The 72,089-nt window shown below is 41.1% G+C and overlaps 3 protein-coding genes across 7 annotated transcripts; 2 read left to right on the top strand and 1 right to left on the bottom strand.

Annotated features, from left to right (window-relative positions):
* Positions 1-41: 41 nt before the first annotated feature.
* LOC306838865 (migration and invasion enhancer 1-like) lies at positions 42-1,837 on the bottom strand. The gene is made up of 4 exons (XM_079367262.1): positions 1,721-1,837; positions 1,384-1,481; positions 1,206-1,282; positions 42-944 (listed from the first exon to the last, which is right to left on the bottom strand). The coding sequence occupies exons 1-4, from the start codon at positions 1,747-1,749 to the stop codon at positions 861-863; spliced, it is 288 nt and encodes a 95-aa protein (XP_079223388.1). The 5' UTR covers positions 1,750-1,837; the 3' UTR covers positions 42-860.
* Positions 1,838-3,723: 1,886 nt separating this feature from the next.
* On the top strand, positions 3,724-21,187 carry LOC306837611 (protein kinase C and casein kinase substrate in neurons protein 3). 4 transcript variants are annotated; one of them, XM_079365345.1, is made up of 10 exons: positions 3,724-3,985; positions 10,771-10,838; positions 15,706-15,862; positions 16,042-16,277; positions 16,973-17,128; positions 17,717-17,892; positions 18,684-18,804; positions 18,906-18,985; positions 19,114-19,193; positions 19,931-21,187. In XM_079365345.1, the coding sequence occupies exons 1-10, from the start codon at positions 3,970-3,972 to the stop codon at positions 20,038-20,040; spliced, it is 1,200 nt and encodes a 399-aa protein (XP_079221471.1). In that variant the 5' UTR covers positions 3,724-3,969; the 3' UTR covers positions 20,041-21,187. The 4 variants fall into 4 exon arrangements, with proteins under 4 accessions (XP_079221471.1, XP_079221472.1, XP_079221473.1 ...); XM_079365346.1 differs by lacking the exon at positions 3,724-3,985 and adding an exon at positions 7,290-7,707; XM_079365347.1 differs by lacking the exon at positions 3,724-3,985 and adding an exon at positions 7,889-8,142.
* Positions 21,188-32,039: 10,852 nt separating this feature from the next.
* Positions 32,040-69,848, top strand: syt3 (synaptotagmin III). Of its 2 annotated transcripts, none has more exons than XM_079365898.1 (13): positions 32,040-32,140; positions 41,716-42,064; positions 42,859-43,285; positions 47,320-47,715; positions 48,708-48,816; positions 50,063-50,236; positions 54,762-54,888; positions 58,767-58,985; positions 60,795-60,915; positions 62,366-62,537; positions 63,236-63,365; positions 66,007-66,100; positions 66,557-69,848. In XM_079365898.1, exons 3-12 carry the CDS (start codon positions 43,135-43,137, stop codon positions 66,094-66,096), a joined length of 1,689 nt encoding a protein of 562 aa, XP_079222024.1. In that variant the 5' UTR covers positions 32,040-32,140; positions 41,716-42,064; positions 42,859-43,134; the 3' UTR covers positions 66,097-66,100; positions 66,557-69,848. The 2 variants fall into 2 exon arrangements, with proteins under 2 accessions (XP_079222024.1, XP_079222023.1); XM_079365897.1 differs by lacking the exon at positions 32,040-32,140 and adding an exon at positions 36,372-36,803.
* Positions 69,849-72,089: the final 2,241 nt, after the last annotated feature.

The following is a 72,089-nucleotide window of genomic DNA, read 5'->3' as shown; positions in this document are numbered from 1 at the left end:
CAGATTTTCTCTAGTGGGTTAAGAAAAAAATACGAGAGTACTTAAACAAGCTGAACCTTTATTTGGAGTTTACAGTTTTGACATTTGAGAAAAAAAGTGCAGAGTATTTGTGGAAAATGAGCCGATCTTACAAGCCGTGAGCTGACAGACCAGTGGGTGGTGGTCTTCAGAATGCACTCATGAAGATCGATTGAGAACAAGTTTGAATTTTGCTAGTAGTGCAAAAGTTCACCATCTACTAATTATACGACAGAGCGTCACTTTGTAATGGAAGGGTTTGTACATACTCAGGGAAAAAAAAGAAATTTTGTTCAGTATGAATCTACAGATGCCACTATAAAAGAGTTTCCCTTCATGCTAAAAAAAGTATGTTGCACTACTTTACAATACCAGTGAACATGCAAATTAAACATGAGAAATAAAGAGAAAAAAAAAGCCAAAAACAGTCATACAGGCATTTAAAAAAAATCCAGGCAATGAGGTTGTATGATAATAAAGCAAGTGCCTTTAATACTCTTCTTGCAACAGCTTCTCCCAGTCTCCGTCCCTAAAAAGTAGGCAACTCCAGGCATGGATTCATCATACCCTAACCTTTAAGTTTACAGCTGGGGTAATCATTAACAGCCTGAAGCACCACGATGAGAATAGAGAGGGGAGCCAGAGGGCTGAGAAGAGTTTGATAATCTGCATCACACAAAGCAGCAAGTTGTCATATTGCATCTTTTTTGTTGTCGTACAAAGGTGTGGTGTCTATCCCTGACCGGTTCAGAGAACGGAGTTAGGCCAGAGGTGGTGTTGGCAGTGTACAGGTGCACAGTTTTGCGTAGATGCAGTCGATGGTAAAGGCAGGATAGAGATGTTTACATGATGACGCATGGCGCCTTGCTTTTGGAGATCTTTTGCATGGGTTTCCCAGCAAGGGCATTCTCCAAAGCATTTCTTATCTGTAGCAGGTAAGAAAGACACAAACATGACAATACACTTTAACTGAAGACTCTTGAAAAATGTGTTTTTAAATCAATAAACAGAGTAAAAATAAGTTTAAAGTAAAAAAAAAAAACACGTTCAAGAGGGATTTAAATGGGTCAAAGCACTGTCCAGTTTCATCTCATCAACAATGTTCTTCTCAGAGACCTTTCATTGTTTTGATATTTACATGTGATGAGCAGTTTAAATCATTTTTAAAAAGCCAGTAGGTGACTCACATCATCCTCGTAAGGGAAGCCACCCAACTCCATCTTGGAGAAGATCAGCTGCCCGTTAACTTGAATCTCAAAGCTGCCTGCAAAAATGGAATAAATATAAGAAGTTCACCTCCATGCTGACTTAATGATCTTTGCTAAATCACACAGTGGCTCCCTGCTCAGGTGTTGCATGACTTACCTGTTCTCCCCACAAAGCCTGACACCTCCGCTTCAGGAAACTCATCGGTGATACCCTTGGCGAGTTCCTTATAGCGGGGTTCGTACCCTCATCCACCACTGCATGGACACACAATTCATTTTTCAAAACTTATTATCACGTTACACTGAGCTCCTCAGAGTTAGTAGCAGTTTGCTTGCACTGCTTAGTTAGCCTAGCTATAAGCTAAACATGCTAACATTAGCTGTCAACAGTGGGTATCGCGTTGGTTTAAACTAGGTTAAATACACAAACTCGTAAAGGTAAGCTTGAAATATACAATAATAAAGATGTTACGTAAAATAAAGTATTCCCATACCAGTATTCAACTTTTACTATGACCCCCATTTTCGTTCCTGGCGTTGTTCGTCGGCAGATAAAATCGGCTCTGACTTACGCTGTGTGCGCGATGGTTTTATAACACCGAGCAGCTGAGCGGGGCGGAGACTGTGTGACAAAAAGGTGACGACAGCCTAAAAATAATCAGACCCGGAAACTAAAACAACGACGTTTATTATCAAATCTGAAGTAATAACGTAATTTGAGAGCAGACCCGTTGCCAGACCTTAGTCTGGGGGGGGGGGGGGGGGGGGGGGGGGGGGGGGGGGGTCTTAGTCTAAGATCGTATCTGATTATTTTGTTTGCCTTAAATATAATCTTTATGTTTATGTAATTCTAAATTAAGAGATTTTTTAATGAATCCAATTCAATAGAATTAGCCAGTTTTTAGTTGACGAGCACTTCATGTTATTTTGCGCCTTTTTTTGCTTTTGAATTCAGCAGCTATCGTCTGGTCACAAGACATAAAGAAAGTGCGAATAATTTAATTTGGTTGACAAAGGAGAGTATTTTTTTTTATAGCTACTGTAACGTTAATGACAACTTGTGGTTGTTTGCTGCGCGTAATATTTACAGTCTATTATGCTACATTACAAAACAAAATTAGCAAGTAAAGTAATCCAGAGAGACAGAGACACTGTTGAGGTAAATGATGCATGTTATGTTAATGTAGGCTATAGTGTGACGGTATTGCACCACGATATCAGAAAGATATCACGAGTATTTGCACTAAGAAAACAAAAAGCTTTATTTGAAAGATGCATTGAAAGCAATTGCTGTTAATCTATGGCCAATTTTCAACACTAAAATACTGTTCTGATCTAAAACAGTTAAGAACTGTAGTTTGCAATGCATTATGATGCTCACCCTGAAGCAAAGTGACAAAGGTCATAAACAGTATACTGATGTTTTAAATTACAGGAAACTACAGTATTTAAAAAAAGGGTGTTGCCTTGAGAGCTTGGAGCACCATCACTAGTGTGGTATGTTAGATTGTTTGTTTGTTGTTTCGAAAAATATGCTGCTGCTTATTATTCTCAGTTTTCTTTATTAAAATACCCAAAGCCATCAACTCCTGAATGGAGAATCTTTGGAGGATCATTTGAATTGCATCTATCATCTATCTATCTGGGCTTTAACAATATTCTTAAAAAGGTACAGTATAAACATTAAGACTTAAAGAGATAAAGACAGCCTAAGCTTGGAGCGATGAATTATTTTAATTAATATAACGTATATTTTTGTAGTCCATTTTCTGAAAACTGTAGTTCCACCACTCGCGTCACTAACCTCCGCCACGTCACATTATTATGATGACGGTAAGTTGTATGTGTGTTCTGGCTGTGGATAAGCTTATGTTAGCCCTATTATAACGTAATATATAGCTGTCAGATGTCCATTGCTTTGGAGTAATTTATTATCACACTGCAGCATTACAGACACACACACTCACATACATATATACATACATATGCACACACATATAGAGTCAGTGAACAGCAAAGCACAGTCACCATAGTGGAGAGAAAGTAAAGTGAATTTGGAGAAAAAAACAATTGGCACTGAGCATGTTTTTTTAAATATCTAAGTCATAGAGTATCCTACTGTCATGGTGTGGCGATGAGTCTGTCTTAATGGATAAATTCCCTGTAGCTTCATTGATGTTTTTTCAGAGGGTTCACCCCAACAAACTGACGGGGTACAGAGACTTAATAGTATCCCCAGGGGCGTGATGAGGGGTCAGGAGAGGTTGCGCAAAAAAAAATGGCTGTGTACACCATAGACTGTGTACACATACAAATGTTGCTTTTTTTTTTTAATTCAAACAATTACAATTTCCCTCAAATATGTCTGCATTACTAACTGTGTCGCAATAGTGACACAGGAGAATGTATACAAATACACTGAATTTAAATTTAAACTATGTATCAAACACAAAACCTTGACACTTCTATTTTAATAAAGTGTCTCAATAGTGGCAAAGGAGAATGTATACTAATATACTTTATTTAAATTTTAACTATGTTTTGCCAGATTTCTGTTGGAGTTTTACAAACGCTCAACAAGTGTCATCTTTGTCCTCTCAAAGTGTAGTTAGACCACTTTGGCTGTTGTATCTGAACTAACATGTCTTGTTGATTTGGTTTAAAGGTTTTCCAAGAAGACAGATGTTATTGTCCAGAAGAAGTCTCCCGCAGCCATGCTACTGAAGAAACCCTCTGACTCTGAATGGGACTTCATACAGGTCAGTCGGCTCTCTTTTATTGGTTTTATTATCCTAATAAGCATTGCTTTTGAGTATATATTGTTTATTTCTGATTGATTATGAATATAGTTTGACAGAGCGACACTGGAATAATGCTGCGAGAGTACTGAGAGTAACAGTGACAAGCCATACGACAGTCATCTCTCCTCTCCACACACCCAGACTCGAGCAGTTCACACAGGAGCTAAGAACTAAAACAGAGTCCTTCCTTTTTCCTGAAGTCAAACACATGACAATCTGGTCCCAGGACTTTTTTTATAAGGTCTAATGAAGCTTAGCTCGCAGTGACAACGCACCTACGACACATTTTCTTACCTAAATGTTTTGATCCATATTTCTGAAGAAAATGTGTTTATTTTGTTTGCTCAGTTATAAAATCAATCAATTTATGAAGATCTTCCTCATACTACACAGTGCACTACTAGGACATAAAATTTAATATTAGAATGAAAAATAGCTTTCTTTATTACGTCTGTGTGTTTAATAACTACATTTTCAGTATTATTGCAAAAACTGTTGATATTCGCCCATATGTTTCTTTATTGACAGCGACAAAGCTAGTCTGTCTCTATCATCTCAGATGTTTTAATGTTTGGTAAGGGTCAGTTATTTGAAATACATTTAAGAAATTGCATTTATTGCATACTGTACATAGTACATAGTTTAAAGCAGACTCTAAGCTATGTGTGTTTACTACTCAAAACCTTTTGAGCTGGAATCTTTGGGTCACCTTACAGTTTGTTTATTTATTGTTGTTGTTTCAATTTGACAGTAGCAGCATTCATGTTGAGATGGTCCTTACAAATAACACTAACTTTATTTCAATCGTTTATAAGTTTGTATTGCCTATTTTGTACATCACATTAAATCATATGTTAGGCAGTAGTGTGTAGTCTACAGAATAATGAAGTTGTAGTCTTAGTTGCACTGATATGATAAATCTTTAAAATGCAAAATTTAGTTATTTTATTATCTATAGTGCATCTATTGTAAACTGTGATAAGTTGAAGTAACATAAAAGTTCTTTACAGTCCCGCGACCTCCGACCTCCCAGCTAGCGCTCCATCGTGGGTTATTCTTTAGCAACTGATTTGAGTTATATTAACTCAACTTTTAACAAGGTTAGATGTAATTAATAATAATGTGTGCAATCTGCTGCCTCAATTTTATTGAGAAGTTAATGTGTATCTCTTTTTACAGTGTAGCCTATAGCCTACACCACATAAGCAATGTTATGATGAATATCCATAACACACTTGACTATACAACATACATACAACATTACATAAATGTAACACCAGAAGCATCTCTCAAACATTGCATTTTAAAGCAGTCAACAGAGGGATAATCATTGACATGTGAAACACACACACACATACACACACACACACACACACACACACACACAGGCTTTGAAAATACTGGTACTTTGAGTGGCAGTGCAGCGCTGTCCTCTCGCCAGTCCTCCTGTCAGTACAGCTGGATGCAGCGTTAGAGAATCTTCTCATCCTTCCATCTGGAACTTGTTTAAGGTTCTTTTTAAAAGCAAGCTGAATCAGCTGGGCCTTGCATCCGAGCAGCATACTGCGCCGATGCTCTGAGAAGACACTTTGGAGCATTGAAAATGAGTTTTCACACATGACTGTAGAAGCTCCTAAAGTTAGGGCAAAGGTGTATGCTGTGAGAAAAGTCGACATAGCCTGGATTTATACGGATATCCATGGCGAAATTAAGTGAGTAAGCCGGCGAAAACTCATCCAGCTTTCAAAAATCTGCGGTAACGTCGAGTGGCTAGACTGATCACGTAGGCTATCACGTTTAACGGGGGGGGGGGGGGGGGGGGGGGGGGCACAAGCATTTATGTGGGCGGGACCGGCCCCTATGGCCCACCGATAGCGACAGGTGTGGTCCTAGGTGAGCGGAGGTGATGGTGGTTCCTATATAGTGCAGTAACTACATAGCACTGTTTCCAGTGACAATTTAAAATTTAAAAGCAGTTTTATATATGAACACTAGAGGGAAGCAGAGACACGGCTGAAAATGGTAAAACAAGAAATAATGTAAAGTTAATGTGTATCACACATAGCAAGAAATTATGCTGTTGTCTTTAAGGGCTTTAAAATCGGCTGAAAGATTTGAACATGTAAATTATTTTTCGAAGTATTTTCAACTGAACAAAATACAAAAGATTAAACTAAAGTTGAATTTCACACATTGCGACTCACACTCTCTAAGTCTTGCATTCAATCAATCTTTACAGATATAATACTAAAAGGGAGTACTTTGATTATTCTCTTAAATTAAAGTATAACTACGACAAAGCATGAGTACTCACAAGTTTGTGTGTTTTGAAAAGGAAATACAGATCATGTATATTAAAAAACAAAATAATTCAAATGCCTAAATACTCAAATACTAAGATCATACTAAAAAAAGGACAAATGTATTTACTTAGAGAGATAAAACATTTTTTACCTCACCAAAACTACACACACACACACACACACACACACACATATACATACATATACATACATATACATACATACACTATATATAAACAAAAAACAAATCTGCAGAAGAAGAAGACAGCGACTCTTTGATGTTGCCTTTACCTTTACAACAGCACCTAACATGGATCTTCTCCCCAATCTTCAGTATTTTTTTTCCGATCATTATTCTGATATCAGTGTTATCATGATATCTGACTGCTGTCCAGCCAGGTTTGATGACAGGATCACGATGATGACTGTATGCTCGGAGCAGTTGTTTCTGGGCGTAAACATTTCAGTGTACAACAGCTGTGTGTTTACATGGCATGTTGGAGCAAGACTTCAGTTTCACAAGTTCAGCATAGCATGAAGCAAGAGTGGGAACAATTCTTCTTCAGGGGGCTTCGACTTCAAAGAATTTCTGCTCTTAAAACACACACACACGCACACACACACACACACACACACACACACACACACACACACACACACACACACACACACACCGGATGTATCCTCCAGCTGTGGAGGCAGGCCTACCAAACGGACCCGAGGGAACGTGGAGTGGAGGAAAGAGGGGGTATAAAAACCAGTTCAGGGGGATGCAGTTTTCCTTATCTGGTCATGCTGCTTTGTGCTTCTTTGTCAAAGATTTAAACACAGTTAGTGGACCAATGAACTCACAACAATATTTACATACAAACACACTCTGGATGAGTGACTCAGCTTTAGACTCACCTAGAAGTGAACACACACACACACACACACAAACCATTGCCCGATTCATTGACACTTCTTTGAGGGAGGAGAGTATGGTGATTGAGAGAAGGGGAGAAAAAAGAGAAAAAAAAGCAACAAGTGGTGCAGTACAAAGAACAAGAGAAGAAGAAGTCCCCTGCAGCTGTTTTGGAGGGAGAGAGAGGAAAAGAGAGGGAGGGAGGAAGAGGAGGGTGAGAAGGAGGGAGGAAAAAAAAAAAGAAGCCAACTCATCTGACACAAACAGTGGGCCAAAGAAAGGGGAAGAGCAGGAGCAGCACTGTCTAGAGCGAGTGGAAAATCAAAGTTGGAGAAGTACAAAGAAGACGAGACGTGGAGGAAAAGGAGCCTGAAAGTCTGTACAAAGATTACACGAAGGGAAAAAAAGAAGTTTGACCTGTGGAACAAGAAGAAAAAGGGGTTTAAGTAGAGAGGGCCCCAACTTTTAGAGAGGTAAGGATCTACAAGCAGCTTGTTAGCATTTCACTGGCTTGTCTCAGTGATCTAAAGGAGTGATCAAGCTCCTATTTCTGCTCTGTGTGTTCATTTGTTACTATATATTTCCTCTATGCAATGTGTGTGCGTGGGGAGTTATGTGTGACAGATGAAACGGGGACAGGGGGAGGAGTGAGCGTGTGTGCCAGAGTGGGAGCGGGATACTGGGGTGAAAGAGTTGCTGGGTTGGAAGCTCTTTTGACTGAAACTGAGCTTCACTTTTGTCCAGTTTCTAGAAAGTTTTCACATGTTAGGACAGAGATTTAGATTTGGAAAGGACTGGAAGTAGAACAGTTGAGGACTTTTAAAAACTGGTGGAACTAATTTCCTGTCTGAGCTGCCAGGAGGTCATAAAAAGTCTGGAGGACTCATGGTGGAATTAGATCTGTGCTGGTAGGTAAGATTCTGTACTCATTTGATTGTAACTTTACACCTCAACGGAAATTTATGAAAAAAATACACACAAAATACTAAAGGACACAGAAAACCGATTGCAACTTTGAATCAGGCTTTCATTATTACAATTTAAAAAAAGGTTACTGTCAAATCAGGAGTACGGCAAAATCGAGGCCAAACCCTGCTGTTTAGAAACAGTTCCAATTGATTATAAAGTCTATGAAATCAATTTTGAAAGCCTACAGGGATATATGCACAAACGGTTAACTGCTTGAAATACATAATGCTTAAAATAGAGCATAAAATCATATAGAAGCATGCAAGTAGATCACACAGCTAAGATATTAGATCCAAGTTTAGCGTTTGTACTAACAGGGTTAATATTTAATACAATTAAAGCTGGTTTAATTGTGTTAAAAGTTTGGAGATAACTAAGTTAAACTTGAAAATTGCACTAAATTATTTAAGTTAAGGGCATGGACAACAGATCTCCCCAACCTCACAGTAATGAGAAAACTACATGACAGAAATCTACCCAGCAAGAAAGGCAACCAGCAAGGGGACAGGAAGTCGAGGTCAAAGGTTTAAGGGGTGGCAGTTCATTATTTTTCCCAACCATTGCAGACCTCAGGGTTGTGTGACCTGTCAGACGGAAGCAGCGAGCAGAGGAGAGAGGCATGTCATTATGTTCTCTGAGGAGCATGTGATGCCCCGTGCAGCTGAACTTCGAGGGAAATCATTGAATCTAATTGTGTGAGCCAAGCAAGCGAAGGCTGCAGGGAGGAAAAAAAATAGTGAGATATGAAGGCTGAGTCTGGGTGGAGTCCAACTTTGGGCGCAACAAGGATTTAGAAATTGCAGAAGGCAAAACTGCTGGATGTAGGATGGATGAAGGACCTAGAAATGTTTCTGTTTTGACGTAATATTAAAAAAAAATGGACACATGCTGAACTGGATCACTTGGTTTCGAGTAAGAAACAACATTTCACATATTTCTTGGGGGTGCTGGTGGTGCAGTGATTAGTGCACACATCCCCATATAGGCTATAGTCCTCAACATGGGCTGCCCGAGTTAAACTCCAGCCTGTGGCTCCTTTCCTGCAGGTCAATCCCCACTCTTTCTCCCTGATTTCCATCTCTATCCACTGTCCTATCTTGCTGATGAAAGCACAAAAAGCCCAAAACATAATTTTGTCACTTCTATTCCTCTTGTTTGGAAGAGCTAATGACCTTGTTTGCCTGTGTTTCTTTTTATTATAATAGGAAGGCAGACGAGGCCAAAAACATTGGATGAAAAGTGAATGTAAATGATAGGATGTTTTGACCTTTACCCTCAGTTTATTTTAAGACAGCTCATGTTTCCAAGCTGGGAGTAGATAGGCCATAGTCACTGATGTTACAGCATGAGAGACGCTGCCCAGGTTTACTGTACACCACCTGGTTCAGATTTACTGTACACGTCAACCAACTGTGGCTCCCTAAAGGGTTTACAGGGCTGCCATTATACGATTCAGACGCTGACACATTACACGTGCAGTATATCTTCACACAAGTGCTTACAATAGTGTGCCAGCGATTTACTGTACTTGAGGGATATTGAATGCTATCATTTCAGAGACCCTCCAGTATCAGAGCAACGATTCCCAACCAGAGGGATACTTGATGGCCAATGGATATGCAAAGATTACCAGATACAAATTAGAATTTGAATGAAAATGTCCAGATTTAGTCTCAGCTGTGACCCCTCCATACTAAAAGTGCTCTAAAAGATAGCTAGGAAGCAACAGTTAGCTAAAAAGGAAGGTCAGCCTACATGGATGAAATACATACAGCTGAAAAACTTTGCTGATAAAGTTAGTGATAGCTAGATTGAGCAGTTGAAATATTTCACTGAATTTACTGTCAGAGATGAACAAAGATACCTTAAAAAAGGTAATGGTTAAAAAGTTGAAAAAGCTCAAACAAAAAATAGGCTTTAATTAAGCAGTGGATTAAGATGAGAATAGAAACAATAGATAAAATAGATAAATCCGAAATGGTTTGCTAAAACCTGAACAAACCATCAGCTCAAAGTAAACTTATTGATAATCTTTTGAAATGATTAATTATAAGAAGATTAAACATTAAAGAAAAAGTAATGCAGAAACTTTTTAAATAACCTTAAACAATGTTGGAATAGTTAGCCTACGACTGATAAAACATTTCAAAACGTTAGCTGTTCATCAGACGAGCTGCAGAGCTTGTCGACAAAAAGGAGAGGATGTTGTCCGTCCTGACTGCCAAAAGGATATTTACATCAACATGGATGAAGTGTTGGTGCCTACATTTTAAGCTCTCCAGAATGTATGTTATTCAAATCATGTTCGATTGAGTCACAAAGTCTACGTTCTCATACGATGTCTTCTGCTGACTGGAAACACGATGTCAGGGCTTGGATAGTCCCTCAAGTTCGAGTCATTTTAGAAACATCTGACCTATATAACATTACATCGTTCATTCTCCAGCGACCAACCCCAAAGCCTTATTACCACCACAAAGGGGGTAATTACAGAAAGGTCAGTGTTCAGATTAAAAGGTGGAGTGATATCGTTCCCTGAATTAATCCTATACTTCTTCCTCTCTCAGAGAACAGGATGTCGACGCTACCATCAGACAAGAGTCCTGAAGATGCCAACAATCGCAGCTTCTGGATGGTAAGACTTTGTGTGTGTGTGTGTGTGTGTGTGTGTGTGTGTGTGCGTGTGTCTAGGTGTGTGCGTGTGTCTGTCTTAGAGAAAGGCTGAAAGCGTTTCACCTTCCTCTCCTCAGGATTAATGACCTTCTTGTCAAGACAGACCAAACTGTTTTGTCGTCCAGGCTACATACCACTGTCTCCAAGGCTGTCCTTTTATTTATCAATGCAAAAGAAACCTAAGGTCATGCTGTACGACTAGACGTTTCATTTTTTGTGTGTTCGACACACAAAAGTAGACGTGTGGTATCATATCATGCTGTAACGCAATGTGTTGTGTCACATTATATTATAGTATTGTTTCGTATCATTTTCAACATGACAATGAGAGTGAAACTTAAACTGGTTACGGCTTCAGCTGTAATATTGTATTGAAACATCCTAAACTGAATTGTTATTGCACCGTATGTTAGAATTCAGCACCAGTAGCAGACATCATGCTTTTTTTCCTTGTTCTTTCTTTGAATGTCTTCGCACTCTTCCTCGTCTGTAATCTCTTTGTCTTCAAGCACTAAACACTTCCAACATTAGGAGTGTGAAATTGGAGCGTGCTGCCACTTTGAGGTTGGCTTTGTCTCCTGTTGGCCACGACGAGTTGCCCCACTTTCATCTCTCCCCTCCCTCCTCTAATTTGGGCGGCCTCCTGTTGTGCTGGATGTGTTTCCATGCCAGTGCCTGTCTGTGTCATCCCCCTGCCATGCTCAAGGGCTGTCTGTCATTATACTGCAAACTCCAGCTCTTTTGTTATTGCAAAGTCACATCCACTTTAAGAGGCTGAGAATTACAGTGGAGTAGCCTGTAGAGTATACAAAGGCTCATAATAACAGATCTAAACATGCTGCTGTGAGACTTTGGACCTGCTCCTGGGTCCCATATTACAACATTACTGCCATACTGTCCCCAATGACAAGGCACCTCCTGATCAGACTCTCATATTTTCGGCTAATAAAGGTCTACTAAACGCAACCTTATGTTGTTTTGTTGGAAGAATTTGGTTTCACCTTCTATTGACATGATTGCTTCTGTTGCTTCTTACCACCAATCTTCCCAATTCTGCCGGTAACACCCCTCTTCGTAAAAAGTATTTTTAGCTTGACATCTGCTAATATTATTATCACTGATGGCATAGTATATCTAGACATTCCCCATTACCCTCTTTGTGCACTGTAAGATGCGCTACAGTCTGCATAGGATATTTTCAATATGTGCAAAATGGATTTTTTTCAAAGTAGGATCGTGGTCATTTTCATCTGCTGAATTTTGTTGCTTGGACAGATTCACTCGTAGCGGATTTGCTTCTGCCTCAGAGATTGGCCAACTGGGTCTCAGCAGCGTTGCCATTGGCCTCAAAGTGGATTCCTCAGCTGTTTCTGTTTAATTCTCAGACGAACCACAACAGAGGCAGCGAGAAAGTAAAGAGGAAGAAGGGAGAGAGAAACAGAGGGGGCACTGATGAGAAGTGCACACACTGATCCTGATTAAAGTGTTTATACACACATTCAGTGTTTCATTAAAAGCACATAGAGAAAACTTCTATAAAGACGATGTATTCACACACATGAGACGACTGAAAATATGACTTCAATGTAAACTAAAGCTACTACTTTCATTCAAATGCATTTACTATAAGCAGAAACACAAGCAGCTAAACTTACAAACGTTCAGTCATATTGAATGACAAAAAGTCCAAAATGACATATTTATATTTGTTCATGATGCCACACAGATTAATCCGAGTGGAGCTACCTGTCGCTGAAAACAAACTTTACAATTACCCCAGAACGTCTGGTAGCACTAACAACATGGTTGCCCCTTAATTGCTTGACCTTTCAGATGCGTCAGTGCTTAATGAACTACGAGTTAAGAGTGCAGTTACAATCGAACAGCCTGTTAGCTTTAAAAAAAAAACACTACTTAGACGCCAAACTTATCACTAAACACATCTGAATACTTCTCATGCCAAAGTCATTACATTCTCATGTAGTATAACGAGATAAGTGTCCACCTTCATACAAAGGTTCCTCCAATATCTATAATGTATCATTTTAACACTCAGTTTTTGTGAGAGCAACCTCAATATACACGTGACACACAGTCCTTTTTAAAATGGACACATGTAACACTTAACAGAAGGGCCCTTCAGTAATTATATGGCTCATTTTGTATTTCTTTATTTCACCTTTATTTAACCAGGTTGGTACGAGATGAAGAGCCTCTAGTCCAAGGAGAACTGAACAAGACAGTCAGCAGCAAAATCACAAAGTTACAGACAGAGACTCAAAGAGAGACAAAGTACAATTTATAAAACGTGAATTAAAAGAAAGTGAGTACTTCAAACAGTATAGTAAAACACATTGACATCCTAGAAACTGTTTCCAAGTCTTTCATTTTAGATTTGAAAAAAATTTAAAGACATCAAAGACAGGCTTTCAAGTCATTCTGCAACAGATACCATTCTAAGGGTGCAGAGCACTCAAAAGCCCTTTCCCCAATTTATTTCCAAGCTTTTGGGACAGAGAACATAAAGAAGTGCTGAGACTGCAAAGAATACCGTCTTCGATTTTTCTGTGTGATGAAAACACATAGAAAGGGTGGGAGCAGACCAAGAATTGTCTGATATATAAAGCTGTACTGTACCAGTAAATGAGCCGATGAGCCAATGAGCAGACCATCCAATTGGAGAGTACATCTCACAATTATGATGAGTCAGAGTCTAATGTGCTGCTAAATGCATTAAGTCGTGCATGTACAGCTTTAAATGCAAAGTGGAATCATAGTGAACATCTTATGTCTAAAAACTGCCTGCTACAATGGATATAAAGGCATACAGAGCCCAACAAAATAGATCCTTTCTGTCAGTCTTTGTGTTCTCCTTGAATTCTGACTCAGATCACAAGTGACATGTGCTGCATATGTACGGAGCCGGATGTCAATCAAAGCCAGCGAGACATCATCTGCTGACACCATCACAGAGACATGCTAGGCTAAACAGTAAAATGACACATTTCAGTGAAACATTTTTTTTTTTAGGTTTTCAAAAAGTTACAGAACACTTTTGTCCATTTTAGTTAAAGTTCAGTCTTATAAAGATAAGACTGAACTTGAATCCAAGAGGGAGCTTTTTTTTTTTTTTTACTTTCAAGTTCAGATTTGTGTTTTCTGAGTTTGATGAAGTGGCATCTTATCAACCTGTCACATCAGCAGAATGTGCAGCTGAAGCCCGGGTCTTTACTGGCAGAATTTAAAAAGTATATTTTTTTGTCTGGACACGTTAAAAATATTAGGATCTAAATATATTTATGTCTCTCTCAAATGTTCAAGCAGCTGTCTGAATGTATCATCGTCTAACAGATCGGGCTTGACAGAAGAGAAAAAGAAAGTAGGAGGGAGTGCTGAGTAGGAGCTGACGGCGGCTGCCAGGAAAATTGAGGAGATTTCCAAAAACCACATCTACAAACAACACACTTGCTTCAGATATGTTATTAGACTCAGGGCCTTCCTCTGCTGCTCTCTCACCCCTCTAAGCTGTCTAGGCTTTTTTTTTAAAAAAATTTTTAATACGGCCAGGGCTTGTCGTGTTCACTGACCACACCTCGCTCTGCAGCTGGTTTTAAAGTTTACCACAGGAAACGTAATGCCAGTTAAATGTCAGTGTTGGCACGTGGGGGTTGACCTTAGATGGCTGCAGAGGTGTCACAGTTGTGAAAGAAGACGAGGATGCAAGATGGGCTTCAGTGTGACAGAGAATGTGCTCCAGACCAACAGATTACTGTTTAACAGGTAGCGGTCCTTATAATCAACGTTTCACATTAAGAATGGCTCCATTTTATTTAGTTCAACGACACCTGAATGGAACAGAGTGTTTAAGAACGAGTTAGACACTTTGTTCCTTTTTAGATTACAAGACCGCAACGTCCTAAAAAGGAATAAGCAGCAGAATTGTACCGCAGAAGTTTCTTTAAATCAATATTTGTTTGTGTTTGAATGTTTGTGTCAAATGTTTGTACCTTTGATTCTTGTCTTCAATTGTAGAGCTTTTAAAGGGCTGTGTCTGAAATCACATTACTCTCTACATAGTTCACTGTGAAGTGACAGTGCCATTTTGTAGTGTATCCAACAATGCATTGTGAAAAGTAGTAGACTGTTGATGGTCACAATGCAAGAATTATATACCATCATGCATTGGGGTTCAGAGATTTTTACCAGCAGAGAGTGGCGTTTAACTGCCCTCAGACAGGAGGAGCGGCCAGTGTGAAAAAAACTGCACAGGAAGACAACAACGAGGCATTTGTAGCTTGATCTAGAAGTGTCTTCAATAAAGCATAAATGACTAAAGTTAGTTTTTGCTTATGATGAAAACAGGAAAAAGATCAGATTAAACTGAAAAATATGTTATATGTCATTTTTACGTGTAAAAAATATATGTTATGCTATATTAAAATAAGGTACTTATTATTTCCCTAATGCACTATAGGGAATATGAAGTTGAAGGTGTTATACTGTAATACTATTGATAGTTTTGCTGGCTTGTATAGTTTAACTTTTGAATGAGTTTGTCATTATCATGATACATGCTGCTGCCTCTGACAGGAACAAACTGTGAGCAGATGCATCATTTTGTATTCTTTGGAACCGAAAAGCACTTCAAAAAAAAAAAAAAACTCTTTTCAATATTGGCAAGAATTTTGGTCATTTTACCCTTTTCAGTCCCCCGAAAAATGATTCTTTGATATTGGTACGAAGGTTTAAAGCACTCTGCTGAGCCTCCAGCCTCACTCTGTTTGTTTTGTGTTAACAGCAGATCTTTCTCTCTCTTTGTGTCCTGGCAGCCTGGGAACTATCAGCGCACTGTGAAGCGGACAGAAGATGCCTTCCAGGCCTGTAATGACATCGTGGCGTGTTTCCAAGAAAGGGCTCGCGTGGAGCGGCAGTACGCTCAGCAGCTCAGTGAATGGAGCAACAAGTGGAAGCCAGTAGTGGATTCCAGTAAGTACGGAACCTGCAAATCCAGCTAGTCTTCTACAACTTGTGAAGAGTAATTATAAAATGTTTGTGACAAGAGATTTTTAAATGTACCCTTTGAGCAATCTCTTTTAGTCATATATTTATAACAAAGTATATCAGAAAATTTCAGGATTTTGCTTTTCTGCTCTCGTGTCCTTTAGGTCCTCTTTACGGATCTCTTATGAAAGCTTGGCAGTGTTTTCTGTCTTCCACTGACCGGCTGGCGTCCTTGCACGCATCCATCTGTCGCTCCCTGGTGTCAGAGGATGGAGACAGGGTCAGAACCTGGCAGAAAGACACCTTTCACAAGAAGTTATTTGGAGGTTTTAAGGAGACCCAGGACACTGAAACAGGCTTTATAAGGGCTCAGAAGCCGTGGGCGAAACGTCTGAAAAAGGTCAGCCTTATTCAAGAGTAAAAGCTTCTTTTTTTTTTCTTCATAGGACTTCAGAAAACTTTTGATTGAAAGCTTAAGCCTGAAAAAAATGATTTCAAAAACATGAATCCAGGCTTCACTTCAGTGTATTTAATCACATATTTCTGCAGCATTTCATTTGCCTATCCCTCCTTTTTCCTCTTACAGAAAATAATCAGAAATCAAAAGAGAGAACGTCAGATTTGTCCGTTCTTTGGTTTATGAAAGGCTCCTCTTGTGTTGGATTCGATTGATGGAAAGTTCACTGTCTTGCATGCTTGCCACAGACTACAGGACTCACATGACCTGAACATAAACCATCTTCTCAAAGGTTGCTCTAATGTGTAATGAAAGAGCAGCTGAGGACAGGAGGACCTCCTCTGACAGCAACATGACATGTTTGCAGCATAAATGTACTTGGGTCCCAAAGGGAATCGATACTTTATTTTGTGAAAGGGGCACAAATGGACACTCATTAAGTAAATGGCCTAATTCAAGATCTATATTTAGACCACAGAGACATAAAGCAGCACTATTTTATTTTGAGTATCTGCTCACTTCCAAAGTCAAGTACAACTCAGTTTTAAAATTAGCTGTACATACAATATAACAGAGTCCTCAAAGGTAATCCTCCATCCACATCTCTGGATTAAAGTCTATGTTTTGTTCGTCCACAGCTGGATAAAGCCAGGAGAGCGTACCACAAAGTGAGCAGGAAGGAGCAGGCAGCCAGGGAGCGAGAGGCACATGCTCAGGGAAACCCAGATGTTGCCATTGACAAACAGAAGAGAATCCAGGAGGAGAGGGAGCTGGCTCAGCAGGAGGCTGAGAAGGTACGGTACATACTGTACTCATCTGAATCTTATTTCACTTGGATATTTATCGTTCTCAACTGGAACTGTTGGTCCTTGTCGATCTGTTCCATCTGTTTCCAGATCTTTGCTACCGAGCAGCTTTGCTATTTTCTGCCTCAGTGGGCTTCTTTGGTTTCTTGTTTCTTTCACTTTCGATTTGTGAAAGTGTGTTTTAATTGTGTCATACTTGTTTGTGTCTTAACCAAACAGACTTTTTCACACATTGAAAGAGAGAGAGATACAAAAAATAAATATGTTATTAGTTTGGGAGTGAATTTCCAAACAATAGGAGGACATTCTGCAGCTTATAAATGCATCATCATGAAAGTGTCAAACCATTAATGGAAAACTTTTTCTTTACTTTAGTTCTTTATGACAAAAATGTACATCTTTTGTCTTTTAAACTTTTTCTTGGGTGAAGGGAGTTTAGGTTCAAATTCAGTATGGATACCAAACACACCTTGGTGATTTTGTGTGTATATTTGTGTGTGTATTATTTTGTGTGAATCTTTAATGAGAGCTGACAGTTTCTGATCAGCGAGTGAAAACGTGTCTCCACACTCACAGGTGCGCGGCCGCTATGAGAAAGTCCTCGAGGAGGTGAATCGTTACGCACCACGCTACATGGAGGAGATGGAGTCCATCTTCGACCAATCACAGGATGAGGAGCGCAAGAGAATCGTCTTCCTCAAACAGGCTTTTCACTCCATCCATAAACATTTGGACATTACCAACAATGAGAGGTGAATCAAACAGCTCTGCGTGGAAAGAGGTTGAACACCCAAGTCCTCTGACACCCAAGCTTTTGTCTATTGATTTGATTAGTGTGTGATTAAACAGGTGGAGCATATTCTTCATTAGGAGTTTCCCCAGCTTGTGTATTTGAATCTTAGTATCCATCTATATATTATCTATACCACTTATCCCGACTGGGGTCGCTGTGGGACCTGTCAGTCTCATTGGGCGGGAGGCAGATAGGACCCTGGACAGTTTGCCAGTCAGTCACAGGTCTTACATACACAGACGCACATCCTGTGACAATCAAATTCCCCCTTTATTTAAAATTTAGAAGTTTTTTTTTTTTGAGTCAAACTCAAATAGCATGTCTCTGGACTGTGAGAGGAAGTCAGAGCGCTCTCAGAGAACTCACACATGCACAGGAACAACATGCCTACTCCATGCAGAAAGGCTGTCAGACCGGGGACTTGGAACAGGAATCTTCTAGGCAGTCGAGCTAATCTACTCCTTTTAACTGTAGGTTATCTTTCCTTCTGTTGCTTTTATATGTTTATTTAATCATTAATCTTTTGCTCTTCCTTTTAATCTCTGTTTAGTTTAAGTGCCCGTGATCTGATGTCGTCCCCCTCTTCTTCTATAATCTGTATTGATCTCATCATCTTGTTGAATTTTGATCTTTTATTTAATTTCGCTTACTAATTGTATTGCTTTAACTGCCTTTGAGACCTGCCATCTTTCTTGCTCCTCTCCTCATCTTATTTTGTGTCATTTTGTTTTGTCCCCTCCTCTCTTTAAGTGTGAGGGCCGTGTATGACGAGCTCCACAACACACTGATGGCCATCGACGAGCACGAGGATCTCCGCTGGTGGAAGAACACTCATGGGCCTGGGATGCCCACAGACTGGCCTCACTTCCAGGTTTTTACTTTTTTCTTTTTAAAAATGGCTTAATCTTGAGTCTTCTTGTTTTATTCTAAATATCTAATCATCCTACTCAAATGTTGTTGTTTTTTTTTTAGGAATGGACGCCTGAAAAGAAAACCAAGAAGGGGAAAGAAACCAAGAAAGTTATAGAGAAGAAAGGAACAATAGAGAGGAGGTGAGCATATTTACCCCACACGAGAGATGTTCTATTCAAGTTTATCTTCTCACAAAGATCAATACTCGCTGATGAAACATCCATCTTTGTCTTTGTTGTGTCTTTCTTGTCTCTGTTTCCTCACCTAGTGTGATGATTGGAGGAGTGAGAGTTCGAGCTCTGTATGATTATGTTGGCCAGGAGACAGATGAGCTGTCATTTAAAGCAGGTAAACTGACACACACACACAAGCACATGCACATCTTTATAAAACGTACTTACCTAAACTGCTTACAGCAGAAATGCTGTCATGTGGCAAAAAATGTCTCAAATGTTTTGCCCTTTTTACAGTCAACCAGAAAATAAAAATCTTTTTAAAGGCATAATGTGCAACATTTTACACACAAATGAAGTTTTTTCTCTGTAATTTTTACAGAGACAATCTGATCTTGGCAAGTTGGTCTAAAAATGTAACTCGTTAATTGTCGTTAAAAGGATTTAATGCCACTAAGCCATTTGCATTCAAAGGTTTTCCAGGTATTTGCAGATTTGGCTGCATGCTGCTGTTTGAGATGTAACTATGAATCTTTGAATAGTCCGACCCAACGTTAACTTCAGACACAGCAAAATTTACAACTTCTAGACAAATAAGGCAACCTTTTTTTGGAATGAACATTTACATACATGCAGCCATCCAGGCATTTCACTCGTCTCTGAAGGGTTCTGTAGCGTTGGTAGTGAGTTCAGGGAGAACAAAGTTCCCATCTGTTATTACTCAAATTCAAGTGTAATTCCCTTTTTGTGTTTAATTTCATTCTAAACTTTAAATAGAAAACAGATAACATTGATTTACTCACCCACGCATAACCGAGAACTGGTAAAAGGTTTTGTTTTTTAGAGAGTATAGGGAATCTCAGTTTCAACTTTGATTAAAACTCACAATCTAATGGATGCCTGTCCTGGCAGGGGAGGAGTTTTTAAAGGTCGAGGATGAGGATGACCAGGGCTGGTGTCGAGGGATGAAGGAAGACGGATGGGAGGGGCTTTACCCTGCCAACTATGTGGAGGTGGTGTAGTTAACGCAGTAGGACTTGAGATGAAATATCATGTAACATCCCATGCTTCATTTCATCGACGTTACAACCTGTGTGAGGTCATTTAAATCTCTGAAACATCAAACCAATGCTGTATAGAAAAATCCATCATGTAGCTGTTAGCCAAAGGTCTGGTCTGTGAAAAGAGGAGGACTGAGTTTAGCTTTGTTTTTTTAAACACAGGTTGTGTTTTCTCTTGAAGGATTTGACAAATGTTTTAATATATACAGTATGCAGAGGACACTTGTATTAAAGCCATATAGCAGAAGGAGCTTTAATGTCTAAAAAAAGATATAAAATGCTGGTGTGGTACATTATATAACTAGCCATTGGTGCTGAGATTTTATTAAAGGACTGCTTTATTCTTTGAGCTGTTTTTATTGTTTTTGCATCCGGACACTTTGCTAATAAAATGCTCACAAAGACTCTTATTGTATTGTAAAATGTGATGCCAAAACTGTGACTCTAATACATCAAAAGCAGCGAGTAAGTCCACTTGTTAGAATGACTTTAAAGATACTTGTTTACCACGCTTTAAAGGAACAGCTGAAATATCTTCGAAATGTGCTGGTTTGCTGTGGAAAGGAAAGTGATATAGAAAGATGAAGACAGTTTCATCTCTATATGTCAGGAAAGGAGAAACTGCTAGCTTAGCAGCATTATCACACATTCCAAGAACTCCATAGCAAAAGATCCTAATCGTGCCAAAAGAGAAACATCAAATTCCTGAAGCTCTACCGAGATTTAAGAGATATCTAAGCTAACTGTTTTAGTTTCCTATCCTACATTTCTTGTCTAAGTTTCTTAGTTTTTCACTTCTAGAGCTGTTAGCTTTGTCCTGATAAAAAAAAAGCCCCTCTTCGTCCTTAACTTTTGACATGTTAATGCTTTAAATGATTTTCATTTTGACACCACACAGTTGCATTTCTGAGTGTACCACTGTTCCTTTAAGCTAACCTCTGGTGAACATATTATCCTCTTAATGTGTAATATTGTATCATCAGTTGTTGTTCTGCATGAAGCTTGATATAAAGAAACAGCTTCAAGAAACTGCTGGCTATATCTTACCTTTAAGCCTTGTTCACTTCCTTTACAGGATTTGTCTTTTGGAAATAAAAGTTGAAATTGCTACGCACAAAGAAAAGGAATTTTGAATTTATGATGGAAAGAATGAGTGTGTGTTTGGGACGCTTCAGATGAATTGTTTTTGTGTGTGACAGAATTTGTGAATCACTATGCCATCATCCTCGGGAATCCTGAAGTCCTGCCCTCCAGATGTTTTTACATGAACTGAGTCGCCAGGCAGCTATTACACACACACACTCACACAGCAGTCATCTTCAAGGCCTTGTATCTGTGTCAAGAGAAATGTGTGCAGGTCAAATGCTGCTCTTTATCTCCATGATGCCACAACAGAGTCAGAGGCAGAATTACATCAGCCAAGCAAACCATAATACACTGTTTGAGAAATGAGAAGAGTCATCCTGATATATTGTTGAGCTAACACACACACACACACACACACACACACACACACACAGTTTTTCGCAATAAATAGAAGGAGACAGCGGCATGTAGGAATGTCTGTTTCCAAAGGAGTAATGGAGATAATGATGTCATCCTAGAAGGAATTCCTCCACCTGATGACAGTTTTCTTGCTTGTAGCAGACTGATAAGTAAACACAAAGACGGTCTAAGCTGAGCTCTGACAATCCTTCTCTCTGCAGCTTACAGTGTCTCTGAGGATATAGTAAGTAATGGAGGATATATAGACATTTTGAGAAACTAATGTTGGCCTACTGTATACTGATAACAGGTATCAAACATTTCACTGAGGATGCTGGTGGGCATTAAATTGGACTTCATCTAGTTGGTCAGTTTTAGGGGTAAACGTATTCCGATTGTTGTTCAGTAAGCTGGCAGTGTTACAATTATTTGACTTAAGTAATGCTCCAAGTTTGACATTCTTGTTCACACATCACATTTCGATGTGTCGTCTGAAAACATCTGGAATTGTCACTGTCATTTTTTGTTGCATACATCAATGGCAACAGTGTGCTGACTACAAAAGGCTGAAGTAAGAAGTTCCCCATAAATAAACCCCTCATGACACCTGAGGATGCACTTAAGAGAGAAGAGGTGTAAAGGCTCCTGGCTCTAATGGACTGGTGTGCAGGAAAAGGATATTTTTTTCACAAGTCACCCTTCATCTTGTTTCAAACCAGCACAGGAACATGTTTATATGGAGGATGACAAACCGAGTGGACAGTCTGAGTGCTACTTTCCTGCAGTGTTATGCTCTGTTAAGGTGTGGACTGTATTTTGTCTCACCAAAACCTTGAAAGAGAAAAGGTTAGTGCACTGCCATTTCTGAGAGATCACACACAGCTTTGAATAAGTCATTCTCTTCAGGTGGGAGATCCGAATCTGACCTTGTTTCGTACTTTCAGAAAATATGAAAATTAAACAGCACAGTGAGAAACAAAGGATGTGGAGGCCACTAGCTAGATATTTTGTTTGGCAGGATCACCTTGAGGCCACTTTAGGCACAAGACAGACACTTGATGGACATCCAGGACTTTTAGTTCCCTCTCACATCAGGAAAGGAACGAAAGGGGAACATGTTTTTTTCTCATACATTGGTCATTCTGCAAAGGGGCGATAGACTGGAAGAGACGTCGCAATTTTCAACACAAACATAATTTCTTGACAGTTTCTGATTCTGACAAAGTCCACTTTTAATTTTGGTCATCCATTTGCTCAAGCTAATTCCACACTGTACTTGCTGTTCAAACACCACCTTTAAGAGTGCTTGTTTGCACTCGTACATAACAAACGGGTACAGTAACCGTTTACGAGCACTACAACAGCCTGATGATCTATTTCAGGCACTGAGGATTCAAACACAAATATTTAAGCCTGTATAGACATGCTTTAAAAAAATTACCTGTGACACATTGGTTGTTCTTGAACATATCATGTTTGGACTGGCATTACTCTCTCAACATCCGCACAGGTAATGCCAATCCAGGTTTAATATGCTGCGGTCCAGCAGAGGGCGCTAAAGCACCAGCAGCTCCACCCACAGCGGGCCTGTCTCGAGAAGAAATATGCACGCCGGGGTGGCAGCATAATGGGAAAATGTCTTTATTCCCTCATCTCTCATGCAGTGACAGGCAGAACTTTAGGTTGCCATGGCGAGGGCTGCTGAAACGGGGCCATAATTAACAGAGCCACAGAAACTCGGTTCAATGATTCATTACATTTGGAGAAGTTAATGAGGAAATCACACAGCCTCCTCGAAGGCAAACGACTGCTGCGTCTGTGTGTAAGAGAGCATGTGATATATGTCACATCATGAGGTGAATGATACTGTATAGGCCTACTGGTCTGCAGGGCTAATGATGAGCAGTCTAGTCAATATCTGCGTGTGTGTGTGTCTTAAGACTGTATGTATGTGTTTATGAGTGCGAGGATGCTGGGTTGGGTGCATTAATATGTGTGTCGGAGTGTGTTGAGGAAATGACTCACCGCCTTGTCAGCGAGACACAAAACATATGAACATTTTCACAAGCTGTCAGACACACACACACTTATCTCCCCAGCCTCCCGCTCCAGATGTACTCTGTTTCTCTTCTCTCTCAACCCCCCTTTCTCTCCAGAAGCTGGAGCTGCCCTGGGGAGGCTCCTGTCACAGCTGAGAGCAAACAGAGGGCCTGCTCAGGGGTTCCCAGAGTTTCTAAGAACACAGGAAAAGCCGCCCGAACCACCTGTAGACCTGCGGGGAGCACTTAAGCACAAAGTGTCTCTCACAATTTGTGTCAAGGACTTCCGGAAATCCCACTTGACTGTCTTGCATGAACATCATTTAGGCCACTGGCGATTGAGAGGAGACGCTCCCACTTGAAATCAGAAAGGTGGTGACTAGAATGCTAAAGGTTCAAGGAGGGAGCGTTTAAAGAAGATCAGGGCACATCCAGGGGTGGCCGGGGTTTTGCTGCCATATTACCCCATGAAAGTCACATCCTGTTTGACTATCTGCCTGTAAAGTGGTGGTACATGAAAACAAACCAACTTATGACATGTTGCAACCTGCTGTGAGTACCTTCCTGCAACATCTCAATGACAAATCTTTTTGTTGCCTATATGCTCTAAAGTACGAGTTGAGAAGACTCTTTTTGAGTCCTCAAAGAATAATGCAAGGAAGTATGTTGTGTTTTTTTGTATTCTGCAATGGTATATAGAAAAAAGATCATTTTCTATGGAAGTACTAAACAGATAAACACCCCGACTCTGTTTTCCTAAGAGAACATGTTAATTTTTGTTTTCTTAAGCTCTTGACTTCTTAATCTTTTTATCTCAGGATAATGAAGCTGTAATTACCATGAGAGCACAAGAACTTTTTTTTTTCTTCTTTTGGATCTTGACAAAACTGCTGAAATTAACTTGTGTCAAGGGAAAACCAGCATTTTCTAGTGATATCAGGAAAATCGAGTTCAGAAAACTGTGTTCTGTAGATGTATAACTACAGGCCACATTTTCAGATCAAAAATTCTGTACTCTTCATGCTAATCAAATAATTGCCATCTTTTTTCTCAAGATATTTTTAGTTGTAGTTAGTGCTTTCAGAGATGACCACAGCATGTAAGGATGTATTATATACAGTATATATATATATATATAAAAAACAACAACAATGTATATCTTAGGATCCCTTGCGAAGGAATGAAAACAAAGAGTTTTTAAAAGTGTGTGCTTGTCGCCCAGGCAGTTAGGCGTTTCTATGCAGAGATTTATCAGTGTGAGCGTATCAGTACGGAGCTGTGGATCCCCTGTGGTTCGGCGTCCCTGCTCTGTGGTGTTGTGCCTGCTTCCAAGCTTGTCTGCCCACCGGCTGGCTTTTCTGACCCTCCGCCTGGTTCTGACATGTCCACCGCCTTTCCCCTTCTGATACCTTGCCAATACGGAAACTTCCCTGTTGCCGAACCAGCTGCTTCACAGACCACGTCCCCTGTCAGCTGTCACATGGTACCATTTCGCTGTGTTTAACTTTGTGTGTGAGCATGTGTGCGTTACTCCCACTCAACACTCTTCTGTTTCTGGGTTACAGCTAACGACCAAGGCCAGCAGCTAAGGCTCTCAGGACCAGGTCTGCAGTGAACAGATTAATCAGGCAACAGGGTCAACCAAGGACAGAGGAATCAAACCCGCCTCTTTTGGCATCTGCATCTGCAAGCATTCTTTTCATTTTAAACTGCCCAAAAATAATGAGCAATCAAGAAAACGGTTATTCTCGCATTTCAATTAGCCTAATTAAAGACAGAGGGCAGCAGGCTACTCTGAAGAATGGCAAGCACTTCTGTATGGTGTGTATTTGTAGGTGTGTGTGCGTGCTGGTGTGTGTGTGTGTATGTGTGTGTGTTTGAGAGATAGAGCGAGAGCCTCTCCAAGGGGTTTCAGCTGGAACACTGCATCAGCAGTCAGAATGAGAAATTAACCGTTTGCTTTCTTCCCTCCTCAGCCTGAAGCTGAGACACAATCTGGTCAGTGCAGTGAGAAGATTCAAACCCACACAGCAAAACGTCAGTCCATCATCAATCATTCATATCTCAGATTCTCTGAGTTTATCATACTGGCCAGTTATGTGCCTTTTTTCACATCTGTGTTTACTTTTGCTTTTCCAGGCACATGAAGGAGCGGCTGGTGGTGAAAGAGTTAAGCCTAAGTTCAGCATCCAGTCTGACAGTGTGAGCCAGATGGTCATGTAGAGCACTTACAGTGACATGGGCCTACATAGCTCCCTCTGCTGGAACCCCCCCAACACACACACACACACACACACACATACACACACACACATACACACACAGAACTCATTAGCATGCAAATGCACACGTGAACATCTCTGGCAGATAACAGCGCCTGTGATTCCCAGGTCATTACCCTCCCCTCTTCCCCCTTCCTCTACACTTTCCTCCTCTCTCGCTCACTTCCTTTCTCCTCCTCTTTTCATCTCCCTCGGTCTCAGTCTGATGGCCAGAGTTAATTGGCTGCTGTCTAATTGCTTCTCATTAGCTTGAGTAACCAAACATGTGATGCGTAGCAAACAAAACCTTCCTCCAGTTCTCGCTCGTCTCTGCACTGCCTCTTTTCTTCTGTTTTTTTTTTTTTTTTTTTTTGCAATTCCCATACCTGTCTGTTTCTCTCTTCATTTTTCACTTTGTCGCTTCACTCATCCTGAAAAACATCTGAAAAGCAGAGGTGAGTAAGTGCAAAGTAAACCAAATCAACAGCAACATTTAATATTTAAACAACTTAGTAGCTTCCCAAACATTCCTTTTTTTATGCGTCTAAATATTACTGTTGCTGCTGTGTAACCTTCTCTGCACACATATAACTCACAGACAATGAAATACATATGTACTGTATTACACAGATCAGAGAAATTCTCATAAGGCATTCACACACCCACCCACTTGTGTAGACATACACATCAGAGGGGCGAGCCTCCTCGCCCACACCCGCTGGCATTTGGCAGGTTCTCTATATTTGGGTAGCGCCCCTCCCAGGAGCCCGGCCTTCGCAGCTCCCCTCCCTATTTAATCTATCTTCGAAAAACCTCAGGGGTTTAATTCCTCTCTCAAGGCAAAGTGCTTTGCTGGCATGGCAGCCAAATCCATACACAAGGAGTGCATCAAGCTTTAAAGTGGACATCTCAACAGCGGAGCAGTTTAGTCAGAGTGACATGAAATATGGAGCATAGTGTGTCACTGTGGAGCAAGAAAGAAAGAACACAAATTGGTCTAAGGCTGCTGCGGGCTTCGGGGGATGGAACGCTAGAAAGAGTGAGCAGAATAACACAATGGTAGTAATGCACACACACACTCACACACACTTGCAAACTTTGTGATATGCCAAGAAAATTATTTACTACCCAGGAGCAGGCCCTAAATGATTAGATTAGTCTCCTGGCTCCGTGGCTCCTACATTGCTGAGACTCTGGATGGGATGAAACATCACCAACATAAGAGGTACGACACAAAAAATAAAGAACTACTAAATATGATAAAGCACAAAAAAGGGAAGAAATACAGACTTGAGGACCGGAATTGCACTCGAATGAACTCCACTAACCTGCAACACAGTCTACAGTGAGTCAGATGTTTTTCTCCCAGCATACGAGGTGATGTTTGCACCCCGCAGGTATTCAGCGCTGAGACAAAATCACAAACCATCACTCTTGTAGCATTGTTGAAGTTGTTTTCATTGACTAAATGCTGATCGCTCATCTTAACCTGTCTGTTCCGCACGAGAAAACAAAACGGTAAACCTCATCAATCAATCAATCGTTATTTGTATAGCGTCAATTCATAACAGGCATTATCTCATCAAAAATCTTATTTGCAATTAGACACTATGGCATGAATTATAATGTCTGCCTGAACGTATTGGTTATTGCTACCTTTATTAATTTAGTGGGTTATAGCAAACAGGAGACAAGAGTTATTATTAATAATTTTTTTATTTAATTAAATTTTTTAATCCATAAAACAATACAGTAATTTAAAAGCTCTAGAGCTGTCACAGTGGAGGAATTAAAACAAGGGTGACTCAATACCACAGTGTGCAGTATCATCACACCATCCCTTTTGAACCTATTAACAAATGTGTTCAATCAGTGGGTCAGCAACTGGCCTGCTAGGTACAGTAAAATATCTGGCAGGCAAGATGATATAGTTTTGTCCAGACCTCACTGAGCTGAGCGCACAGATTTGTAAACTGTTTTCTTCCTTGCAACACAACAAAACTAAGAGACTCGAAATACATCAGCATCAGATAGATAAATAGATTAGACAACTTAGCTGGTTCTCCTTTTTCATTTGGCTGAAAGCCGAACTGTGAGGAAGCTTTTGCTTTAGGTACCAGTACAGTAGCTGTTGTTTCTATCAGAACATGAGTTGGGATTGGATGACTTCATGCGTAGTTGTGATGGTTGCTCCCATGCTTTGCGGTTGGCTTGTTCACATCACATAATTCATTTTTTGCAGTTACCACGACAGCCCCAACTGGGTGATAAATCTTTGGGATTATCAAACAGCACATGCGGTTCTGTGTTTCATTGAATACAAGCTTCAAATGCTTACAGACAGAATACAGAAATCATAAACAACATCATAAACAAGGTAAAAAATACCCAAAACATTATTGAATAGAAAAATTTAAATTGATTTTCAGTTCACGTCAAAACCTTTTTGTTCCAACAGCTTTAGGAGCACAAGAACTCAATACAGCCTCACCAGATGTGCTTATAAATATCCAAATTGAAAAAAATCTCAGACAGGACCACATAGGGAGGGTGCTCTCTAAACTAAATGCTAGAAAATCATTTTGAAATGAAATTGAATAACTCAAAGTTGTTAGAAGAAGCTCGCTGGTTTCCTTAACTCTGCTTCTCCAACTGGTTTTAAACCAGATCCATGAGAGGCTATAACTCAGGTTCACTACAGGACTTTAAGCTTCCTGACACTGAAACATGCTGCGTATGAATGGCTACTATACTCCATCCATTCTCGCACAGGATGCTATATGGCAAAGTTTTTTTTTCTTTATTCATTTTAGGTATCTGATGAAAAAATGAACCAAGATAGATGAATACATTTATACAAAAGAGTAGAAATTAAATTTTCTGGTGAGAAACTAAAGTCGGTGATAGCAGTGGCTGATGAGTGAGGGGGAGTCATGAAAAAGACAGTGGCAAGCAATTTAAGAAAGAGTGAGAGACAGCAAGAAAAAGACAGAGATAGAGAGAGAAGGAAAGAGAGAGAGGTGGGCGATTGGTCCTATGAGAGAGTTGTCATGGTAACAGCTGATCATGATGAGGTTGAAAATGATCAGAGAGGACTTTTGAAGAGAAAGTGCAAATACATACAGCAGGAAACATAATCTCATTAGACATGCCGACACAGGGCAGAAATAGATAAGAATTTGCAACATGTGATGGAAAGTGATTCAACAGTTTATTGTAAAACTTTCACAACCGTTAAATTGACATCTAATCCACCTTCAGTGCAGCACATCAACTCTCAGGAGAAATAAAGCTTCAGTAAATAATCAAAGGCTGTTTCATAAATAATGTGAGGGCTTGTTTGTGCTATACGCTTTATTGCTTAATAATATGACTGCCAGTCCAATCAGATGATCTTTAGTAATATTGAGTTACAGGCTGCATGCACTGTCTATTTACTGATCAGCAGTGACTTTCTGAACCCTGCCCCTGAGGATTTACGTTTCATTTAACCAGGTAGAAGCCTCATCGAGATTACAATCTCTTTCTTAAGAGCAGCATACACATTGGGAAAGCAGAAAAACAAAAAAAAAAAATCAAACAGGACACACACTGCATCCCACAAAACCCTTCAGTCTGGTTATAATATAACACAAGGGTGAGACAGAAATCCATTTAAGATGCATAACCAGGCGCAATGTTCTTCAATTTTGTCAGTATAATAGCATAAAATGTTTATGTTTAAGTTGCAATACAATACAGCAGTTATATTGCTTTTCTTTAGTTTGATCACAATATAATGTTTCACATATTTGGCAATTACAAAATCTTGATATGATGTTTTTTCAGACTGTTCACGGAAATCAATTTTTTTGGTTGCCCTTAAATATCCACCTTGGCGACACAATATCATAAATATAACATAGTCACAACACTCAGTTTAAGTGCTGTGTGGCCAAGGGTAAGGGATTGTGGTATTGGCCTTTAAACAAAAAAAAAATCGCTTGACACGCTTTGACTCTGTTCACATAATTAACTTTTTAATTCTTGCCCTGACCTTTTGTAGTTTTACACTTGACTCAGGATAACTCAGTGTATTCACCAACAACCCGTAACATGCAATCATGACTATATGACCATGCCAAAGCACACAGGACAGTTATAGAGTTTCTCTTTTATTAAATCCCACACCTTAACTTCATGTAAAAAATGGTTTTAAATGTCCGCCTTTAAAAAAGGCACATGCTCCCTATTCGCCAGTTCTTCTAAGATTCTTTGATGACATTGTAACATTGTAAAGTTGTTTTCATATAGAAAATAATAATTGATTTTTAGATTTCAATTCCAGTAGTTATTGCTTGCCGACAGCTCCTATCTTATTGTTTGGCCACAGGTCTTTCTTTGGCAGATGTTGAATTCTGTCTATGTTCTGCTTTGTTGGTGCTGCTGAGAAAATAAAACTTAGTGAGCTATAGGCGACTTTGAATGTCTGTCCCCTTTGGCAAGACAAGACGGAGCAGACACACACTGACTCTACGTTTTAAATAATGTCTGTGTCTGTCTACTCTGTCTTGCCTTCCTAAGAGGGACAAGCAGGTATTCTGAAGAGAACCAGTCTTGGGTTATGAAACATAGATGACTTAAAGGTAAAAACCATGGTGCAGAAAAAAAAGCATTCAAATGTACTTAAACATCAGACTACTTTTCTCTCCAAGAAAAACATTGCTTTGAACTGCCACAGGTAGTGGTAGAGTGATGTTTGCTGAGCAGACAGTCCAAAGCAAAACCTCATTCAAAAACAACAAGATGGAAGACTAAACTGCGTGCATGGTTTGGGCGTGGGTTTCATTATAGTAACAGAAGTGGAAAGGGAAAATGCAAATTTTGTGTGAAGTGAACTTTTTACAACTCAAAAAAGAACAGATCCAAAAATGTTTCTTTGGTTATGCATTTGTATCTAAAGGGAGCTCAAAAAGATAACAGGTGAAAAACAGTGAAAGAGTTAGGTTAGAGAAGACCATGCAGCAGGGCACCAGTCCTTACTTGATATAATAAGGTAAAATCTATACTTTCTTGTGGGTTTATCCTGTTGGTACTGCATAGCTGCTCAAAGTGTGAGGACCTCAGAGAACTAATGAGATATATCCCTACCGAGAGATGAGATAATCAGAATCTCTTGGTGTTTTAAAGGCCCGGATTCATCCCGGCTGTAATTATCCCAGATAATACAATGGTTGGTCATGGATGTCAGTGCATTATACCATCTCTATTATATGGAAATATTAGGTTGGGAGTGGAGGAAAGAAAGATGAAGACAAAAGTCAAGGAAAGGCAATCAAGAGGGTCAGCATCCAGCAGACAGAGCCCTAAAGGGAAAAAGCTTGTTTCTGAAAAAGGAACCCGTCTCCATTGACCCCTGTGAGGTGAGGTAATGATGGTTTGAAACTACAGTCTGCCTCTGGGCTTACATCACCCAACATATATCATGAGTATGAACAGGGATTTGAGCAACACTGAATTTTAGAGGGCTAGCTCTACATCACAGTATTTCCCAACCCATGTCACGAAGCTGCAGGATGCATAATTCACCTTGATATTACTTTAAAAAATGTTTTAACCCCCCCCCCCCCCCAAAGATAGTCAGGTTAAAGAGCAAAGGACCTTAATAGCTTCTAAAATGACCTTATTCAGAAAAAGACCTTCAATCCATGTGAGATATGTGACAGAAAACAAGCACAGGGGACACGTCCTCTTGCTTGTTTAATAACCACAATCAGTCAGAGTCACAGTTCAGTGTCCACTGTTTCATAGGTTTCTACTCAATTTTAGTTGTCCACCCATTGCAAACAGAATGTTTGAACTGTTTCACTAACCATTTCCTGGTTGTCTCCTCAGTAGGGGGCGGTGTCAAAACAGTTGGAAAGCCACAGCACCTGCTAAGAGCTGCAGGAGTGAACCATTGAGATTACGGGGGTCATACCTAAATATGCTTTACTTTTGAGTGTACATCTGTAATTGTTTTTTGTTTTTTGTTTTTGTTAACAACCTTTTGTTTTAATGTGAATGATATTTTTACACCACGTTTTTGCATGATGTTGTTTTTTGATTAGCTTTTTGCAATTTCAATTGGTTGTGCTCCCACCTAAGTGTTTTAGCCCACCAGATCACCTGCAGCAGAGAGGTAAATGAGGCAGCTAGCTGCTTGTAATGTAAGTGTGGTGTTCAGTTACTTCTGCCTTAAATCACTGTGGTAAAACTGTCTTTGTTTTCTACATGGACTGTTGCCCCTTCTTAAAGGTAAGGTATTTAGTTTTATTTATGGAAATACAAGAGAACTTGCTTGTTCCGTAAAATCTACAATGTTTGGTATTTACGGTTAACCTAGTGGCATTTAAATTATTCAGCTATGAGGTAATCATCAGCTCTGATAAAAAAAATGTCTGTTGAAAAAAATAATAATTCTGTTATAAAAAAAAAAAAAAAACATCCCACAATCAGTTAAGGCAAATTAGTTCAATCGATACTGTATCTGCAAAGCCAGTAACAGTCAGCCTGCAGCAAATTGCATTGCAGGTTTAGGCATTCCAAAAGTCTCTCCAATGGAAATATTACTCCTAAAACAGCATCTGAATAGTCTGGAGGGAGGCATTATTTTAGGGAAAATCTCTGAGAATAAAAGCCATCTCCCTTGAAATTCGCTCTGAACACTTAGAGTTTGTAAAGGTTAATAAATTGACAGTCTAAATCTAAAGGGTAAGAAGATAGATGTAACTTAAGCTCACTACATGATATTCCACCAAGGCTATAGTGGTATTGTGTATTTTTACTTTTTAGTTTGATCCATGTCTGTTTTCGATGAGGAGGCTGCACCCAGTCAGCAGGGGGAGCTCTAAAAAAAAACCTTCACTCCACAGAGAGTTGTCCACAGTCTATGGTTAAACCCGAGGAAGGTTCATTTGTAACTAGCTGAAAGGGGGCATATCACCACTTACCATAGCGGAGTAAGACATTGACAGACCCCGCTAGTACAATTAAAAGGATTAATTGAGCTATTACTTTAGCTTGATTTAACAATACATGTAAACATCACAACTTTCTGTATGAGCATACATTCCCATATTTAGACAAATACAGCTGGTGCTAGTGTAACTGCACGGATTTGTCCTAACATTATCGCACAGCAATTTATTTCTATATACGTAAAGCAGTCATTTAGCTGGGACTCTTTATTGCTCGAAGTCATGAGTATGAAAGGCCATTTCTCCACAGTCCACTTACGTCCACAACTCTGAACAGTACCTCCTCTGGAACAGGTTAGATGTGCAGAGTAAGTTAACGCGGCAAAGAGCTTCTGCGTTGTGACCCCAAAAATTCTGGCTTTGGCTCAACATTTCCTACTCGCACATTTATCTCGCTTCATAATACACCCATCTGGTCTGTCCTCTGGGTTCAGAGCTGACATAATGGTTTGAGAGAAAAGAGTAAGCTCAAGACAGAAGCTGCATTACAACAGTGAGCTCTGCCCTCTCAAATGAGTCAAGACTCATGAAGATCTATTGTGGGTCATTGTGACATATTTTCGGGTACCAAGCTTTAAGGAAGCATTCGAGGGAAACACTTCCGCCCTGAAGCACGATTTTAAGAACCGTTTTCTACTTGCAGATAGAGTTTTAACAAATGTTTTGACTTTGCTCTTTAATCCTAAACACATTACATGAGAATCTGGACTTGTACACATTTTGCCTTTTGAGTTGACACCCATGGTCTTAGTCACTCTTAATCTCTTTGTGTTTGCTCTTTTCCCCTCCAGCATCGTGTGTTCTACTTTCTCTAATATGTCTGCACATGTGTGATGTTTAGTTGAACGCACTTTCGCTGCTTCATTGAATGCAATTGTATTTTGTGTGCACTTGCAAGGGTGGATAATTTCCCCCAAAATATACAAGAGATATCGTGATGCCAGCTCCTATTTGATATCAAACAACTTCCCACAGTAGCTGATGCTGCTGGCCGAGCTTTTAGTTATCTCGTCTTTCAACCCCATTTGTTTAACTCTCCTTTTCTCCTCTCCTACTCTCATCCCTTGTCCTCTGTATCCCGATATCCCTCCCTATGTGGTCCTGTCTCCTTCTGTTTTGTTTCTCAGCCTCTCTCTGTGCTCTGCTGTGACAGTTAACAGAGGTCACTGTTTACTCACATTTATCAGTCAATCATCGGCCACTGCAGGGTTCCAAACACTATCCTTTCTCCCTCTTTTATCTCCACAGTAAGCTGGGCAATTATATAATTATATTATGGGGTGTTAATTCAGCATCCTACATTGCGCGTGTTATATATTAAGTATCATTCCCGCCATGAGCCCAATATGGCTTAAATTCTCAGGAAATTTGTAACGGCTAACAAGATATTATGTTTGTCATCGTGACAATACATAATTAATGGGGCTTGGAAGCCATTATTATGCAGTCAGTGTAAATAATTAGACAGAAGGGACTCTAGAGATATAATTTAGTCCATTTGTAAAATTAAGGACTGAAAATATTGTATTATTTTTTGTCAATGTGATCGGACCTTGATGTAAACCACTTAATTCATGGCAGGAGCATTAGTCTTATTTGCTCCCTCGTTGCGACCAGTTTTTAAGTTTTCAGATGTTTTTTTTAATCTTTGTCTTGATCTTTGCTCGCCATTATCATAATTGAAAAAAACCCCAAAAACTTAAGAGCAGATATCACTGAGGACACGGTAATGAAAAGGCCCTCAGCCCCATTGCACTCATTTGCCAAACCTATCTGATGGCCATTATTAGCATTTTTATGAATAAATTACAGTTTGATATTTTCAGATTTTCTTAGTAACTTTATATGCATTTAAATCGAAAATTCCTCCGCTCTTTGTGGCCTATCAGGTTCTGTTTAGGCACAGTCTGGCAGAAGGATAGATTCATAATGGTGTCCTTTAATATGAAGGTGTCTGCCTCTTTCTTGATTAGGAGGACTTTCTGTCATGTATTGTATAGTACCCATACAAGCTGAAACCAAGGAAGCTGTCAAATGTTAAGATGAAAGAAATAAAGGTTGAAAAAGCACCTGGGCTAAAAGCTCCAAAAGGCTTGAAGTCTTGGCACATGGTAGAAGGACAAGCTGGCACTGGGACACAGAAAACACACAAACTAATTACACTGTTAAGGAGGTTCTCTGATGGGCTAATCAGGTACAGGTCAGACCAATCAAGGCCTAATACGAATCCACACAGGCAGGAAGTGAAGGAAATGATCACTTAGGAAAAAAAGAAACACAAAAAAACTGAAAAACATGGTACAAGCTTCCTGGTTTACCTGGAAGCTTTTTCCTCTTTTTGTCTTAGTGCAGTTAAACAACCGGACATGCAACAGTTCAAAATATTATTATCTGTAATCACAGGAAGAGGCAATTTTAAAGAAACTTAGCTTTATACCATTTAGAGGAGAAACATCAAGAGCAAGCACTGTTCACAGTGTTAATTCACGATGGCTGAATGCCCATATGTGATGAACATCTTGAGGGGTAGAGGGATGACTCGCCTTACATAACTGTTAAAGTTGGCACAGTCTCAGCAGCAAGCAGAGTACAAGTGGTAAAGCAGGGAGGGGCTGACACATGTTCTCTTCACGTTTCTCCAAAGGGTAACAGTGTTTGTTGGCCACAGACCATTGTCTAATAGATTTGTATCATTGATTTGAAGGGATACAAAATTGGACTTTGGGAAATCAAAGCTTTATTTTAGATTCAAATCTCTCACTACTTTATTCACATCTTATTTCAGTAGTCTTTGGGAGCAACAGCTTACCTTCTTTCATGTAAAACTCAAATCTGGCCTTTTGGTGAAAGTATACTGCGTTGTAGTTTTGGTTGAAGTGTCCTCATTACCCCGCCAATGAAGTGACCATAAAACAGAGGAATATTTTTATGTGCCCCTCTCTTTCCATATATGAGGCCTCCAGGAATATCATAATCCAATCATGGCTTCAATAAGACTGTCTCATTCTAACTAGATTACGGTCTCTGTATACCTCATCTGCTCTTCTCATTGATGTTTCCATGGTGGACCCACATGTACACTTTAAACACACACAAACCTGTCCTTCTCTTGGCTCAGAGCCAACAAGAGCCAACATTGGCCCTCATCTCTGCTCCCCACCACCTGACAACGGCGCAACACTTCCTCCACACACTCCCCCACCTCCACCTTCAACTCATCCCGCTGTGATCCAGGGATGCTACATCAAAAAAAAAACCACAGCAACACATTTTGTGCCCCAAACGCTACCAATCAACAAATCCACCCACCCACCACCACTTTCCAGGGGCATTTGCAGAAGTATCATTATTTAATCACCGCTTTAATAAGACCAAACCCACCCATGGCTGAGAGTGGCCATTACCCTCGACACCCCCGAGGACACACACACACACACACACACACGCACACACACACACGCACACGCGCACACACCATCTCTCTCTACACGCCCCACATACATCAGTATGTCTTTAGCACTGACCGGGCTGCTCAGGCAGTGAGAGGAGAGACAGAGTATTAGTATTCAGAGCACAAGGAGGGGAAAAAAAGGAGAGGGAGCGAGAGAGCAAGCAACGAAAGAGAGAGTGAGAGGGAGGGGATAGTGAAATAGAGAGAAAGAAAAACACACAAGGAGGGGGGAAAATATAAGAGTAGAACACGGGAAACGGGAGGGAAAAGAGGGGAGGGCAGGGATATCATATTGTGCATTTCTCGCGCTCAGTCTGCCATCCCGGTTGCGGGGCTCATATCTCGGTGCGTCTTGGAGAGAAAAGAGACAGGGACAGGAGAGGGTGGACGAGTCAAAAGAGGGCGGAATGCCCCTTTACAAGCGTCGCATCTGACTAAAACAGCGGAGCGGCTCATCAATTGGAAATTGGTCAGAGAAGGAGACGCCAAGGTAGGAGGAAATTCCCTTTGTTACTCCTGTAGCAAACACGAATCTGGGTCTGTGCTACCTGCGATGTGCGCGTTATTCGCATCACATCTCCTTTGATCCTGTATCCCGCACTGAGCTCTGCTGAATGTGCCCTAAATCTAGCAGCATGTGTCTGTTTTCCATTAATATTTAATGTATATTATTTGTGCATCACCCTGGCGCTTCCATATTGCATTTCAATAGCGGAAGGTTTCTGTTTCGAGCATATATTGGGATGCATGTTATGTGGAGGCAGACTGTACAGGCTATGTTAGCAGATAGCTCGTTTTTGTGACTCAAGTGTATCAATGGCAGCTCTGCACACTGATGATGGTTATTTAACTTTTGAAAACGCTATTTGATACATAGGCTTATGAGACGATCAGACAGCGGGGTCCGCGCACGAGCACGCAGAAAACACACAGAAGACAGGTTGACGTGCGTAAGACGTGCGTAATCCCCCCCACCCACACCCCACCTACCCCCCCCCCCAAACACCACCAAAACACACACACACACACACACACACACACACACACACACACACACACACACACACACACACACACACACACATATTACCATCAAAGGCACAGTTGCTCCATCTTCCTTAACACATTGAAACATACTCATACTAAAATACCAAAAACCCCGACCACTGAAAAAACTGACTCACAGATTTGGACACAGGGGCAGGTGAAAAATGAAGTAAGGGTAGCCTTTAGTGTGTGTGTGTGTGTGTGTGTGTGTGTGTGTGTGTGTGTGTGTGAGTGTGTGTGTGTGTGTGTGTGTGTGATAACACTCCCTGTCTGTAAATAGGTCCTGCTCTGCAGCTCCACTGGCTGTGCAAGAGACAGGAAGAACAGCAGCGATATCCCAGGGTTACTGGCTGGCCACTTGCGCTCTATTTCCTGTCCCATGTTATAGATAATTTAGACACTTGCAGTTACACCAGGCCTGAATCGGTAGGAAGCTGTGAAATCCTGAACAGCAACCTTTGCTATGTGTGAATCTAGGCTAGAAATAGGTAGAGATAAAAAGGAGACAGCGTCTGCTGGGTTGTGAACGGGTGTTTGATTGCATGTTTATAGAGATATATGGTCTTAAGCAGATATTAAGGCCCACTCTTTCCTACTTCATGTTATTTATTTGCTGCAAGGGTGTCCAGAAGCTATTATAGGACGGGTGAAATTGGAACAACCCCGGGGCTAAGGCTCAGCAAAGCTATTACCTCTAGTCAATAGACATTAATAACCCAATGCTCAATCTTGGCCTCATACGGTGACGTCCTGGAGTAACCAAAAAGATGTGTTGTAGTAGTCATATCAGTTTACCCCTGTGCATCAATCTGTCACAGCCCAATGAGCAGAGAGGAGCGATGATAGCACTGTCTCGGGTAGACACCACTGTGGCCTCAAAAGGAAGTGATGCAAAACGAAACGCAGGATGTGCCAGCGTCGGTGGAGAGAGGTCAAGACCTCTTTGAATCTGGTATGGTCCAGATGAACGGCAGATGATCTAAGGATACACGAGTGCGTCGAGTTGAGACGATGCACAACATGATATGGCTCAGCAGGGTCCATCAGACCGGACAGTATCGACGAATGGAACTGCGGAACACGTGTTGACAGTTTGATCAGGACGATGGGGAAGAAAAGACACCTAAAAAAAAGAAAATAAATAGTGTTCATGCAATAAAATTCCAATAAAGATCAGATATGGGAAGTGTGAAATTCGCTTAAATACTTAAGCTAATGTTTAGACTTTGAAACAAAAAACAACAACGGAAGCTTCCAGGGCAAGGATGAAAAAGTCAACGAAAGATGACTTCCAGGTAAAGATGAACACAGATGAGCATGGCAGCTGATAGGAAGACTTGAAAGCAGGTTCACTGAGATCTGACTGAAACATCCTATTAGGTATATCCAACGGATTAGCCTCCTTTGTCTGCACACGCGTTACGCTCTCTCATAAAAAAAGCCTCTTACTGTTCTCAGTAAAAGGTTGCAATTATGAAGCTAGTCACTTTCTTTCTTTGAAGATATTGTGACATTTTAGCAAAAAAAACAATAATCCTAATTAGTATACATTGAATACAGGGGACAGGTCTGAAAATATATGAAAAGAAGAATATGATCTTGAATTTAAATGAACCTAAAGCCAATTCTACTATCTCCTCTACTTCAAGTACTCTTATAAATAAAAGTGATTTTGTGTTTTTGAGGAAGTAAAAGCTAGAACTGTAGCAGACCCACATTTGTCATATTTCACTCAACACATGGACAAATATTTTATTTGACAAGGAAACGAAAATGCCAGATGATGATATGGAGCTGCAATAGATCACAGCTTTGTGGTAAAGCATTCGAACGTCTTCTGCTTCTTGTTCAGCCGACAGCAGCATTTCAAAGGCCTTATCGCTGTAATTCCCAGGCCCAGCTGAAGTGTGTGATTCATCGCTGGGAGACAGATTGCACATACAGATTTCAGGTTCAGATCCTTGTTACTGAAAAACCTGCCCCCCCCCCCACACACACACACAGGTTTGATCAAATTCACATCAGCCCTGCTCAAAGTTTTTATTTGTTTGTTGGCCGCTGTTTTTTGGGTGGAATATCTGAGCAAGGGTGAAAACTCCTGAAATGTTTTGGTATGAAGCGTGCTGAGCCTCCTCATGCAAATCTAATAATATGGCTCAGAAAAGAGAGCATTCGATATTAGATGAATATTTATTGGTTCATGGCCCAGCAGTATAAAATATTACTGGGTGTCATGTATTTTTTTTTTTTTTTGGATTTTCTGTCTCTCTCTAATTTGTATTGGATTTTTTTTTTCTTCACAGCTCTCTGGGCACCTCAGAGTGTCTCCAAATCTCCCCTCCTCTGTGCAAACACACGAATGATCCCTTCATTATAAGGGGATACAAACATAAACACCTCATCTGCTCCGTCGCCTAGAAACTAGATTAAGGATGTAACGGCTCGAGTGAACCAGTTAAAATGAGACATTTAGCTGATCCTAAGTGGTTAACAGGAGGGGCGAGCCTGGGATGGGGCTCAGAGACTTGGTCAAGGACACCTAAGGCATTCTCCAACTAAAATATCCTTCAATCTGGTTTTAAACCAACTGACAGCGAGCACATCATTCCCACTGGTCAAAGTGGCCTTGTCTCCCAGAGATGCTGCCTCGTAATCTGCAGCCTCTTCCATGGTCGGACCATGACCTTCTCCAGAGCCTTTTGTTTCTGATTGGATACGACCTGCGATACTTATTTCTTGTCCTCCGTGGAGTGATTAGGCTGTGACCTTGCATTCCATCCTGTCTCCTCTCCCCAATCGGACAGTGACCTTACTGGTCGACTGGTCCGTGTTGTGGTGTATCCGTTCCCCGAGAGTATTGATCCCAGGCAGAACAGCAGTCAATGGAGTGTCTGTGGGAGGTTTAGTGTTGCTTTGAGCACTACAGTAGGAATGTGCATTTCTAGGCATGGCGCTGTCAGAGCCGACTGACTCGTCGACATGTCTCCGAAGGCATCGTTATCCGTGGATAACCAGCTTCTGTAAATATTTTACTTGACTAAATTGCATCCCCAAACCCTTTGATTATCATTGTTGCTGTGTCACCCTCGCCGCCAGCTTCCTGTGCTTTTTTTCTGCCCTTCTCTGCTCCATTTTTTTTTCCTCCGCTGCCTCTTTATCTGTCTCGCCACCAATTTAATGTCAGCCATCTCTTTTATCCCTCTCTCTCCATCTCCGTCATCCTCTCACTACACAATCGTTCTGTCTGTCCGTCTCCTCCATTTCTTCTTTGCCTCTCCCTCCTTTCCTGATGCTTTTGCTGGCATTTGAAGCGGCCAGTTTTGTGCCAGACAGCCATTCTTCAGATTGAGATATCCTGGGTTTTAAAGTCACTCAGACAGATTTACTATCTTAATGGGGAGAAAGTGGCGGGGGGTGGCAGGGGGGGTGCAAGAGAAGGCCGGTATAGGATGTTGGGTCTGGATAGCATTTTGATTAGCTAATTTCAGATTCCTTTCTGCAATAAGCTGAGCTGAGATGGACAGATAAATAGGCTCCGCAATATCTGAGTTTCTCTTAGACTGATGTGACAATCGGCTTCTCAAAGGAGACGGAGACAAAAGGGCGGACAAGAGCGACAAATGGGATTCTGTGTTCAAGAGGAGAGAGAGAACACAAGAGAATAGGTGAAGGCATTTCTTTGTTAGTATCTTGTTGGGAGTGATATAAAGTCCTAGTCCTAATGCGGTGATTGATTGATAGGTGGAAGACAGATGGACACATAAGGAGCACTTTGCGAGGGAGGTGCCACTCAATACACAAAGACTAACGCTGACGTTTTACAGAACAACATACATCAAATGATCAATAGTCCTTCCTCGGTCGGACAGAGCACCTTGCTTGAGAAATAGGTCCGCCGCCTCACAAGGACAAAAACGACTGACCTTACTCCAACACACTGTTTTGCCCTAAATTTTGGAACCACAACTTGCGTGACGCGACACTTTTCCAAGACTTTCGGCGAAGACACACTTCAGGTTTTTTGCAAAAAAAAAAGTCTGTATTAATAGACCCACCTTTGCTTATATTCTTCCCAGTCAGAGTCCTCAGAGACACACAGGCTGTGAGAAACTTGAGTTTGGGCATTGACCTGCTTTATTTAGACAGAATGAGCTCAGAAATGAAGACGGCGCGCTAACGGAGTCGAGTTTCTCCCGGATGACGAGGAGCGCACACATAAAGCAGTCACACCTAATTATACCTCGGTCTGACAGGAGATGTGTTCCTCCAAACAGGGGAAACATTTTAAGTTTCTCGATGCCCGTATCCCTATGCCCTTTCACCTCACTGATTGATCCAATCTTATTGAATTTCAGGTGCTGTTGGAGAGCTTCAACAGTGTCTCTTCAGATCTGACAGCGACTTCCAACCCACGCTGACGTGTTGGACAGACCACAGATGTGCTCCACTGTTTCCTGTTAAACTCAGATGACTGACTGCTCAGCTCAACTCACAGGGAAGAATCACACTTATCTGCAGGCGGCTGTTTGTGGTCTTGGAAACATTAAGAAAAATAACAAGCTAAAGGTTATGCATGCTCTGCAGGCATAGCTCTACATTTCTCAGCCAAATCTGTTTATAAAGACAATTTCACATGTAGAGGGTCTCCGCTGTGGCTTGAAAATTCAACATGGACCACCTCCTCTACAGTCGAGTTCACTAAAGGTAAAGGTTCTTCCATTACTCATTCAGTGTATTGCCCTCTCGTAGCATTAGTTGTTGCTTTTACATATTAGACATGAGAATTCATAGTTGTCTGTATGACTCTTATTAAGATTTTTGAAACATTACTTGAACTTTCAGGATGATTCGTCAAACAAAACAATCAGTGTCCTCTGCAGATTGTTTGACAGCAGGGCTGCCATGCAATAATTTCTTCAAATTAACAAAAATAATTGAATGATATTTAAACTTAAACCATAACAGAGTTTAGTTACTCACAGTTAACCTTTATGAAACGTTAAAGTTGGAGGTAAATGTATATTTGATATATCTTAATTAAACTCACTGCACCACTCGTCTGTCTGTCCACCGCAGGCTCCATGACCTTAAGTGCTTTAAAGGGCACCTTTTATGGAGTGTGTTATTAATACTTTATGGCATAGTTAAGTTTTCAGTATGTACAACTCTTTTTGATGAAGAAACATTGGAATGACATTGAATGCAGTGAAGGATTGGTCGTACTGCCAGTTTGAATCAATACCTAAACTTTGCCCAACGCAGAATGATTTGTTTCTTTTACTTCTTACATGATGCCAATTTCTTGGTACCACTCTTCAAATTGTTAATGGGTATTATGTAGCACCAGAGCCAATGCTCTATCAGGGACCCACTGATGGTTTTGGCACCAGTGTTCTCGCTTAATGGTTAAGGTGACCAGCCTGCCAAAAAGTTGATTTGTACTCTTTTATGTCCTAACACTGACGCGGCCTTTTTTCTTCTTCTTCAATGTCTTCTAGGGAACCAGAGAGGGGTGGGTGTCGCTCAGTCACACATAGGAGCATCAGTCTGGTCCTTGTGATCCAGACCAAGACACCCTGAAGAGCCCCTCCTTTGCCTCCTTTATCGCCGCTGCCCCCTCGAGCCCCGTTGGCCTCCTGTTCCTCAGCTCAGACCTTGTAAAAGGTGGACAGGCCAACACTCTACTTAACCGGGCGCCGTCCGATAGGTGAGGGCGGTGAGGTGCTGCGCTGTCATTTGTTGACTTCTGGTGAGAGTGCGATGCGGATTGGAGGATGTCGGGGGACTGGGATGAAGACCTGTGTAAGAAGGCGCTGGTGTTGGTGGAGGAGCTGTGCTTGAACTCCCCGAGGGGCTACAGCCAGAGTGAACGCTGCCAGGAGTTCAGCGACGTGTTTAGAGGACACTACAGACAGCTGGACGCAGGTAACCGACACAGCTGGGGACTTTGTTTGATGTAGTAGTTTGTTAATAGAGGATTTAGCAGTCTATAAAATGAACTAGACTCTAAGGCAACGCTGGTGCTAGTGCTGCCTCAAAGTTTGCCTACAGGTCCGTCTGCAGGGATGCTTTTCAACTATTGCTTTGAACCAAATCTTTTTGTTTTCACAAACTTTTGCGACACTCACTATTTTCTTATCGTGCTTTCTTGTTTGTACAAAACTCCTGGAAAGCCCCTGATGTTTTTTTTGAGGGGTGAGCTGCTTGTGTGAATGCAAACATTTTGTTCCCGTTTTTCCGACCAGCCTCGTAGTGTTTTGTTTTTTTGTTTTTTTACCATAGAAAGTCAGAGTGAGCTGATGTGAGAACACAGCAGGATGTGATGAGGAGGATTCAGCATAACTCAGTGGGAGGGGTCGGTGACGTTTTCTTTCTTGCGATTGGTGCACAACCATAATACTGCATGCATGCCACCGATACGATCGTCAAATGCTCCTCATTAAACAGCTGGTGTTAACTGAGACTAAGATGAGGTTGGTGGTTGGTTTTAAATGGCACACAGTAGACTGGCAACAATAGTTTTAATACAGTGTTGGACATAATCCAATTTTAACATGATGATGATGCTTGGAGAAAAGTTGAAGATTTTTCCTGACAGTGGCATGAATGTTTCAGTAAGTAGGCAGCCCCAAAAAAAACCTTCCCTAGGGCTATGCCTCTGGCATGGCTGTATATCAGTAGTGAAACTTGCCTTCTTCAGTCGAAAGGTACCATTGTACCATCAAACACCCAGTGCATTTGTTAGCAGGTTTGTAAAAGTTGGTAACTTACTCTTTCAAACACGACACAGGCTGTGGTCAGTTGGAGCGCTTTTTTTGATCTGATCGGAGACGTACCCTGCAAACATCTCCAACACTCCATGTAGCCACGTGCTAAGTCAATTCAACTAGGCCATGACCGATATGGTATTTTTTGGACTGATATCGATAATAATATTAAGGAAGAAAAAGTCTGATACCGATACAGCGGCTTAGTTTATGATTTTTTTTTTTTTTTTTTTGGAAGAGCTCAGAATGTTTGAGACAGATCACACAGACAGGCAGATGGATCTTTGAAAATTTGTGGAATCGCTTTAAAGAACTGGTGGCACTCTCAGAAGGGAATTCTCAAACAGGGAAAACTGCAATTTTGCTTTGTCATTTAGGGACAGGTACAGCAACATGACACATGTGAGAAAGACAAACATTTAGAGGAGCACTTGTGTTTAAGGATGTTTCGAGGTACTGTGCACTCAAGACAACCAACCATTAAATATTCATCTACTGTACAACGAACTGGTTGAGATTTCCAGGACCATCCCATTTCTTTTATGAGCCCCAAAAGAGTCTCTGTAGACTTCTGGGATTGTTATCTTGGAACTGGATTATAAATATGTATTTATATATTTTCTACCCAGTTGAGTAGATGCATTGTGCGGCGTTGTGTGCAGAGTGTTATTTGTGGCTTCTCATTGAAGCATTTGGAAGTGCCATACACTGTTATGCAGATTAGCATGGATATCTGTGGCTCAGTGTAGATTAGCCTGGATTGGCTGCACGCTGCCTCTGGAGCTTTGGATAGCTCTGTGCAGAAATGTCACGCCATGGTTTTAGGCGTTGGCCCCCTCGCTTACAAGCTGTGATTTTCGGGGGTGTGCTGACGGAAGTCTGCGAGCCCTCCAAGGGCCGCCGCCGCCGCCGAGGGCTGTCAGAGGAATGGCTTGTGTAAGCAGTCGAGATGTGTTTGTTGGGGATTGACGTAGGACTCCCAGTGGGCTTGCATCAGCCACTGATTGACAAGAAGTCAGTCCCTCTTCATGTTACACTTCAGAGGCCTCCTACCCACCTGCCTACACGCCCACTGACTCTATTTTATGCTTTGTGGATTAGCAATGGATCTTTGGCAGGATCAGTACTCGAAGGTGCAGTGACTGCCCTAAAGAGAGACAAATGGAAGCGAGTGGTTTGGCCCCCGACCGTCCCCCCGCGCACGTTTGATCACAGCCGTGTCTTATCAGTGCACCCTGATCTGCCAACCACACACAACCTACTCCTCTACCTCGCCGCTTTGTTTTCCCCCCTACAAATCAATACATTAACCTTTCCCATCCTTAAACCCCTCCCCTCTTTGGGTCTCCCTGTAAATCATTGTCAGCTTGTTTTCCTCCAGCTCTCCTTTCTTTTGCCTTCTCTACAAATGCCTCTTTGGTTTCTACTATTTCACACATGTCGTGGTTGTTGCATCGACTTTATCAAGCTTCCTCCATTCCTCCTCTTCCTTCTCCTCCGCCTCTGAGGAAATAAATTTCTGTCATCTTATACGGCTGTTTCAACATGTGCTCCAATCTCGTTTTCAGCCCTCTCCCCGTCTATTTGGCAGCCGTTTTGTGGTTTGGATTGTTTTTTTTTGTTGTTGTTTTTTTTGTCGGACTTCATCTCCACTGTCCTCTCTTTCTTGATGTTGTCTATCTCATCTTCTTCACCTTCTTTTGCCCTCCTTTCCTCTCCTCTACCCCCCCCCCCCCCCCCCCCCCCCACACACACACACACACACACACACACCCCATCTTATCTCTGTCGTCACGTTCTCTCTCCTGCATTCCTATTTTCTCTCCATTTCCAGCCCCTCGCTCTGCGCTTCCTGGCTCGTTTTGCTGTCCGCGGCGACAGATCGATGTCCCCTTGCCCATCCCCCAACCCTCCGCGGCCCCCCAATCATATCTTTTGAACAAGTGCTGATTAATGACATACACAGACTGATGAATAATTCACCAAAGAGAGAACGAGGAGGGAGGGGCGGGTGGGGGGGAGACAGTCGCTGAGGAGAGGAATAAAGTCAATGCGAGCTGAGGCAGAGAGCATGGGAAAAGAAATGACAGCGAGGAATGAGGGGTGTTTAAGGGGATTATATGGAGGAGAGAGTGAGAGAGAAAGGGATGGGTGGAAGGCAAATCAAGCTCCAGAAGTAAACCCCAGGGCTGGAGGCTTGGCTGCAGTTTTCTTGTTTCCACTCATCTGCTCTTAGTCTTCTTGTTGTCAGCCTGTTACAGATGAAATTTCCATCTTTTTTTTCTGTGTGATTTACCAGTGTTTGTGTGTTTCTCATGCCCACAAAGATGCTCCTAACGAACGTAAATTGAAGGAAATGTGGGTTAAAGAAAAGGAGCTCTTTCCGTCAATCTCGTGGGTGGCTGAAACACGTTCCTCACACAAAAAGAAACTTCTCTTCTGTACAAAAGTGATGATTGGCCTCCCTGCAGGCTGAATGGATAAATCATTGGTGGCCTCAGGGTCTCAATTGGAGCCCAAGATGGCGAGACTACAAGATGGCGAGAATATACTGAAGGTGTATCAGGGTGGGAAATAGTATAAAGTTGGCGTAATCCCCACTCTAAGTCTTCTTCGTCTGTTTACAACACATGAATATTCATTTTCAGGGCTCTGCTTAGTCATTTTGTCAAGACAGCCATCAGACTCAAAACATGCTATTTATAAAGAGACTTCAAGGCTCAGGATAATAATAAATATTCATTGTATTTTTAAACTTTTTATTTATAAATATTCATGGCATATTTATAGCGTAGTAACTAATTTATGACTTCATCCTGAAGTTACGCATTATAAAATCTGACACGTGGAGTTCTGAACAGAGCTACAAAAGTTTGTGAGATCTGGAGCTGCCGTCGACTCTCGCTGATGGAGGCTGGAGCTGTCCAACAGTGTGGTGCTGAAACGGAGCTCTCTCTTCTATTCTTCACTCTGTGTCACCTGGATGAGTCAATGTCCACACACATCCATAACCGACACCCATATCCACACACGTCTATCCCCATCCAGCCCTCAAACACAATTCTTGAGCTCTCCCAGATTAATAAACTAATAATGAGCACGAAGAAATTCTGGATAACATTGCGTTAACGCGTCGTTTGGGAGCTGGCGCTTTGAAATCAATCTTCTGTTTCCTCTTTTCCTCCTCTGTAGAGATCTCTGTAAGTCTGTTGTCGGTCATCGTGACATTCTGTGGCATCGTCCTCCTCTCCGTCTCCCTCTTCGTCTCCTGGAAGCTCTGCTGGCTGCCGTGGCGGGATAAGGAGGGCGGAGGCCTGAGCCTGACGTCAGGGCTGCTGCCCGGAAGCGCTGGAGTCGGAGGCCTCGGAGGTGCCGGCGGATCGTCGCTCCTGCCGCCGCTGCTGCAGAGGAAGGATGGCCACTCGTCATCCTCACTTTACCCTTCGCTGGGCCAGCAGGGCCAGCACCACCCGCATTTCTCTGACCTGGTGGGGCTAGAGAGAGGGGAGGTTGGAGGTGTGGTAGGGGGGCCACAAGAGACCCAGGAGCACTCGTACCTGGATATGGACTCGTACCCCAACAATGCAGGTGAGGCCCTAGACAACCTTTATCCCAGGCTGACAGTAAAAGTAAAGTAATTCCTCTGTCAATACAGGTGTATTAAAATACACTGAATTGAGTGTCTTTACCAACATGTGGGTATTATAAGTCAACAGCATGTTGAACATTACTGTACGTTTTCTGTCACTGGGGCCATTGAAGGTATATTACTTTTTCTTCTTTCTCTCCTGGCCTCTTAAAACACACATTACAGCACACGAACGGGGAATCTGGAAAAAACAAAGTGGAGTGCATTTCTCACAGCTCTTTATTTTATTAGTGCAAGAATTTGCTTTGTTGTTGAAGTCTCAGTCTAAAAATAAATGTGCATTTTTCAAATAATAAAATGGAAACATAAAGACCGGGTAGAACGTTCGGCACGACACATTTTTCAAGGCAAATGTAAAACATAATTGCTTTTACTTTCCATATATCATAGATACGTTTGTCTTGCACTCACCGACATCAATCAGTGCTCTTCTGCCTCTTAAACAGTTGAAATTAGAATCATTTTAATTCATCTAACAGCTCGTGTAGATGTCCTGTAGCTTTAAGAGACCTGATATTATTGAGAAAACTCAGTTAGCAGCTTTAGGTTCACATCCTGCTGTTGCATTTATCCTTTTAGCTGCAACTGGCAAAAGTTGTTTTTCATTTTTCTGAGTCAAATGTTTCCCAGCTGCCTTTGCTGCAGTGAAATGGGCCTCCTTTTATCTCCCTGTGTTGTATTCTATTCAATCTGGTTCATGTTCTGCTTTTGTAAATATATCCTCTCTCTTTCCTCTTTTCTTTGCTGTTTTAAAATTGTAAAATCAATGGGATCCAATCAATGGGATCAATGTTGCCGACCCAGCATCACAGAAACAAAAAAAAAAAACCAACAACCTCACTCTTAGCCACGGCAACATCTATGGCCACACAGCACTAACAAACGAGACATGTGAGTCATCAGGGATTTGTTGTTTTTCTGCCTCTGTTAGGAACTCTGAAGCTAAGTACGACGTCTCCGGATGTTCCAAACACAGAAGGGGGAGCCCATCCTCATAAAGACCTGCCCAACGCTCATTCTCAGCAGCAGGTCACTCCACGGTTAGTACTGGTTTCCAGTGTGTGCTGGTTTCATCATGGTGCTTTATACAACAGTAGGGAAGCTTAACCCCTCAGCAATCCTTCAAAGAAAATGAAACAAGAAACACAAACATGGACACAGAGGCTTAAAGGGCCTCACACATTGCCAAGGACATGCTGGTTTCTTCACGTTGGCTTTAATCCCTCTGACCTCTTATAGAAACTTTTGAGGTTCATGAAAACAAATCATCTGTCACGGTTTTCAGCCCCTTGACGTTTCATTTATTTTAAGTTTCATCTTGAACGTTGATCTAACATTCAGGGAATGTGGGGCAGCTTTCAGTGCCTTCAAGGTCCGTCAGTAAACAACAAGGATGCCTGTCCATTACTCGGTATGTTCTGAATCTGCTATCGCGTTAGCATCAAGAAATTCGAAGTGTCAGCTGCTAAACCCTGTCACACCGAATGTCCTTGTATGATGTCGACCTCAACGCCATATGGCTAAAGGTATATGCTACTTGAAAGCACTTTTTAAAGGTCTCTGCCTTGTCTTGGAATAGAAAGCATTTTTACTCTCTCTCTCTTCGGTCTCAGATAAGAAGGACTCCAAATTTTAAATCAAGAACAGTCATGAACACAATTAAGAAGATATTATTCCAAGTCATTAATGTGATAAATGCTCGGTTACGCCTGCAACCTTTCCTGCCTAAGTGATTCACATGCCTGCTGCACACAAGATGATTTGTCATGAATATTTACGGTCTTGTTCTTGACTCGGGTCTGGATCCCTGAATGTCTTGGATCTCTTGGTCTTGGTGCACTCTGGTCTCGGGCATGTCTTGGTCCCAGCTGTTGTGATCTTGACTATCACACTAATATGGATCAAATATTAATACAGCTACCAATCCTCTCAGCCTACGTCACATTTAGTCTCTCGAGATTGGTTGTTGTTTCAAGAGGCATTCTGCTCTGTGTTGTTGATAAAACACTGTTGCTCAAATAACTAAAGAATCAAGATTAATTCACCCTTTACTATTGGCCTGGCTAGCTCTGTATTTTTATTATGTGTGTGTGTTAATAATGGGCATATATACTTAAGAAAGCAAAATCAGTGTATATATTCTCTATTTAGATTGTTCACCTTTCACTGCATCTGTGATTAAGCTACTGAATCATACTGTTACACACCATGTTTTTTTTATACTCGCATGGAGGTGCGCTCCTTGCTCACTATTCACCCTCTTGAGCTTTTTGTGTGTCTGTTTAGGCCCAAGCCCATGACTCACCAGCTCTCCAGCCCTGATTTTCACGAGGAGAAGGAGCAGGTTACCAGCATTGGGCAGATCAAACCGGAGCTCTACAGGCCAAAGGGCGACCAGGGTGAAGGCAAACAGGGCGACAACTGCGGCAAGATCAGCTTCCTCCTGCGCTACGCCTTCAAGTAAGTCAGCACGTTTCTGCTAGAGCATCCTACACGCTCTGTCAGCGTCCAGTGCCTTAAAAAAGTTTAGAATTTCAACTTTCATGATTCATTGCCACTATAAATGTAAGATATAAAGTTTGATTTAAGGTCACACGGCTGGTTAGTCACCACCGACTGAGACTACAATGCTGAATCAGTGTCTGGGAAACTAGATGTGTTCCGCTTTGGTCAAAATACCAAACTTTATCGCTCCCTGTCGATAATAGTTCATGCTTTTAGGAGCTCATGTGTTTACTGTTTTTGTCATCAAACAAGCTCTAACTACATGGCTTTTATGTTGATAACAAAAACCTAATGACCTTGCAAAGACCTTCATTGAAATGTGTCATCAAGCTTGGCCTCGGGGTCGTTCACACCTGTGTGTAGCTTAAGGGTCTCCAGCTGACTACTCGTGTTCATAGATTTTTACTTTTTCTATCATTTTGCCCTGAAGGTTAAAGGCTTTCATCCATGATAATTAAATCAGTCTGAACATAGGCAGTTGCAAGCTTTATTTAGATACATTAAAAGACCAAAAGGTTTCAAGGAGGACAGTTGTAAAAATATCTGAAGGGGCTTACCATTGAGAGTTGCAAGAGAAAGTATTCGTGACTTGGGGGAGTCGTATTACATTGCTACTTCTGTTTATTATATTTCTTATTTGATCTGTTTTGATCGTTTTTTTTGAAAAATTATTGACTTCTATCTTAGAAATTAAATTGAGTTGTTTCACTTTTGTCAGAAATGCAATGGAACTACACACTAAATACGATGAGACCATATGGCCAATAGAGTGATTGTATTAAAATATGTCTTAATGGTGGTTAAGACTTTAACTAAGCGCTTTTTTATAACTGCATTTTGATTTTGTTATCAGGTCTAAAGGTCAAACTCTGCTAGTTTCTCTGTTAGCACAGACTGTATGTAAACATGGACGTAGTCTCAGTGACATTACCTCCTGGTTTCTGAAGTGGCCTTTTGTAGCACAGCAGCGGTGGTGGCCATATTGGAAATGCATCTCGACTCTTGGTCAACCTGGTGACGGGCAAGAGGCTGAATCTGAGGCGGGCCTTATGCATCCTAACAAAACAGCGACATCAGAACCTCACTTGAGACACATTATCTAAGACACCATGCAAGAGATACTTCTTCTTGTCATCTTGTTTTGTGTTTGTGATATTGTCAGAGAAAGAACTGTTCTTTTAACGCTGCGCAGCACAGATTTCTGTTCTTACTTTCATTTTGCTCCCGTGACGATTCTCCGTTGAGCATTCTCGCCTGAAGTACGTAATTGTCTGATGCCATGCTGCGAGGACTGGATTATGAGAGACTGTGTATTTTACTGTGAGTGTGTGTACTGTAACTAAGGCTTGTTTTCGGTTGGGGAGAGGAGTGTGTGCGTGCTGCTCTGTTCCTCGGCGCGTCTGAGGGCTCAGCTGGCAGTCCCCCATTTCTTCATGGCCCGACATGTCGAAACATTACAACAGGCGAAAGTGCTGATGATCAGAAAAGAAAGGGAGCAAGAGGCCGTTTTAGTCATGAATTATGTATGGCGAGTCACTTAAACAGCATCCCTGTCAACACATAATAACACCAGAGTGTGTTTCAGCTGCAGTTACAGAAATAGAGAATTAGCAGGGGAACAGACAAAGAGCTGGGTTAATGATTAAAACAGTTTGTGGGTCCTTTTATAAGGTCACAAGATAATTTATTCTCCGTCATGCTGTAGCTGCCTGTCAGAACTCTGGATGGAAATTGTTTTAGCGAGGCAACTTTATTCATACGCACCTCAACAACACGCTGTTAACAGGGCTTTACGTAAGACAGGAAGGCATTAATTAGTTAAAAATAGTTGAGAGTGGGAGTGATGAAGGATTAAAGAAGAAAGGTTAGAGCTGTAGCTGCGGAACGAGTCGGTATTGTAAGCATATGGATGTGAGCACAAAAGGTGGAGGTGTGTTTGCACTGTGGCTGTGAGAAGTTTTGCTATGTTAATGTGTGAGCCCCTGCTGTTGGGAGTGTAACAGTCGGAACAACAATGTCAATCTTCCTCAGATCCTCTGGGAAAGCCATTTCTATTGACAATCCCATTAAAAGCTGACACATTTCTTCTGTGGGAATAACAGCTAGCTTTCGGGCATTGTCTGCCAGGAATAAGGCCGTGAATTTCGCTCTCTTGCTCGAGCAGTAATAGGTATATTCTCTGCAGCACGCCTCACGGATTGTGTGAAAACCTTGGTTATGGTTCGCGTCTCGCTCTATAATAAGACATGTGATGGGAAGGGAAACCTGCGACAGCGTGCGAGGGAATAAGAAAAGCAGGAAAATGCAGAATGATCTCTTTTTCTGCTGTTTCTATCTGTGAATTGTCTATGCCATCGCATGTCTCTAAATCCTACTGGATTAATAATCATTAGATGCATACTCCAATCGGTCAGGGTTTTCTTGTTAAAATATTTATCTGGCTGAGCTGGGAATGTAATTCTCCACAGTAATTGGCCCTGTATATCATCTCCCTGATTCAATGTGATTGCAGAGTGTGCATGCTCATCCAATTGCCTTAATTGGATGTGATTCAGAGGTAAACACATGTCTGGATTGGCCACGGTCATATTGTCAACAAGCGTATCTTGTGTTTGATTGGTGCACATGGACAGTTGGTCATATAACTGCCAGGGTCACTGTTGACATTTGCCCTGCGTGTCCTCCCCGAGCCCCAAAGTTCACACTGCCCTCCTATAGCGGCTAATGAAGTGCTGACACACTGGTTAACAGGCAGAGACACAGTCTAATGAGGTCTGATTAAAGGCCTCCGAGCGGTCTTCATCTTCATCTGCCAATTAAATACAGGATAAACGGCACGTGTGACGCAGCCATGCCGCTGGATGGCATACTCCGCCGTAAAGTCGTGGATATAATCTGCGTTATATTTAACGTCTTTAAAGAAGGCGAGACATGCCACACATATACAGGCTCACATAAACATACATGCACAAACAGGATCCTGTGGACATTATGGAGAGATTTAAGAGTGACAGGCTGCCTACAGTGAGCTGGGGGAGCGGGTCAGTGCCTTGCTCAAGGGCACCTTGGCAGTGCTCAGGAAATGGATTGACACCTTTCCAGCTACCAGGTTAATTTCCAGATGTGGCCCACTTCCAGACTTTAACTTGCTAGCTACTGCCAAGCCCACACAGAAATTCCCTCCAAAAAGCAATAATAGTTTATATGAAATTCATTCTAAGTGTTTTGTTATGTTTATTGAAACTAAACTCTGTTAAATGTCATTTTAGAAGTAAATACAAGACCTGATAAAAATGTAAAAGCCATAATTCACAGCTTGATACGTTTCAATATTTTCTGTTTAATTCTCTTTGAAATCAAAGTGACCTCATTAGATTTGGGCTTTACGTTTTTATTTGATGTATTTGAACAAAGCAGGATGTTTGTCGATTCTCAAAAACACTGTTATGATCATTAGAGCCTGTGATTTACAATGTTTTCATACATTTCAAGGTCCAGAAAGTTATTGGAGCAACTGATCATTAGATACGACTCCTATATGTCAGAACAAGTTTTAATTATGGCCAAACATTAAACGGAAAATGTGTCTTACTCCGCTTTTCACAAACAAATCTGAATTAAACAGCAGCGGCATTCGACAAATGTAAGCATCAAAAGGTAGAATTACTGACGTTAAATTGTTTTCAATATCGTCCTTTTCCATCATATTGGTACTGTCGACATTTGAAAAGGTACTACATAGTTTTGGTTGTGGATACAAGTTCTCCGCCTTAAAATAGACAAAGAACGTATGAATAGAATATGTGCGTTATTAGTGAAAAATATACATGAATACTAAAACAATGTTGTTCATTTTGTTTCTGATTTGTGTGAAAGCTCTCTATATGTTGCACATAAGTGAAGAAAGAAGAGAAATGTGTGAAAGATAATCCAAGAGCTCAGCTCGGACCAGACTCTGTACATCTGTGCTCACTGTGCTTACATTTAACATCGCTGATAGTGCAACCTTAAAACAGCTGTAGGGATGACACACACACACACACACACACACACACACACACACGTTCACACAAACACACACACACACGTTCACACAAACACATGCTATTTTGGCTCTTCCTTGCTTCAGAGACACGGAACCTCCCACGCCATTATGTGTGCACAAAGCGTGCGAAGGTGTGTGTGTGTGTGTGTGTGTGTGTGTGTGTGTGTGTGTGTGTGTGTGTGTGTGTGTGTGTGTGTGTGTGTGTGTGTGTGTGTGTGTGTGTGTGTGTGTGTGTGTGTGTGTGTGTGTGTGTGTGTGTGTGTGTGTGTGTGTGTGTGTGTGTGTGTGTGTGGATCCTGTCTAGGTCTCAGAGGGTGTTGGTGTAAATGTGTGCGACCCCTGCCTTTATGGCTTCTCTTTTATCAGCAAATTCTAATGGTTTTGTGTGTGTGTGTGTTTGTGTGTGCGCGTGTGCATGTGCATGCGCTCTTTCAGTACGGAGCAGCTGGTGGTGAAGATCTTAAAAGCTCTGGACCTGCCAGCGAAGGATGCCAACGGCTTCTCCGACCCGTACGTGAAGATCTACCTACTGCCAGACAGGAAGAAGAAATTCCAGACCAAGGTAAATCCTTCCCCTCTGTCCACACCACACTCAACCTGTATCCGTGGTAACAAACTGCGAGTGAAAACGCCTGTTTTCTCTCTCGCTCTTTCCCACTTCCTCATGGGAAATCATTACAGTTTCACTTATGTAATCTAATCTAATCTTGGGCATAATTTATTTAAGATAATGTGCTTCGGACTATTACAGAGCACCACTTCTCCGCTCCTGGGTTATTCTGCCGTTTGAGGACAGTTAAGTCAATATTGAGGGTTCATTTCCGGATGTTCTGCATAAGGAAACTTACCCTTAGCCCTAAAAAAAAAAAAAATCCCCTCTTGTCCAATTTAGTCTCGGAGGAAAACTCGGAGGAAAACTTAGCTGGACTTATGAGCTCAGCGGCTTCACAAATGGGACTTGTACTTCTCTTGGTTTTATCCGTATATATCACAGGTGCTTTTTGTTCAGCGCTTGAAATTTCTCCCTTTTGGTTTGCCCCCTCTTTTGTGCAACTGTCTGTTATATTTCACAAAAGCCTCCTCGCTCTTTGAAAAGCGTGAATGCTTCAATCATTTGCATAATACTGCTGCTCTTTTGTTCAGAGTGTAGATGATTGTTTAATTTCAATCACATTCTCATTAACATGGGATTTTTACAGTACTCCCATTTCCCCCCTTTTTTTATCCCTCCAATTCATTTTCTAGAGAGGAACAGATATCACCTATTGGAGAAGATGTTTCACTCTTTGCAATTTCCGTTTCTATTTTTTCCATCAGTCGTGTGTTTTTTAATCCAGAGCTAACAAGTAATCATCAAGTGCTAATAAGCCAGAGTGACAGGCCCACTCACGCAGCAGCAAAAGTTAGATTTGGAAAAGCGAGTGCGTGTCACATTTTAATCATCGCAGGCTTTATTGCATGACAGAGTTGATATTGAATGCTTTCATGGCAATTAAATCCCGGCAGCAAATCAACAAATAGTCAAAATTCTGTTTTTTATTTTTCTCTTTTTTTCTGAGATTGAAAGCGATGAGGTTTTTCTATGTGTTCAAATGTGACGAGGAGCAAATTACAGATCACACTGCAACCTCCGATTTAAAATGATCCGTTTCATTCGAATTGTGCAGAGAGAGAGCAGATGGAAAACACAGAGCGCAGTCAAAGAAAGAGGTAGAATTGCTTTGATCCCCTATAAAATGTGCAAAATAAAAAAAACATAACTCCTGCACTCTTCTATGTGTTGTGTGAAGGACATATTGAGTTTAGAATTTACTTTATGGTCTTTATTTGATTTCAGCAGGTTTGCTATGATTCCCCCTCCATTAAAAGAAGGTGAAATTCACTTTTTCCCTCCCGGCTGAGCTTCAAGGTCATGGTGTGTGCTTCAGGTTGATTATGTTGCTCAAGGACACGTCAGCTGCTACAGCTCGAACACGATTCATCAAACCTCTCCTCATACGTCTTATTTTGTGCTCATGCGGATCTGTTTGAAAGCATGACATTTACATGGAATAATGTCAGCACAATTCCCTTCATCCTACTGGCTGTAAAAGCTTTTAGATTCAACACAAGGCTCTGGTCGCTGCTCTGTGAGAGTCTGTTTGCAGAAAGCAAAGCCTTTAATGTTTCCAATTTGTTTTTACATACAAAATAAAAGATTGTGGTTTGCAGGAGCAGAAAACAAATTCAGTTGAAAAAAAGAATTTGCAGAAAACAGTAATGAAAGCACATTTCTTCAGATGTTACTAAAAACAGAAAAAAAGAGACTGCATCTCTTAGGTTATCTTTTTCCAAATTCATTTCAGTTCATTCAATTTGCATTTCTTTAAGAATAAAATAAAAGAAGCAAGAGAACATCAAAGAGTGCTCACTGTGTTTTCGAAAACTCATCCATGTTGGTTTGGTTAAAGAAATAGAATCGCAGCCTGAAAAGCCGCAAGAAAATGTACTTTACTTTGCAGTGCATGTTTTTTTTTTTTTTTCCTGCCAGCAAAAACACAAGAGTCTTTGAGGATTCTGGACGCGTCTTCAAAACAGCACGAAGTGTTGTCAAACAAGCTGCTGGGCCTTTTCAAATCTGGCTTGAATTTATGTTTGAATAAACCTTGAGTTGTGTCTGTGACTGGGATGCTATCATCAATGCACAAACCTGAAACATGAGATACAGATAGCTGGGCGCTGTAGATATTCAGAAGATCTCTCAACGTGTGCAGGTCTAGAAAACACTCTTTGTCGTATTATTTACAGACACCCAACATTAATCCTCCAAAGAAGCACAAACTGCCCTTTAACAGGCACAAACCCCTGAGCTGAACCGGACTCGTGTTAACAGCCGTTTGCTGCTGTTGGGCTTCCAGAAAGACAGACAGGAGACAAAAACAACAAATAAGACAGATGTGAGGCTACAACGCCAGCAATAATGATGAAGTATGTGTGGTATTAACAGGAACCACTCAGTTGTTCATCATAGCAGTTGGCGTTGAGCAGTCCAAAGATGTACTTGAATAATTCTAATAACAATAATGGACGTGAGACTAATATGAATAGTTTTAGCAGTTGAAGTGGAGTCCAGTGGTTGCAGAGAATATACAGGATAGAGAGCTGAGGGAGCTCGAGAAGATATAATATATGGTTAGTAAGGTGAATGGCACATGGAGATGTAAAGCATGACATGCAGGAATAGATAAAGAGTGCATACAGAGAGAGAGAGTGTTCCAGGTCACCCAGCTGTCTAAGCCTGAGCCAGTGCTAACTAAAATCTTTATCCACATTAGTTTAAAGTTAAAGTTTTAAGCCTGCACTTAAAGGTAGAGACGTGGTGTCTGCCGACTCCACTCAGAAATATGTAATTAACAAAAACATATGCGGTATCTACGTATGCAGAGATGAAGAAGCACCAATTAGAAGGATGGATGGTTGTGGATGAAGGTGGGACAAACTGATATGGAAGTAATTATTGTTTCATTTCTTTAGATATGAAAGACAATTTGTAAGGATAAGAAGCTCAGCCCTCTGTAACTGTGAGACGCCTATCTGTGCGTCTTTACTGATGATAAATTAAGAGGAAACAAAATTGAGGTTTGGGAATCATTGTTGACTCTATCTGATAATTCAGTCTGACGATGTGATACATTTGAATGTTTAATTATCTCCGTTTAGTTCATTATTTCCTCGGCTTCACACTGTGATGCTCTAATCCACAAATGAAAAGCTTTCTTTTTTTTTGTTGTATTTGTCGTTTATGTTTGAATCTTTGTCTATTCATCTGATATCCGTTTCCTCACCTTTCATATCTTCTCCTTTGATCGTGAGTGCACATTTAGGCCGACGATCATTCCTGCAGTAATTATCCTCATTATCTTATATCATCTTTGAAGAGCTTAAGCAGCCTCCACGTTGTCTCCGTATGATCAAATCATGAGCGACTGGAAAATCCGATACACATGCGTTCATTTGGATGCTTGGACTAATGTTTTAAACAATTGATGATTTCATCTATTAAATGTTGCTTATATCAATGTTTCACCTTTGTTGTTGAGCATGAATGAGTAAGTTCAGTTGTATTCAGTTGTGAAGTATCTGCCTTTACTTTAGGTCATAGAATTTATAAACCAGGACATTGCATTACTTTACACCTAGTACAGAGTAAAGTCTGGTACTGTATATGTTGGTTGCTAAAGAAAGTAATCCCTTAAAAATGCCTTTTCACCTTATGGTTTTGCAGGGTATGTCTGTTTTAAGTGTTTTTTTCTTGTATTAATTCCAGTGTACCCATGCAGTTAATAATTCAGGATTTGTTGACAAATCTACAATACAATGACACTATCATTTGTGTAGTGTAATGCAGTAGTAGATGACTGTGTGTGTGTGTGTGTGTGTGTGTGTGTGTGTTTTGCCCAGGTTCACAGAAAGACCTTAAACCCTGTGTTCAACGAGACCTTTCAGTTCGGCGTGCCGCTGAATGAGCTACATTCCAGGAAGCTGCATTTCTCGGTGTACGACTTCGACCGCTTCTCCAGACACGACCTGATCGGCCAGGTGGTGGTGGACAACCTGCTGGACTTCAGCGAGGGCAGCGGGGACAAACCTGTGTGGAGGGATATCGTGGAGGGCACAGCGGTAAGGACGAAAGCACATTTATTTGACTTTTACACTTTGTTGTCCCCAAGGTAGATTCTTCTTCACAACACCGGACAGGTTCGACAACAGTCAGCACATAGTGAATGAAAACCTTTTATTGCCCCGAGGGGAATTTGTCTTGCACATAGTAACACCACAGGGAAAAAAACAACTTACATAGAAGAGTACACAACAAAGAAACACACAGGACTGATTCAATGAGGCCTGCTGTTAGGAGATGGCCACCGTCGTTTATTCTAGATTAGATCTGAACGAGCCTCTGGACAATATTTGGGTTGATGATGGGTCAGAACATGTCAGACAAGACACAAGTGACGGATTAAATTCTGGACCTACTTGTGCAACAGTTTTAATCTGGCCTCAGGGATTTCTTTTACAGAGTGATTTGAGCTATTGAATGAAGAAATACATTCATTACTAAGGACTGAAATGGTAAAAGAAATGTACTTCTGAAAGTGAAACTAAGATCATAATACCAATCTAAATCTCTGTGTGCTGCTGAAATATTGAACTTTGAACAGAACGTATTGAGTTAATCTGTTGTCTTATTCCTTTCTATGGAGTGTATTTGCACTCCTATATTTAGAAAAAAATGAAATTGTTCAGTATTGAAAGCGCTGAATTCTTTATTTGTGATCCGGTTTTATTCATCTGTGGTGGGTTTTTTTTTTCATGGATGAGAAAAATCCAAATCTAATAGAAATACCGCTCGGCTTCGATTCAAGGGACATTTAGACACTCGAGTTCAAATGAAAAATTCCAACAGGCAGCCGAGGAAGATCAAATCAACCTTCATGAAAATCAGTAGCACGTCTCAGCAAATGAAAAATGAACGTTTGAACTTAAAATGACCTTCTGCAAATCGCAGACACAGAAATTCAAACCAATTCTTTTTCTTTCTTTTTTTTTGTTACGGTTAATATTTCTTGTTCCTTCGTGATTGTAATAATTACCATCGATCTCTGCTTTTATACACCTCACAGAATCGTGTGAAGCACAGTTTGTTGTTTAAAGATCTCATTCTCACATTGTTTTTAAGAATACATGGAATATCTTCCGCACTGGATCTATCTCTGCAGTCCCGATGGATTCAGAATGCCTTTATGTTAAAATGCAGCAGACGAGAGTCTGGATAGATTACTGGAACGGTACTGCTGCTCATATCCAAACTATTTTATTACGCTATGTCCAAGTAGATTTATATGAAATATTCATAGAGGGCTATTAGCAAATTAGACGGAGCAAAGTCTTCAAAAATTTGGCATGGATTTTTCATTTATTAAATAAGTTTAAAGCATTAGCCTCTTGGCATTATTTCCCTGTTTCACTTGGGGACATATTGATTAGTGAGGCTCAAAGGCAGTAAGGAGTCGTCAGGCCACAGTGTGACCTGAATACCAGCCGTGTCATTACTGAGGAGACCACAGGCAGAGACAAGATCATTGTATGGGGAGATACAGAATCCCTCGAGAATCATCACCTCGTCTTAACACTTTCCTCCACTCTGAGACACAGACAGACTGGCATATGATTCATTTACTTTGACGGCACTTCCCCTGTGCCTAAACACTCTGCCTGTCCACATTAGGACGTCTGCTGTCACCGCCGTCACTCACAGATGTGGCTCTTTTTCCGTCCTCAGAGCATCAAGCCAGAGGATATCTGTCTGTTAGGGTTTTTTTTCCTGTTTGACTCAAAGCATGTCCAGCTCTGTTTCTGATCCCTATCTGTGTGTGTGTGTGTGTGTGTGTGTGTGTGTGTACACACGTGTGTGTGTTTGACCCACAGGAGAAGGCTGATTTGGGGGAGCTTAATTTCTCGCTGTGTTACCTGCCCACTGCGGGCAGACTCACTGCTACAGTCATCAAGGCCACCAACCTCAAAGCCATGGACCTCACCGGCTTCTCAGGTACAGGATTAACACACACACACACACACACACACACACACACACACACACACACACACACACACACACAAACATCATCCTCATATGACGCAAAACAGTTATTCACACTGTCGAAAACAAACATCTGCAATGCATGTTGTTATTTTAGGTTTATATTTTCATCTCATCGATCACTATTCAATCACGCAGAATTATAAATTTTCACATCTAAAACTGAAACGTGGGGGCAGTTCCTTGCACTAAAAGAGTCACTTCATTGCCATGGAGCACAGAACAAGAAGCAACGTTTCTCTTTCAACAGCAGCCTCAATCAACCACTATGCAATTGTGATATTGTGTGTTGCATATTGTCTGCCTCGCATGATTGTTTTTTTGTTTCGTCGTCCCGGGAGCAAAAGTGACCCGTTTTTGCACAAACATTTGGCAGAAACTCATTTGTCAGAACCTAATAAATCACTGACATTGAAATTGTTGAGGCATAAAGTTCAAAACAAAGTCAATAAATAACCATTAATCTTTGCTAAATAATTCCTGAAGTTTGTCGGGCAGATGGATTGTGTCTTGCTCTGTTAGAGAATCCGAGGGGAGATTTTTTATCCCTTCCTGAATTTGAGTTTAAGTTTACACATCGTAAATATATATCCCGAAGCTAAAAGGAAAAAAAAAAAAGAAAAAAAAAGGTTGCAATGCGTTTCTCTTGCAAACATAGTAAGCTGCAGATGTAGCACTAGTTAGAGATTAAGGCAGCAGAAGTTCCCCCCCCTCATACTTATATCCGGTGTATGACTGCTAACGCTCCAATCAAATCCTTCGGTCAAAGGCCTGATGATAAAAGTTACGCCCCCTCAGATTACATATCTCAAATGGTAATAAACACCAACCATTTTTATTGCCACACTGACTTTAAGATGATTGCATTGCGGGAAAGATGCTTAAAAATGGAGGTGTGTGTGTGTGTGTGTGTGTGTGTGTGTGTGTGTGTGTGTGTGTGTGTGTGTGTGTGTGTGTGTGTGTGTGTGTGTGTGTGTGTGTGTGTGTGTGTGTGTGTGTGTGTGTGTGTGTTTGTGTGTGTGTGTGTGTGTGTGTGTGTGTGTGTGTGTTTGAGAGTGTGTTTTCCCTGGCGGCTGTCATCTTGTTGCACACGTTGAATGGATAACTAAAATGATTCAACCTGTGCTGCTTCTCTCCCTTTTTGTTCTTAATCCAGCTTTGCCAAGGTGACTTGATTTTTCACACCTTTTATGTGTTTCAGAAGAGAATGCCTGTGAGCAATTCTACCTCGCAGCATTCGCCAGACTTATCTCATATTGTTCTCTTTTCTTCCTCCCCCCCCTTTTTCCCTCTTTCTCTGCATCCTCCCCTGCGCCTCTTCCTTTACTTGTTTCTCCATCCCTCCTGTCTTCTTTGTCCTCCTCTTTCTCCCTTTTTGTGGTCCATGTCCCTCCTGCAGACCCGTACGTGAAGGCCTCTCTGATCTGTGACGGGCGGAGACTAAAAAAGAAGAAGACATCCATTAAGAAGAATACGCTGAACCCCACATACAACGAGGCGCTGGTGTTTGACATTCCTAATGAAAACATCGAAAGTGTCTCCATTATCATCGCAGTGATGGACTATGACTGGTGAGCAGGCCGAGGCGTTGTTATGGAGTTGATCAAGCTGATGATTACTGTGAAGCGTGCTGACTCTTTGCTCATGCGGTGTGATGTTTCGCTCTTGCTTTGGAGTTGTCACATTACGACGGTGTCGTGGCTGTGTTGAACACGACGAGGGCCCCTGTCCTGGTGGATGCTCCCTGTTTTACACTGACAGGCAGGCACCTCATGAATAAACATGATTCATGCAAATGGGAGACAAAGAAGTGTAAACCCGACAGTATTTGTCTGTTTGCTGCTCACAGCAACACTTGGGCCGATTGACGTGTTTGTCTATGGGTGCACCGCCTCCTTGTTATGTAGCCTGCCCTCCATTTGGCATCTCCATAGGTGTGTGCTTTTGTATGTATTTGCTTGTGCCTGCTTCTGCGCTGACATCACCCCTTTTATGCAGGCCTGTGTGTATTTGTGTGAGCTGCTATTCAATATCCTTCCTCAGCCGCTTTACTCTTTTCCCAGTCCTCAAGTTTGATAAATGAGATTCTCTCTGCCTGTTACTTACAAGCCCTGTCTCCCTCTCTCTCTCTCTCTCTCTCTCTCTCTCTCTCTCTCTCTCTCTCTCCCCCTGCTTTAATTTACCCTCGCTCTCCCTCCCTCCCTTTCTTTCTCGGCCCTCTCTCACTCTCTCCCTCACGTCCCTGCCTTCATCCATCGCTGCGCGTCAGTATCGGTCATAATGAGGTCATAGGGATGTGTCGTGTGGGCAGTGAGGCTGAAGGTCCAGGGAGGGAGCACTGGACAGCAATGCTGGCCAATCCACGCAAACCAATAGAGCACTGGCATCAGCTCGTGGAGGTAATGAGCGTGTGATCACGTGTGTTCATGTGTGTGAGCATGACTTTGTGTGTAACTGTGTACCCATATGTCACGAGCTTATCTTTTTTTCGCACATGTAATGTTGAGTTCTACAGTCAGGGGCTGATAACCGAAAAGATTTTATCACATGAGGATTATCATAATCACTAGAAGTAGTAGGAGCAGTGAAACATTGCTGTAGCAGTCAAGCTAGCAGAACGGAAGTAATGGTACAGTAAACATTTCAGGGATATTTTTGTAAAGGTTATTTTCCAAAAATGAAAAAAAAAAGGGTCACATTTTAAAAGGTTCAATTACGAGTTTCAGGCTGACATCCATTTAAAAGTTTAAGTGGCAAAATTTGTCAAATGATCACAATTAAATTAGCTAAATAATCAAAAGGGTCGTTATGTGGAACACATTTTAATTACTTCATACATTGTTGATTAATCAATGAATGGCAGTGCGTCATATTTTTTAAAACTAATTATACTTTCGGAATAAATCAAAAAAAAGAATCGTTGAAGTAAAGCTGTGTTGGAGTTTAACGGTTAAATAAAATAATCAAAACGTATGTGTAAAACAATTCTATTGTTCTCACCTCATAATGCATACTTGCTTTTTTTTCCCTCTCGACCAGTAATATATCTGTAAGGTAAACACATGAAGACACTCACTTTTTGTGTGTGTGCAAATTAAATCAAAAGGCTATGATGCGTTTATTATGTACGCTTTGAAAGTCTTAACGCTCGGTTAAGCTAACCAGCTGCTGGCTGTAAGTAAATTTAACATGTGGCTTTCTATGCAGAAAAGAGAATGGTGTCTTTTCGTTAAATTGTTCTCAGGAACGTCTCTCTGTTGCACCAGCTAGGTGGACATTCAAAAACAGAGATTGAAAAATGAACCCTACCTTCGATCTAACATATGACCGGCTGCTCGGTGAACTCAGCATATCAATTTAGAACCCATGAAGAAGAACGTGAGCGTAGTTCACTGTGAGCAGAGTAGGTGAATGAGCGCTCACGTTCAACTGGGTACTCAGCATTGCTGAGCTCAGTGTCAAGGGAGATTTGACTAATTTCTCTGCAGATTAAACATGCATTTAAATTAAGGCTACTCAATTACTCTGAAGTTGAGAAAACACTCAGAAAACAGACAAAATTGAGCACAAATAATTTTATACGGCTCATCATTGGGATCAAAGCATCTGTGGCTTAAACGATGGTTTAAAAAAGGCCTTGTGAGGCTATCAGCATTGCTATAACTGCCAGCCTTTGTTCCTCCTTGAAGGTTGACATCCCCATGCCTGTGCTGGTTGTGCATTGCTTTAGTTGAGGAGTTATATGCCAGTTTAACCTCACATAGGATACACACAACTTTATCTCCATTTTCAAGATCTCACTAGTGCTAAACCCCTCAAGTAGCAAGATGCCATCAGTCTACTGTGCTGGTTTACATCCAGGTAGTAGAACTTTCTGGCTGGAACCATTCACCAGAGTTACTGCTGTTACTACTGTTAGTGGCAGGGTGCTGCATTGCAGTTTACACATAAATATTTGACCAGCATCGCTGACTTGAATTAATATAAAAAATATATAAATGAAAAAAGTACATAAAAATATATAATATAAAAATGTATAATAATGTGTACCAACAAGGTATTTTAGTGCCAACTAGTGACTGTGATGATTTTTACCCTTTTAGTCCCCTATTTGCACACATACCTAGTTTCCCAAGTCAGCTGGGAAGGGTTTAAAGCATCCAACAATTTATGGAAATGTAGCTACTGGTATTGTTGAAGTCTGTTTTTATGAACATCTGTAGACGTTTATGAACAAATCTGTGCAGATTTCAGTGAGAAGTCTCTCATACTTTTATGCAAATTGTGCCTGTAGGGTCTGTAAAAACAAATCCAAACATCAGTAACATCTGTGACGAGTTTTAAATGCTACATCAATTTGATGTATTCAGCAATTCTTAAACTGCATACGATCATTTTTTTTGGATGAACTTCAAAATTGTGAACTCAGGACATTAGATAGTCTATTTTGATTTGGTGTGAACTGTTTTTTTTCTAGCTGGCTTGTTAAACTAAGTTTAACATAAAATCACTGGGTCATTCTCTGCCATATGTCACAATTGCTGTAGAATAATAATAATAATAATAATAATGATTTATTTTTTATTTATGAATGTATATCATATATATATATATAAATATATTTATTTATATTATTTAATAACGTGATAACGCTAACGTCTCAGCATATTGCCTTGTCCAAAATCCATTGGCTTTTTTCATGTGTGGGTGATTAGCATTAATTGATCTTATTCATTAGCATCGTTGCTATTGTTAAGTGTTTAAAGACAATGTGCAGAAACGACCACACAGTACATGATAACATGATTTCCTTTGGACTTGAGAAAAATGTAGAGTAAATGCACTTACTGTAGTTGCTTTTCACCTCTAAGTAAAGCAGTGATATTTAAAGTAGTGGCAGAGGGGGCTTTTGGGCATAACAGTGGGATATTAATAGTGGTAAAAGCATTTAGTGACATATATTGAATTAAGCTGAATGTATAAGAAGTGTCTCATTTGTCATGATGAATTAATGGAAGCAAAATCTCTATTTCCCCGCAGGAGAAAGCAATCGGTACATTCGTGTCAAAGAGTGCCACAGCATCCTCCCCTAAGCCTCATATCGTCGTGGACAGCCCTCACTCTGATTAAGGCTGTGAGTCGTATTTCTTGGTTATCAACATGCTTACATCTTTGTGGGATCATTCCCTGAGTTTAGCATGGGTTTTTTATTTTATTTTATTATTCTACATACTGTAGAATCCATATTTCCAGATCACTATGTTCTGCTACCTTGAGGTTTAAATCCTCGGACGGTGCAGCGGATGTTCTGCTTTAAGATTTACACCGAAAAAAACCGGTGGAGTCTTTAAAAGCACGTTTTAACTGTGAGTGTAAGATAGAGTGGAGGCTGGGGAGCTGTCAGATGTAGAAGCTCTAAGGCAGCAGCATCTGTATAATCTAGCTGTTATGGGTTATGTAATGCACCCCCCTCCTTTCTCAACCCAATCTTACAGTACTGCATACTGTTTATATATTCTCTCACCCCCCCTACTGTCTCTGTCTCTCTCGCTTAATCTGCCCCCTTTTCCTTATTCCCCTCTTTCCTCAGGTCATTCTCATCTCCAGCTCCAGATGTCCCCTTCCTCTCATCTGTGAATAATTCTCTCCATCAAAGACAGAGAGACATGGAGACACTGCTAGTGTCCGACTGCTAGTGCTGTTTTTGCTCCCGCTGATGAATCCTCAGAGTCCTGTGCTGTCTTTAATGGAGGAATCAAAAAAATAAACGACATCCATCACAAGCTACACTTTGAGCATCAGACTAAACATTAACAAACACACGCACTCGCCAAATAGTAAAGTAGGACTTATATCAGGTGTACATTTGGGATCTAACAAGGGACACACACACACACACATACGCGTAAACACACAGGAATACATACAAAGTTTGTCGTATGTGCGTAGTTCATGTGTGCTTCAGATTAGTGTAGTATTTCATCTAGGAGGAGTGTGATGTAACAAACTGTTATCTCTATTGAAAACAAAACATAAAAGAAAAGAGAAAGCCATCCCAGAATGGTCATTCCAACCAGGACCAAAGGTTCATGCCCTTGTACAGACTATAAAAGAAGAACATCACTATGTCGATATTTTTCTTTGCAACATTGGTGTACAGTATGTGCCGTACTGTATGGGAAGACATCTCATGTAGTACTTAGAAGGACTGAACATCCGAGGTGGATTCTTTTTGGCCATTTGGATGCCTTCTGCAGGCTACGTACCCTCTAGTTTTGGACTGAACTTGCTTATTTTTTCCCCAGAGGAAAGACGATAAAGCGTCTTTATTGATGTCAGAGGAGCTAAAAAAAAATAAAAAATGAGGACGGACTCATTGGTTTAAGCATGTTACGCATCCTTGAAATGTGCCCCTCTTCCTGATGCTTTATGTCACTGTCCTCATGGTGCTCATCGGTATCAACTTTCTGTTTTGAGATTGTTTTTGAGTTTACAATATTATACATTTAATCATTGAACAAAAGTTTATAATTGCCAATAATGGTCCTTTACTAAGCTTTGGAGAGGGGTAGCTGAGTGAATTGTTGTTACACCTGCAGACTTTTCCTGTGAACGGGACTACACAGGTTGAAATAAAACCTGTGTTAAGGATCGGACCAGCATCTGTTGGGATTGCACTTGCTGGAGGATGTATTCTACAGGGAAGGACACCAACACTCTATTTTTATTTTTCTATCATTCCAGATCTTTCTTTTCTTTTCTCAAAAAGTCAGCATCCTGCGTCATCTGAGAAAATGTCCACATCATGTCTCTGACAAGACTCAAGAAGGACATACGCGTCTGTGTTGCTTTTATCAGTGTGTGTTATTTCCGTGTTTGTGGGCGTGTTTGTTTTGTATTTGTGCGCGTCTGTGTGTATGTGAGTGTATGCCTGTGTGTGTGTGTGTGTGTCACTGAGACCTTGTATGTGACACGTTACCACCTCCCCTCTTGTCCTTTTTTTCCGTCTTCGCCTCCCTCACTCCCCCCAATTTCAGTCACTGCATCCACAGACTTTAACGCTTGTCTCAGAGCCAAATGTGTCTTCTGTCCCGTGTATTTTCAAGGAGCCACTTTGTGTGTGCGTGTGTGAGAAAGTGTGTGTGTGTGTGTGTACTGTATGTGCCTCATTGCACCAGGTGGGGAAATGTTGTCTTTCATAGACATTAGTTTGTACTGTCTGTCGTCTCTGAAATCAGCTGCCAATCATCCAGCCCTCTTCTTCCTCTCTTACCCATTGCCTGATGTAAGTAACTGTGTTGATCGTGTACTTCTTTCAGTAATTTGTGTACTGTATGTCCGAGGGAAAAACAGATGGCACAGTGACTGAAAACTAAACTTTTGGGTGTGTTTTAAATTCAATTTAAAGAAGAACACAAAAGAAAAAGATGGAGAAAAAAAAAAACAAGCATTTGAGGCTCATTTCTTATCAGGACAAATTTAGATCCCCCTTCGAGCAAGACAGCAGGGAGGAGGTGTTGCGAGAAAAAAAACAAGCGCCTGGAATTTTTCTGCACTTCCTCTGTAAGCCGATACAGATTTATAAAGCCATGTCTGTCACCACTACTACAACTACCACTACTGTAACCTCAGCGAAACAGCAGAACAACACCTCACTACATTTACTCGTATTGCTATCGTTGCCATTTCTATCTCCTCACACACACGCGCTTTTATAAAGGTGTGTGTGTGTGTGTGCTTTTTAGAGAAGGGATCTAGTTTCTGACTTTTCACCTTTGGATCATGAATGTGCATTTAGACTTCAGGGTGTGTTTGATGGAGTTACAGGGCAGCAATTTTCCTCCGATGTCATGCTCAGGGTAGTTAGCTCACAATGGACGTGTGGTGAGAATTTACTCCCTTTCTAAAGTATTGTGTAACCCTACAAATCAGTAATACTGGCTTTAAGCCAATCTTTTGCTAATGATCTACACAGAAGTACAACACTACAACAGTAGTTTAGCTTCTCACTGTGTATGTGATGTCAGAGGAAAATGGCCGCCATGTTAATTTGGTCAATTGAGCAAATTTAGTACGTATACTATTGATCCATTGGTCTTGAGGCCTTGTAACTGTCTCTCTCTGCTTGTGTCTGCCTTATTTAGCCCCTGTGTTACTGCGTGGTGATGGATTACAAAACTCAAAGTCGAAGCGGTACATTTCCTTGTTCCTTTCCTCTCTCGGTCCTTTCCTTCTCTCTCGGTTTCTGCCTGTCTGATTACTGTCTGATTACTCACTCTCTCCTCCAGCAACTCTTACCTTTCCTCCCCCACCTTCTCTGTCTCCCCCTCACCTATCTGTTCCTGTCTCCTTTTCTCTCCCTGTCTCCTTTGCAATCTCCCATTGCTTTTCCCAATGTCCTTGCCCTCTTTCTTTCTGTGTATGGCGACTTCCTGTCCCCCCCCTTTCTATTCTCTCTCGCTGTCTTCTCGTGTTAGTGCAGTTCTGAATGGTCATGGGGAAACATGTTTGCATGCTTATATTAACATGAATGATGTCAACTTGATGCAATGAAAAATTATATAAGTGATGCTTTAAGCAAAAATCTGACAATGAACTTGATACTAATACTACTAACGACGACTTGATGGAGACCTAGCAATTGTTAATCTCTATGGTCAAAAACAACAATGATAAAATAACATTGTTTAAGCTGTATTTACCTTTCTTGAATTGGTATTCTTTTCAATTGCTTTTTTATATATAATTTATTCAAGAGGTTTACTTTTTTATGGGTTAAAGCTGAGAATTTGTGTGAGGGGTTCAGTCAGGACAGCAGGATATCGGTGAATGTGTAACAGTGTGGCTGAAGCAGTGATAAAGGAAATAAAGGATATGTATCATCCAGCTTTGTGTCTCTCACTTCTTTTAATCCAGCGAGTTGCGAGCTAGAAGAGGTGCTGAAGCTACTGTCACACATCTCAGGCAGAGTGCTAAATATAAAGTGCAGAGCCCTGGGCATTTCAGATGTACACAGTCTATATTTAACCCAGGCATAGAAGGTAAGACACTTTACCTGGACAGAAGAAGCCTGAACTTTTTTTTTTTTTTTTTCCATCACCAACCTCTCAGAGTTTCTGCTGTGCATTAAGTCGTGTGTAATTATTCAGCCACTTTGTCATGAATTCTTTATTGTGGCCGCGTTCTCCCTAAATGCAAAGTGGAGCACGGCTGCCTGCCCTCCTGTGCGTACTTCAATCCATCTGGTCTGCCTGATTCTATTCAGTCCCCCTTTTCACATTTAAAATGCTCCTATTATTTGTCATGTGCTTATTATCTTGCGTTAAAGCGCATATGCACGACACTGGTAGCAATCATCAACTCAAGTGCATCAGCATGGAGCAGAGGTAGGAGGGAGGCCGAGCTCAGATGTGCAGGGGAATGACAGAGAAGGAGGAGTAGGAGAGGATTAAACAGACCAAGGAGGATGAAGAGCGGGAGAATGCCAGTGAGGAGGAGGAGGAGGAAGAAGCGGAGGAGGAGGACACGAATGGGAAAAACCTGGAAGAGAGAGGGGATACAGTAGCTGCATGCAGGATGTGTATGTAGAAACAGACGGTGGAGGAGGATGACTCCGTATATAGACACACTCATCATGGGGCACCTGCAGCATACTGACAGCGTTAACAGTTCAACAAGAGCAAAATGAACACACACACACACACACACACACACACACACACACACACACACACACACACACACACACACACACACACACACACACACACACACACACACACACACACACACACACACACACGTGACAACGCACCAGTTAGCACAGCTTAAATGCTGTAGACTGTTGCAAAAGAAAAGTAGGAGGAGGGGATGGGGGGGGGGACTGTTGTCTCCATGGCAACGTTCCCACCGTGCAAAAAAAAAAAAAAAAAAATCATTTAGACGGAAAGACATTTCACTCAGTTCAGTGAGCTGAAAGAGGCAGAGAGGGAGGGGGAGCACGTTAGTGACTGGGGGAGGTATGTGCAATATAGAGCTGTTTGTATCACAGGGATTTAGCTAAAGTAAGCTGACAGCAACACATTAGCTCTTATTGCTGATATATCTGGTTATTAACAATAATGATAGTGAATTCTCTCATACGATTAAAGATGAATGCAATAGCTTTGGGTCACTCTGTGTCCTTCTGTATATGCATATATGTTTATGTTGTATTTTTAAATTTGCCATTACTTCCATCGGCAAACCTTGCGTGACCATCAACTTTTTTTTTCTTATCCTGAAAGCAGTGAGCGAGAACACTTATTATGCTACGTACACAGTTTTTTTTAACATTTTATCGCAACACTATAAATAATACCCCAAACCTTTCAAAATAATGAATTCAATGAATGCATGCAAGTGGAAACCTCAAACAGCAGGAGTATTAAAGTAGCTTGCCTCTGCAGGGGGAGAGTGTATTAAAACAGGAGCTGGACTCCAGGACCTGACCTTCTCTATAAATTGCTCTCAAGGAAGAACTTAATGTTATTCACTTTACAAAAGGAAACTTCTGTAAAAAAAATTCTTTTGACGTTATTCCTCTGCTATCACGACTTCAAATCAGACATACTGAAGAGATTGACAGACTGGGTTTCTTTACCAAATGAGTAAAATGTAGCCATTTAATCCAGAACTGGAAGTAAAAGCCATAACATGTCCAGCACAGCAGAGGCCTCAATAAAGAAATTTCCCCAGAGACTGTCACGGTACTATCCCAGCATCCCAAATACTCTGGGTAGCTCTGGTAGCTCATTTGTGTGGATGTAAGTGTATCAGCACGCTGGCTGTGATTACCTGTTGTGAACAGACCATCTGGCCCTCAGCATCCCAGCTGGGTACCACGGTCAGGAGACGGATTGTCTTTACTGAACCACCTGGACCTCGTAGACAAAAAGCACCCAGGGACCCAGCATATTTCTCATTCATATTCTATTATATCATTCTCTGACCGAACAAAAAAAAACAAAATGGAAAAAGGAAAACACTGTCAAGTTTTTCCAAAGGCAAACCCGAAGAGCAGCCTTCCTGTAATTGCTTGGCAACCGCTGCCACCGTTTGTGCTGAAGTTCAAAGCCGCAAGA

The sequence above is a fragment of the Symphodus melops genome, assembly GCF_947650265.1.
Source record: "Symphodus melops genome assembly, chromosome: 17".
NCBI classification, from domain to species: domain Eukaryota; kingdom Metazoa; phylum Chordata; class Actinopteri; order Labriformes; family Labridae; genus Symphodus; species Symphodus melops.
Note: the sequence above shows the minus strand (reverse complement) of the source record. Positions and strands in the feature narration are given on the sequence as shown.

What these genes read in the sequence shown, in the direction of transcription:
- LOC306837611 (XM_079365345.1), top strand. An exon ending in AAAGGAACAATAGAGAGGAG is followed by an intron (nt 18,986 to 19,113) that starts GTGAGCATATTT and finishes TTCCTCACCTAG; the next exon opens with TGTGATGATTGGAGGAGTGA. An exon ending in TGAGCTGTCATTTAAAGCAG is followed by an intron (nt 19,194 to 19,930) that starts GTAAACTGACAC and finishes CTGTCCTGGCAG; the next exon opens with GGGAGGAGTTTTTAAAGGTC.
- syt3 (XM_079365898.1), top strand. Translation starts at nt 43,135, where the DNA reads ATGTCGGGGGACTGGGATGAAGACCTGTGTAAGAAGGCGCTGGTGTTG. An exon ending in AGAAGAAATTCCAGACCAAG is followed by an intron (nt 54,889 to 58,766) that starts GTAAATCCTTCC and finishes TGTTTTGCCCAG; the next exon opens with GTTCACAGAAAGACCTTAAA. An exon ending in ATATCGTGGAGGGCACAGCG is followed by an intron (nt 58,986 to 60,794) that starts GTAAGGACGAAA and finishes TTTGACCCACAG; the next exon opens with GAGAAGGCTGATTTGGGGGA.